Genomic DNA, 72,089 nt, shown 5'->3' on the forward strand with positions numbered 1-72,089 from the left:
GGTTAACATTTCATGGAGGGATGCTCACTTATTAGGTTTTTATTTCTCAGTAACAGATGTGGCACTTAAATCAGTACTGCAAGTTGTTATATCAACCTCCATGTCAGGCTCAGATTGAAGAGAGGCTGCTGGGGACACATTCTCTCCTGATTAATATGAAGATAGAGCTTTTTTTTTTTCCCCCTTAATGCAAAGAGGAGACTGAAGAGAAACATTTATCATTCTAACTCTGTTTCTACAGGAAAAACGTATGCTGCACAGCAGTCAGCACTTCTCAGCAGGAAAAACTGAGACCAAGAACATGGAGAGATGTGAAATCAGAGAAGAAATGGAAAACATTATCAGGGAAGATAAATTAGAAAAATATTTTAGAAAAACGGACTTTTCTAGTAAGTTCTGGTTAGTCTCACAGAATGCACTGAAATGAAATGCAAAACAGGGAGTCTGACTGCATCAAGATGCAAAGGTTGCACAGTATGGAAGCCAGTGAAATCATATGAATACATTTAACTCTGAAAAAATCTTCAGAAAAGTAAAATCTTCTGTTGTTTTTGCAAATGGCTGCAGTGGCTGAGATATGTACCAATAACAGGATAAAGTGCAGAGTTTGAAAAAAATCCAAACACAAGTATTTTAAAATTTACAGTTTAGGACAGAGAGTACTTCAAGAGGTAATCTGATCGGATGTCTATCTGACCCATAAGCTGATCCCTACCTGAGTGATCCAACAACATTGCTAGGTAGCTCCGCTACATGTTCCCCTGCAGCATGCAACATCAGGGAGAATACGGCTGGAAGAAGCTCCAGGAGATCTACTCTGGCTGCCTTCTTGGAGGCAGGACCTGGTACAAGATGAGGACCCAGTGGGGAGAACTGTCTAACTTGCTGTTACAAACGTGCACTCTGCCTGGAGCTTTCATGACATTGGCCCATGGAAGCAGAAAGTTTTCCAAACCCAGTTGTCTTTTGCTGCATATTAGGCTCATTTATACTTGTTCTCTCCCATGTGGATTTGGCAGATAACTGAAGAGGTTATCATACTCTTCAACACCATGCCTCCAAAATCTTTGTCCATGTCTACTCACTTTTCTTTTTTTTAGGACAGACAAACCAAATTCTTCAGCTTGACCTCCCAACCATGTTCTCCAGTCCTCTAGTCATTCTTGTTATGGTCCTCCAGACTACTTCCAATTTCTGGCACAGTATAAGCTGGATGGTGAGGATGCACAGAAAAAGAAGTTTCTGAAGGCCAAATGAATGCTCAGGCTGTTTAGTTTAAGCTGTAAATAATCATGAAAGCTACTGCCATTCACTTGGTGAAATCAGCCTTCTAGCACTCTTCCTACATGCAGATCACAGGCTTTGGTTCTGCAGAAGCATAAGGGCAGACGTGTACATTGCTCTTCCAACCTGAGAAAACCCAGGTCTCTTGTCCCCCTGATCATTGTCCAGACAAGCAGCTGTATTTACAGCTGTGACTGCAATTATAAAGGGTGTTGAAGCCACCAGATTTGTAAGAACAGACTCTCTGCACCCCTTCAGTCTGCCTCTGCCTCAGTTCCCCATAACAGCCCATATCAGGTCAGTGCAGAAATCTCTTCTGCACCTGGGAGATGCCGTGCAGGTGTCCTCCTCTGTGCCATTGCTCTGACCATAATCCCCACTGGTCTCCACATTTTACACTCCTGGTAACAGTGATGCTACCCTAGAGGAACGAGGCAATGGTATGCCAGTGCATAGCTACTGCATGACCACTTCTGACAAGAGGCAACAATGAAAAGTGCAGAGAAAATTTAGCGCAGGGAAAATTTATCTGTATAGAGTTGCTATTATCAAGGTTGGAATTTGGTCAAAATACTTCCATGTGTGCTGAGAACCTTATGGAAACTTTAACAGCCCAAAGAAATTAAGATATTGGAATTTCACCTCTTCTGGAAGACTGCAGCACAGTAGGACACTGGCCATGTACTGATCAGAGCCTTCAAAGATCAGGTTTGGACATCAAAGCACTAAAGCATGCCAATTGACTTTAAATACATGAATAATCAACAGAACAGCCAACATGGCTTCACTAAGGACAAATCATGCCTGACAAATTTAGTGGCCTACTTCAATAGGGTTACAGCATTGGTCGATAAGGGAAGAATGGCTGACATCATCTACCTGGACTTGTGCAAAGCATCTGATATTGTCCCGCACAACATCCTTGTCTCTAAAATGGAAAGACATGGATTTGACAGGTGGACCACTCAGTGGATAAGGGCTGGATTGTCGTACTCAGGGAGCTGTGGTCCAGGGAGCTTGATGTCCAGGTGGTGTTCACCGTGATAAGTGATATCCCTCAGGGGTCTGTATTGGGATCAGTATTATTTAACATCTTCATCGTCGACATGGACAGTGGGATTGAGTGCACCCTCAGCAAATTTGTGGATGACAACAAGCTGAGTGACATGGTTGATACTCTAGATGGAAGGGATGCCATCCAAAGGGGTCTGGACAGGCTTGAGAGGTGGGCCCATATGAACCTCATGAAGTTCAACAAGTCCAGGCGTAAGGTCCTACACCTGGGGTAGGCAATCCCAAGCACAAATACAGGCTGGGCAATGAGTGGACTGAGAGCAGCCCTGCGGGGAAGGACTTGGGGGAACTAGTGGATGGAAAACTGAGTATGAGCCAGTGATGTGTGCTCACAGCCCAGAAAGCCAACCGTATCCTGGGCTGCAATAAGAGAAGTGTAGCCAGCAGGTTGAAAGAAGTGATTCTCCCCCTCTATTCCATGAGACCTCACCTGCAGTACTGTGCTCAGCTCTGGGGCCCCCAGCATAAGAAAGACATGGACCTGCTTGAGTGGCTCCAGAGGAGGCCACGAAGATGATCAGAGTCTGGAGCACCTCCCCTATGAGGACAGGCTGAGAGAGTTGGTGTTGTTCAGCCTGGAGAAGAGAAGGGTCTGGGGAGACCTTAGAGCGGCCTTCCAGTACTTAAAGGAGGCCTACAGGGAAGATGGGGAGGGACTCTACTGGGGAGTGTGGTGATAGGATGAGGGGTAATGGTTTTAAACTGAAAGAGGATAGATTTAGATTAGATGTAAGGAAGAAATTCTTTACTGTGAGGGTGGTGAGACACTCAAAGAAGTTGCTTGGGAAAGTTGTGTATACCCTCTCCCTGGAAGTGTTCAAGGCCACATTGGATGAGGCTTTGAGTGACCTGATCTAGTGGAAGGTGTCCCTGCCCATGGCAGGGGGGTTGGAACTGGATGATGTTTAAGGTCCCTTCCAGCCCAAACCATTCTATGATTCTATGACTTGAAAGTAGTAGGTGACTGATGTGCTTATATTTGAAATCATAAAAGAGTAATTTATTCAGCTGTTGACACTATGTGATTGCTGCAGCTTCTTCAGCCTCCTGTTCATGCACTAGTTGTAACTGCACTGCTGCAGCAGAGATGGTGCAGTGCAGTCAGCATGGGGATCATAATAATGAAACAAGGGATGGTCTAAGGAAGAGCACGGGATTTTTGGTGCAGGCCAGAAGATGTGAAGAGGAGTCATGAGTGGGAAAAAGGAAAGTGAAAAGAAAAATTCTGATCCAGTTGCTTACCAGCTAAGCACATTCCCTCCTGTGCAATAAAAGCCATAGAGGGATTTTGGAAGTAAAGAGGCCATGAGAATATAATTATACATTAAATCATGAAGCAAGAAAACTGCACTGAAACAACACTGTTAGCATCATGCAGTTAAGCATTCAACAGCTGGAAATTCTGATAAATGTTCAGGCAACTGTAGTTCTTATATTTCTGCAACACTTGGGGGCCTGACTACAATGTTAACAACATACTCTTCATGTTGATTTTTGTGTGTGATACATCAACGTGCTCAGCCACGCTTTGGTTACTACCTTCCATTCTGAAGATCTAGGGCTGGGGACCTATTTCTCTTCTTTATTAATACTAGTGTAAATTCCAAGTAACTGCATTGAACTCAAACAGGCACCATCATAAAAAAAAAACCCAGGTGCAAGCATCAATGAAATGATATCCTATTCTTACATAATCAACAGAAACTTACAGTGGTGAGTAGCTAGTAAAAAAATACCACTGTGAAAGCCTAAAGTGAAGACTGCTATCTTCACTTTGCAGAAAATTATTTTTTACTCTAAATGAGCCTTGTAGATTCCAAAATATGCTTTGTAAAATCATTGCTAATTGTCAGATGATTGTCACTCCATCTGAAGCCAGTAAAAAATCGTGCCACTGCAGCTGTCAAGAGTTATGGATTTTAAGGCTATAGACTATTTTTAACAGCATGTAAAAGAATATAAAACATGTAATTATTCAAATGAGAAATGCGCAATCTGAAATGTGCAGTGTTTTGAAAATAAGCAAGCATCCTGACACCTGTAACATTGCTGCAATTTGGCTGGCTCTATGATTATGCCAACTATTAGTGCAGCTGTCACCCAAAATGTGGAATATAAGCAGGGGGTAAATGCTTCATTTAGGTGAGCATACATACCCGGGCTTCTAAATGAATGACAATAGAAAGATCTTCCTTGACTAATTGCTGTGGTGCCACACATACAGTTTGGCAGGAGTATGGTGCTGTGAAAGAGGAACACATTTCTCAGTTTGGGGTCATGTTGTGCCTCCGATGTCTGACATAAACATTTTAATTTCTCCTCCAGGTTGCAGAGTTAGGGCATGTATATATTCGTGTAAACTTCTGTACCAACACCCATGCTATTACCTATTTACTAACACTGGCCTATGAGCATCTGGGGCCAGATCATTAGCTGATGGTGGTTAGCACGAACTCACTGAAGACATGGTAACATCACAGTTCAGACTCCTGCCATTATATTTGTAGGCTGCTCTTTAAAGCTTTCAAACCCAGGCACACTGTCTGTATCCACATCTACATGACAAAAATTCCTCCTTTCAAAGCAAAACAAATAAAAACTAAGGTGAACAAAATGACATGACTCATTAGTTAAAATCCCCCAAGAAAACACATTCTTTACCTAAATCAGTTGTGGCAGCTATTAATAATCCTGCCAGCTGTTACAGGAGGCCTCTTCAGGTGTACTGAGATCTTAACTTGAAGGTCTCCTGACAATGCATCCACTGCAGCATTTTAAAAATCAGCCTTACACTCAGTTAAGACTTCTTAATCTTTATTTGTAATGACTAAAGTGATTTATCTTGGCTTCAACAGTTCATTAGTTTTAACAGTGAATACTGGGAATTGGAATATTACCATAGCCAGGTGTCAGCAGTGTCTGGGGGAAAGGAAATACTTTCCTGAATGCAGGTCACAGGACAGTGAGGAAACGGGTGAGGCTCACATCATATTTTGTAGGCAGTTGTTTAAATATTTTTGCGATGCTCTACCATCCCTTAAATAACTCCAAATATACAGCCTTGGAAGAACCAGCTAACCTTGGTTTTTGCAGAAGGTCTGAGAACAAGCAGTGGCTACCCAAAGTGAGAATGATTACAAGTTTAAAACGACATTCAGTTTTCACTCAACTCTGGCTATGGCAAAATTCAACATAAATGGGCAGCTGAGCAAGCAAGGTGCAGATTTCAACTATCAGTCCAGTGGCAGGGTCTCTGCTGGGTGCCATATGTACAGACATGTGGGAAAGCAGATAAAGCTGAAACTCACAATCATCTTTCACATGTATCTCTCCATCAAGTCAAAACATACACTGAATACCTCAATCCATAATAAACCCCAAACACTGCAAACTCACCAGAAGAGCTATCTTTTTTTTTTTAAATACCTCCAAAATTTGACACTAAAACATGTAGTGGATAAAGCTATTTTAAAGAACTTGTGATTTTTTCCCCAGTGTGTACTGTAAAGAATTTCCAAGTTGAATCTTTGCTGTATAAAGACATACATCTAAAATGAAGCATTTATATGGTAAAATGAAAAATGGAATTACTGTCTCAGAAAAAATCATACTTTTCAAGAACATCCCAACTACACTCTCCGTCTTGTGAAATGCTTTAAACAAGCTCTAAAAAGCTGGATGGGGGCCTTGTCCACCCAATTATCTTGTGCTCAACCAAAACAAACACCAGAAGCCCATCTCTAGTGCCTTCTGGTTATCATTTCCACATCACACTGACCTCCATGGTAGAAAGTTTTAACAACTGCTTGTGGTCAAATAACCCACCCAGCCAGAAGATCTGCTCTCCCCCAGCTATCACAATCAAAAAAAATTCAATCTCTTGGTTGACACAGATCAGAAAGTCTCTCAAAAAAATCTCCAAACAATACCTCAGAAACACCTCAGTGGTGTTTTCCCTGACACTGCTTTTGTGGAGGATCAGTGCACATACATCACACTGAGCAATCATCTACGGATAGTCCTATCCAGACATGCCTCTGAGCAAAAGATCAGGAACACCAGGATTTTGCACAATGTCACACAATGGAGAATTGCTCTTTATAAAGCATGTGACAATGTTTCAAAAAGGTGAAATGATCCAGCACTGTGCCACTTACTTGGGCATTGGTTTTTTTAACCTATTGTTTCTTTGTTATGCTGCATAGAGGAATGCTTGACTTGCCAGGATGGAGGAGGGTGTTGGCCTACTGTGCCTGCTGCCATGGTGGCAATAACTGCTTCAGGCAAGGTTTGATGGAGTTTAGTTCTAGCGTTTCCACTCCATAGGCTGGCATTTACACTAAAGAATAGCCACTTGTGTACTTTCCAAAACTCCTGTTTAGTATTTACCGTTCAGACTCATCAAGTGCTTACTGTTCTTGCAGCTTAACCTCTTCTGGGTCATGAATCCTGACCGCAAGGATAGCTGGTGGGTAGGCTGGACAACAGGTTGTTTCTTGCTGTTAAGTCTTAAACTGTACTCTCTTCTTGGGCTTTTTGTTGGTTTTTTTGCTATCGTTAGTTCAAGACTTCTTTCTGCCTGCCTAGATATGTTTGCGGCCTACACCCCTGTAGTATCCAACCACCAATCAGCCCTTCACCGCACCTTCTGTGGATTACACGGAATTAGAGTGGTTGAGGTTGGAAGGGACCTCTGGAGGTCATCCTGTCCAATCCCCTGCTGAAGCTGGGCTGTCTAGAGCTGGTTGGCCAGGACTGAGTCTAGACAGTCTTTGAGTATCTCTAAAGAGGGAGTGAAAACAAGTATTACAATTCCTATTGTACAGATAAAGAATCAAACAGAAGGGTTAGGGGGTTTGCCAAGGAAGTTAAGGAACTGCAACTATAATTTTGATTCACACTAAGCCTTACTCAACATTGCTGGGCACTTTAGAGACTGTTCCTGCCTGCTGGTGGTACAGGCTGAATAAAGAAGGTAAAAGGCTGAAAAAACAAATCCAGTGAGCATTGTGATGGTGGTAACTCAAGTAAGTATCACAGTTTTATTAAAACTGCACTTTATTTTTTTGATGGGTAGGAAGTAGCTAAATGAAAAAAACTGATGATCTAAAAGAAGAAAGTTAGCCAGGGAAAACAAAAAGGCAAAAGAAAGTGAAGGAATGAAAGGGGAAAAGATTGAACATGAACAGATGTTAGTGCAAGACTGAAGGTGCTACAAAATCTATCCTGACCACCTGTGTAGACTTTTTAGTCTCACAAAGCCCAGTTGAGGTTTGGCCAAGGCATACTGACTGCAGTAGCAACAAGGCTTGACCTAAGCCTATTAGGACAAAGCCAGTCCACCATCATCCTTGGTCAGAAAAGGGAGGGAAGAGGAAAGGAAGGCAGAGGGAGAGCAGAGGGAGGCTGAGGAGTAGGGTCTGTAGTGCATTTACAGCTGAAGGGCAGGGAACAGCAGATTAAGAGTCAGCTCTTTGTGGGATGAGGCACTCTGCTGGCCCTTGAACTGGCTGAGGCTACTGCTGTGCTGGCTCCCTTGGTGGGTTGTGCTGGCTCCTCCTGGCATTTCTTTCTCAGGATGACTTCTAAGTCTCCACTCAGTCATTCTTAGGATCATTTCTGATCCTAATGATCCTAAATGTTCAAAAAGTCATGTAGATTTATTTTAAAACTAGTGTCTGCGGTTGTCCTTCTCTTTAGTGGCTATTTCCTGTGACGGATTCTCTACTCCTTCTGCTCCTCCTGCGCTGCGGGCTCATCAGCTGTCAAGTCAGGGGGACGTCCCAATTCTCTGCCTTTCTCACAACTCCTGAGCCCGCGGCAAGGCTGGGCAGCCGCCGCGCGGCTCCGGCGGGAGGCAGGCGGCGAAGCGGGGGAGGAGGAGACAGAATTTTAAGCTCAAACGAGAAGCGCAGACCCCTGTTCGCTGCAGCGCCCAGCTCGGCGACCCGCGCCCCTCCCCCAGCCGTCTCCGTGCGGTGCCGCCGGCGGGAGAGCGCCGCGCCGCGGCCGCTGGCCGGACGGGTCGAGACGAGACGAGACGAGATGGCGGCGGGCATGGCGGCGAGGTAAAGGCAGCTCGCGGCGGGGCGGGCTGGTCCGGCGCCGGGGCCGCGCGTCTCCCCGGGCTTCGAAGCGGCGGCCGAGGCGGGCGGCTGGCTCGGGGAGGGGGAGAAAACGGCGGTAGCGGCCCGGCACAGAGCCGCGTGTGCACGCAGGAAGGGCCCCGCCGGCGGGACGGCCAGGCCGTACACCTCGTTTTTCCTCCTGCCTTAACCAGGGAGCTCGAGGAGCAGCCGAAGAGGCAGCGTGTGCCCTGTGTGCAGTCCTGAAATAACACCGAGACGCTTCAGCACAAACGGATGAGGGCGGATGGTGCCGGGCTACCCTGTAGGGCTGTACCAAGATCAGTGCTAGCTGGGCCACAGAAACGGGTACTAGGTCTGTTCATCAACAGAAAGTATTGCTGGATTAAGATAAGATGCAGATGAAAAACATTTGTAAGGCAGCAACTGGATGAGAAAAAAATCCCACATTCAGTGGTCATAAAGATATGCAACACTTAAAAAAAGTCTGTATAGAACAAAATCTGTTGGTATGCACATTTAAATACATCTCTTTTGTAACAGGGTGCTATTTTTGACATCTCTTTCTGCTGCTATGGATTTGTTACCTGCTGACTGAAAGCCTCTGTCAGGTACACTTCATACAACCAGTTGCAGCAGGAAAGGGCCTGTTCTTGCTAGAACAGAAACTTCATCTATGGTATGTTTTGTGAAAATATTTCATATGTATACGGTAGTTCGGAGACCCTGTTGGCATACGTGTTTAGTCCGGTGGCTCTCACACAATAATGAATGCGCTCCCTATTTTTATTTGCCAGCTGGGTCGTTCAGTATTGAAGATGTGAATGTGCCTACTCCTTAGTTTATTTGAATTTTCGAAAATTTTTTAAGTTGGTGCTTTGCAAAATTCACTATTAGGACTAAGAAAATAAGTTTGTTTATATAAACTGATGAATGTAATGTTATTTTTAACAGGCTTTAGATTATATATGGTCACTAGCAATATTTGTATATATACGCAGTAAACTGCTAAAATTTTGACTTTGGATATATAGAAAAGCAACTTTAAGTAATCAGTATTAAGTATCCTAAGTTGGAATAGACAACAGGATGGCTGGAGGACTGAGAAGGTAAGACAGTTACTTTATGCTGTATCTTACTGGTTATAGCCTCCAAAATTATAATAGTGCAATGGCAACTCATGTTCCCCTCCTGACATGAGGGAAGCAATGCTGCATTTGCACATAAGGCTTACAGACCATTTGTGGCTTTCATCTAACTCGTTTGTACTTAAAACTTTTTAAGAGGTCAGTAAGGTAAGGGATGAAGAGCCCTATTCAGCTCACTACAAGTCTTCTTACTCAGTAAAGGCACACAGCTGCTTGATGAGGATTAGTCAGACCTTATGTTCAGTTGTTTTGTTAACAGTGCTGTGTATATTAATGGCACCACTTTTTCCACTTTCCTAGGCAGCAGCAAGAGATAGTGGGATTTGTGACACCAACGCTAAAGTGAGACTAAGCTTCAACCCTTCATATAGAACTGTTTGTTGAAAGAGGAAGCTGAAGTTCTGAAAGCAGTGCTTGACTGTGTGAGACCATGCTTCTTATAGAAGGTGAATGATGTCTTCAAAAACTTTATGAAATGCAAACTCAGTTAAATCCTTTCAAGTTTCTTCTTTGAAAGGCAACAATAAACCAGTGATTGACTTTTCTTAGAGCTGTTACTTGAGTAATTGGGGAGAGGAACAGCTAGGGTTCCTACTGACATGTATAAAATGTCTTGATCTCCCTTCAGATCAAGATTTGTAGTTTGATTTACTATGAAGACCAGAGAGGTCAACTTTCTTTAAAAAAAAAAAAGGCAAAAACTTTCTTTTAGCATACAGGGGGTTTTTTTCCTCCTAGTAGCAGAAGTGCCATTTTAGATACATGGTGACTTAAAAGTTAACATGGAGCTGTTTCATATTTTTTTTCACAGCTAGAAATAGCCTCTGAAAATGTCTGAATTTGTCAATATAAAGGAATGCAAAGTAAGCCAGTAATTCATAACTAACACTAAAATAGTAAAAAATAACTACTTACAAACAGTGAACTGATTTTAATTAAATTAAGCAATACTGCTGCAGGCATTCAGAGTGCTCATAACTCTTATCTTCAATGCTGAGGTAAGGTGTGCTTGAGGTTGTTAAACTTGTGTGCTTTAATGGCTTAAATAACATAGATTGAGTATTTTACTTTATATTGTATGTGGCTGTATTGGGTTTGCATGGCAAGGTTTTGGTAGTGGGGGGACTGCAGGGGTGGCTTCTGTGAGAAGATGCCAGAAGCTTCCCCCATGTCCAATAAAGCCAATGCCAGCTGGCTCCAAGATGGACCCGCCGGTGGCCAAGGCTGATCCCATCAGCAGTGCTGGTAGCACCTCTGGGATAGCATATTTAGGAAGAGGGGAAAATGCACCTGCAGCCAGAGAAAGGAGTGAGAGTATGTGAGAAAAAAAACTCTGTAGACATCACGACCAGTGAGGAAGGAGGGGGAAGAGGTGTTCCAGATGCTGGAGCAGAGATTCCCCTGCAGCCCGTGGTGAAGACCACGGTGAGGCAGCTGTGCCCCTGCGGTCCATGGGGGTCCATGGGGAGCAGATCTTCACCTGCAGCCTGTGGAGGACCCCACGCCAGAGCAGGTGGATACCTGAAGGAGGCTGTGGCCCCATAGAGAGAGGAGCCTATGCTGGAGCAGGTTTGCTGACAGGACTTGTGACCCTGCAGGAGACCCAGGCTGGATCAGTCTGTTCCTGAAGGACTGCACCCCGTGGAAGGGACCCATGCTGGAGCAGTTCATGAACTGCAGCCTGTGGAAAGGACTCACAATGGAGAAATTTGTAGGGGACTGTGGAGTAGAGGAAGAGAGTGAGGAGTCCTCCCCTTGAGGAGGAAGAGATATGTGCGATGAACTGACCACAGCCCCCGTTCCCAGCCCCCTGCATCACTCAGGGGGAGAAGATAGAGAAATCAGGAGTAAAGTTGAGCCCAGGAAGAAAGGAAGGGTGGGGGAAGGTGTTTTAAGATTCAGTTTTATTTCTCATTACAGTACTCTGTTTTGACTGGCAATAAATAAAGTTAATTTCCCCAAGTCAAGCCTGTTTTGCCTATGATTATAACTGGTGAGTTATCTCCCTGTCCTTATCTTTGACTGCAAGCCTTTTGTTGTATTTTCTCTCCCCTGTCCAACTGAGGGAGTCAAGAGTGGCTTTGGTGGGCACCTGGCATCCAGCCAGGGTCAACCCACCACAGTGTCTAAAGATATATTAAGATAAATAGCTAGCACATTGTCATGGTTTTACTCAACAGTGTTTGACAGTTGCCTACATGATCCAATAGGTTGGTGAGACGAGCAAGTTGGATACTTGGACAAGTATCAGAACTGTCTAAAACAGGATTAAGTTTTTTTCATTTTAGAAGAGCATCCTATCCAGCATATGCAGAAGATAGTATCAAGAAGTACACTGCTTAAATTGACAATTTATTGTGTTTAAGAATACTCAATAAATACCAAGCTTTTAGCTTCAGTTTGGCAGTCCTTCCCCACCAAAAATCTGTTGGTTGGTGGGTTTTTTTCTGGCGTAAACTCCATCGCCAGCAATGGATGTATCAGAACAAGAAGTTGTTAAATAATACAGACAGCAGTTTTCTAAACAAACCTCCTCTTTTAAAGGCATGATACAGATCTACTAAACATATTCAAGCAAGTTCTTCACAGAAGAAAATTTTGCTGCAAGCTGTCTCTGAACATTGTTTTCTTCACCAATGATGGTAGTTTATTTCATGGAGTACAGTATTTATTTTTGAACAGTACTGATGAATACTTAACCAAGTTTTTTTGTCCCTTAAGCTGAGACATGTAACTAGTATCCAACTGCATGAATTTAAGAGTGGTGTACCTCTTGCTGAAAATTTCATGGCAATCATGAATAAACATACAAGAGAGGAAATGGCAATATGATACTCTCTTAGTAGGGGTCTGTGAGATTTTATTTTTGTTTGTTTGAGCTTGCTTTTAAACCACTGCTCAAATGTTAAAGGTATAATATTTAACAGATGTTTTGCTTGACTTTCCATGGAGAATTGTGTTAAAAACACATTTAAAGAAACTTCCTGTTGATGAGAATCAATTTCAAGTACTTAAATTTTAATATCCCCTCATGTCTTATTAAAAGTATTTTTATAAAAGCATGAAGACTACAGAAAACCAATTAACAGAATAGAGTTAATATTATATAATTTTTTCCACAACCTTATTTTACATATCACCAAACTTCTGCTTTAGCCAAAGAAAAAAGAATAAAAATAAATTCTCTCCCAACTATTTACACACAGGAATTACCCTGCTGTGGGACCAGATACTTTACTCTACAGTTCCTCTAACCCAAGGCGTAATCTTAGGTGTATCCCTTTGTGATTTAGGTTCTTGGAAGTTTCCAGCAAACCTTTCTCTTGCTTTGTCCCAGTTTTTTTTATTCTTGCTCTTGATTATCTGAACATCTTCAATTGAGGCTGGTCTACTGGTACCCAAACCTGCATGCGTCTTATGTAGTTGAAGGTGGACCTGTCAAATACATTAAATATTGCTGTAACTGCAAGTTAGGTACTCTTAAATACTTTAAATCATATTTTATAATACTAATTCCACTCCCTTTCCCCAAGCACTTCTCTTTAAGGCTCTAATATACCTAGATCATACATGGACAAGTAGTGTTAAAATGATGCATCAAATCATCACCTTTAGAACTATGACCTAGAGTGCTGAATGATGTCACCTGCCACTAAGATTACTGTGAAGTACTCCTCACTGAGTGAATAGCGTACAATCCCCGTGCTGAGTAGGTTGAAAACAAAAGGTATGGTGTGGCTCTGAGCAGCCCTACTGCCAACAGACAGCACATCTCTGGTGACAAAAATGGGGCTAACATGGCTGCGACAGAGGTCCAGAAGTTGGTGGCTACAGTGACTCCAGCCAGCTTTTCTTCTCTCATAGCCTGAGAAATCTAGCTTGATTTTTGTGCTACATCAGCCTCAGAGAAACTGAAGGAACCCACCATAAACTCATCTTGAATTCACATCACTTAAAATCATTTCAATCTTCCTCCAGACTTTGTATTCAAGTATGAAATTATTAATTCAATGGTTAGAAGCTGTATTCCCTTGTTTAGTTTCCTAACAAATGCAGACATTACTGGCGTTTTCTACTGAAGGGACAGAGTCATTGAAAAATTTCAAAATACTTCATTAATCAAGTGAAAAATTATTTGAGATTAGTCCTGTTGAGATTATTCAAAATCCTGGTTAGGAAGGAAGGGTTTCAATTGAATAATAGCTTACAATTGGAAATTTTTCACTGCAAATACAGAGCTATTTCTTTTTGCTCCAAGTAAAAACCAGAAAGACCTACCGGCTCCTTCATGCCACCACCATCCTTGCCCAGGCCTTCCCCCTTCTTCCATCCCATCTTCTCCAATATTTTATGTCCTTTGTTGCTGTTGCTGATTTCACTTTGAGGAAAGTTTAAGACAGCTGATAAGCAAGAGGTAATGCAAAGAGTATGTTTGCTATGCAAATACTGAAGGACAGAAATGTATATGCATATGCTGCTCTAGAAACCAGGACTCAACTACTATGTTGTTCCTACTTCCATCAAGAGCTATCAAGAAGACCCTAGTGCTACCTTTTGCAAGTTCTTCCATGAATATCTTCAGTTACCAAAGCTATTCCAAGCCTCTGGTCAATAGCAGCTTTCTTAAAACTCTTTCTGAATTACTTGCTTACTTTAGGAGTTAAAAGATACAGGTGGGTGGAAATTAACCACAGCAGGGAAAAGGCAGTATCGTTACCACCAAATTATCCTAATGCATATATTTCACTGTCTCACACTTTCACTAACTTACAAGCACCTATAAGTTCATGTTTCTTAAAAAAACCACCCTAACTGCAACCACAGAAGCAGAGGAATAATGAAAAAGGAAGATTAAAGTAAGTGTCATTTAAGAGGTATATAACTGTATGTCCTATGATAGGCTGGATATTGACAGTGCAAGAAACTTCGGGTGAAAAATTTTCATGTGTACTATTATGGGGACTGGATAGGAAAACTAGAAATTGAGACACTCGAAAAGTAGACACTACTGTAAGTGTCAACAGTGCAGCTAGGGAGTTCCTTGATTTTTTGAGTCAGTAAGGAAGTAACCTAAGTATCCTTACTACCTTCCATACAGTATTCAACTTCGCAAAGAGTTAATAAGAAGAGCGTGTGAACTGGGAAGTGAGAATAGCTATTTTCTAGCTCTGCTAACACATTATATGCAGGTAATTCATAATCTAACAAACTCTATCCTAGTAACTAATTGATACTTACTTTATCATCATTTTTTTAAGATTCACTAGAGGACACAGATGATTTCCTTCCCCATGCGCCCCCCCCTGCCCCTCCACAACTTACATATGAACAGAAGCTGGACTATCATCTCTCTGGAAGGTTCCTTCACTTCCAATGGTCTCTCTGCGTTTTCCTGCTCTATCTTTGTACTTTGGATTCTTCACTGCTTTGTTATCTTCATACTCTGTGTTCTTTATAAGCAGATTAAACTCCCATCAAGACAAAGTGGGCTTTAAATTCTTTATTTTCATAACTTCACTGCTTCCCTCCAAAAGTAAGGCAGCTTCAGCCTATTTAATTAATTCTAAATCTTGTAACAAAGAACTATAGTTCTCATTTAGTAGTTTCTTACCTTAAAACCATACCTTGTAAGGTATGTTATTGCCATCATCACATAATAATGTAATATTGCCAAATTCATTAATTTCACAGAGGCTGTAAATAAATTAACAGAGTCTCTTGAATCTTTCTCTTGTTACAAAGAATCAATCCATATTAAGCAGAAAACCATATGGACATGCCACTGGCGTTTTGTTTAAACCTTTAATCTGTTTCTCAGCAACTATTTCTTCAGAATAGATAGATGACAGAACTAAGATTCCATATATATATATATATATATTATTTTGGTAGCTGAAGAATTTGGGAGAAATGATGGCATTCTGTTTTCTACCCAAATACTACAGGTGCTAGATGTAACCCCAGTTAAAATAGTCTCTAAAATAGAAGTAACTTGAATACTTATATACTATACTGCCTGTACATTCATGTTAGCATTCTTCTATAGGAAAGCAGACTTAAAAATTTTCCCCTCTCCTTCCATTTTTTTCAGTTGCTCATTATTTTTCCTTTCCAAATAAAAGATAGCACTGCAATTTAGCGCAAACTTAATTTGCAGAAATAAAAATAGAAATGTCTTAAGAAATTTTAACCTCAAAAGGATGAGAAATCTTGTACACAATGGAACAGATCTTCTCTTCCTAAACTTCTAACAGAACTTATATGCCCTGTTACCATCATCTCTCTCTGTAGAAATTTGTAAATAATTATTATTTAGTGTACAAAAGACAAGCTTGGGTTAAACTACCAGGCTCAAGTTTGAGTGCATTTGAAAATTTTCCTTATTCACTGAATTCCATGGCTTAAAATAGGAATCACAAAGCAGATGTAGACTTCAAACACTTAATCAACTTCTACTGTAAACTCACCTGTAAACCGTATTTTACCCGTATTTGTTTTAATGCTTTTCTTCTGACTAACTCTCTCTCTTCTTTGCTAAGTGCTGGGCAAACTAAAAGGAAGAACACAGGATTGAATTTCTAATTAATAATATAACAGTATTTAAAACATAAAACAACTGAGAATTTTTATTCTAATATTATTACACATAGGCACAACACACCAAGAAGAAAATATATCATTATGTATTGTAGAACTATTCCCAGTTGACAAGCAAACTGTAAGAAAACTGAAGTAATTATTATGTTTATAAAGTAAAGATCCGTAATAAAAAAAACATTCCGTGATAACATGACTAACCAGAAGATTCCTTTTTCCTGTCCAGGCGAAGATGTGCTCTGACTTGTCCTGGTTCACATCCATCACAAGTATCACTGCCAGGATGTATATGAAAAGAAAGCACAGTTTCACCGATCTTCACTTCATCTCCATGCTCCAAGATGTAGGGATCACATTTTGTTTTAGGCTACAGCAAAAGAAAGTTTTGACAGCCATGTTAACTAGTTACTAATGAAGGGCACAAACTATTTCATGAATACTGCTCATAATTTATTAATTCAGTTTGGTCTCACAAATGCAGGCAAGTATTTAACTACAGTGGGTATTTCGCTCTAGCAACTGCAACCATAGTGGATTTTTCCCAATATAAAACCAAACATGAAGTATTGTGAGTGGCCCTAAAAACAAGGGAACCAAGGAAGATATATGAAAGAAGCCATACAATGGCACTGTTAGTGATTTGCCATAGCATTTAAAATGACCATGACTTCAGTTTTCTGCAACATATACAGCATTATGACAACGTGTACTCACCTGGAGAATCTGATTTCCATTAATAACTGTTCCATTCTGACTGCCTTGATCCACAAGAACATAACTTTGCAAATCGTGGTCAAAATATACTTCTGCATGGAACTGATAAATAGAAGCCTAAGTGAAATGTTCTTATTAAGCAAATACTTCACAATTTATGTGCTATTTTAAAGTAAGATTTCAGCATACATTTTGAGGCCTTTTAAATGAGTGGCTCTGGTACTCCTAAGTTAATAGAGTATTCCACACCTTATGACTTCATCCACGTGAAATGTGAATGAATGGGTGACAACGGCATGAACTAAAGTATACTATTAATAATATAACTGTTCTGACCATAAACTGGTTCAGTACTGAAGAAGTATGTGGCAAGTATGCTTTACTTAAATGACTGCAAGACTCTGTAATACAGCATTTTTAACTGTTCTTGCAAGGTATGTTACAGCATTCTCAATTTTTTCTCTTTCAATTATAAAAAAATCCGATCTCATTCTACAGCTTCAGGCTACTTGGTCTTTCATACCTGAAATAGCTCCATAAATACCATGGCTTCGTAAATTTCATGATTCACCTTCATCTGCATCTTAATGCGCAGAACACTAGCCATTATTTGATGTTCCTTTTATAACTTTTCTGATACTGAGACTAACAATCTAATTTTTTTGTTTGTTTTGTTGTGCAATTCTATATAGGTTTTGCTCCCAAGCCCACACAGAACAAAGAAAACACACAACTCCTGGCCAAACTCAAAAGATACACACTACCTCTAAAAATCGCCACTGAGCAAATCAAAATATCAACTTCAGTGACCTACTAAGACTCAGAAAAAAACCAGAAGTCTAAAAAGTGACAGTTTCAAATTTGACAAGCAAAGATCCCTTTTGCTATAGTGGAGAAAAAAACCCAGTCTGGGAAGAAAGTGCTCACTTAAAACTAAATCTCTTGTCATCTCTGAGCAACATCAGTTGCTACATTCAGTAATAAAAAATATCAAAATATTTTGTAGATTGGCTAGCATTTACAACGGGAATACTCCCATAATGGTGGAGACTGACTAGCTCATTCAATAGATAATTTAATTTCTACCTGTGTTTTATGGAATGAACCCAAACTACTTCTAAAGATGCTAAATATGCAGGATGTAGCACTGGTTTTTTACATCTCGCTTTACACTCATGAAAAGCAAATGCCAATGTGGTCCGCAGCTATTAACTATGAACAGTGAGGAAAACAAACCGGTAGTTAACTTTGTTATTTATCTTCCTGCCTTTGACTCTTTATCTGCAAAGTGAAATAACTTCTTATATAAACAGTCAGGTACCTGTGAAGTACTAAAATAATAACATTACAGAAAAATAAAATCCTTTTGGCTTCTTTATGCACCCAATTTCAAGTACATGCCAGAAAAAGTCATAAACAGCAGGGAAGGACTTGCTTTGGAAATTGTTCAGTATGAAATACAGTACATGGCTGATTAATCAGAACTATTATCTGGAACAGACATAGTAAAGTGTATTTCAGATATTTGCATTTACAGATGTTTTTATCATATTGATTTTGTTTGGATTACACGTCTTTGTCAATCTACATTTTCTTTTATTAAGAGTGCTGTATTTATGGTCTGTGTTAAAGTAGTTAGCAAAACAGAGCATATAATTTATCTTTAATCTTTCTTAACCAGAAGAAATAGTTTTCATTACACTGTCACTGAAAGAAATTCTGCTGAATCTTCAAACTCCTTGTACATCACTTACATATTTATACAGTTGCCTTGAAGAAAAATAACATAAAATCTATTGCTCTGAGCTCAACTACCAAGGATTGGATAGCATTATGACAAAGTTCTAACTAGCTGACATTGATATTTTATATACCATTAGTACTTAAGTAGTAAGTTTTCCTCAAATTCTGTAATGAAGAGATTCAAGATTCAAAGTATAATTTTTTTACTGTGCATTAGTAAAACTCCAATTTAAAAGAATATTTAGCTTTTCTTGACTTTGAAATCACACTGCTGTTTGCATTAAATTCCCATTCAGTAAAATACTGTATGTTTTCTTTTTCCTAACTTCAAATGTGGCTAAACCCACAACTCATTCTACAAGTTCTTTAAAAAAATTAACATAAGATTTTGCAAAATTTAAAGCCATAAAATCTAAAGCTTCATTCATACACTGATCTACCTTTCAACAGAGAGAAATGAGAGTTACCTTACTGACTCCAACTTCAGGAATCTGAAGTGTGTGTCCAACATCTTTTTCTCTGGAAAGGCAAGTTGATATATAAATCACAACAAAGAAGAAATAGGTCTAATAAGTGGCTTACAAAAAGGTGTATTTCAGTTGAACGTTAATATCATGTTTCTCTTCTAAGCTATTAGGGAGCTTTACAGGTATAAACACTGTAATGTAAAGACTTGCTTCAGGTCCCTTCTTCCATCTAAAAACTATACACAGTAAGCAGTGAATACATGATAAAGCTGTACTGCTAATTTTTTATCTATAAACCCGACATTTCTATCTGATCTTTTATACTGATACAAGATCCGTAAATAAGAGTCTGAACTCTGCATCTTTCAGGCTCTTTAGTGAATCTTGGCATCAGTCTCAAATACTGAAGTTGAATTCTTGGTAGCATTAGGCAGGTAAAACAAGCAATGAAAGAGTATGCAAACTGCAAGCAGAATTGTCATCTGTTAATCTTCATGTAAAGGTACCTAGAAAACTCCAGCTGTAAGAGGAAATCAAAACACAACTATCAGCATTAGATAAAAGCAGCTGAAAAGGGGTGAAGTTTTCAGGAAGCATGGAAGTAAGCATTCATTCATCATTAAATTCATAATCCACAATGAACAAATCAGATTTAATATTTTTTTTTTAGTATTAGAAGTGGAAAAATGCATACAGGCTAGCACAAAACCTAACATTATTATTATTTAAAAATGATGAACCAACTCTATTGGAATTTGAATGTGTGAGGAAGTCCACGATATGCTTCCTTGTGATCCTGAGTTTCTGAAGTGTGTTCATGCATTTCTGAGAGTTACCTTAGCAGCCCACAAATAAAAGTTTACTTACTTTCTAGAAAACAGTTTTCAAAGAATGACTTGCAGCTATGCTACCATTAGGACTCAGACACAAGATCAAGTTCTCACTAACAAATTTTCATGACTGCTGAGCTACATTAACTGCATATGCTGTTATCACATTAAGCATGACGTTACACAACATGACTTAAATTTCCTACTGTGGGCTAACCTAACTCAGAGTACCTCACAACTGCTGCATGCTAAGAGAACAAGCATGAAGAGTAGGGACAAGCGATCCTGAGTGGCTTCCACAGCTTTCAAAGCAAGGTACAGTTTTAGACATATATAAAAATTCCATTCAGTTTTACCTTCCAATTGTAGCAGGTTTCACAGCTGTGATAATATAAAGTGATCCAGTCTGTAGAACTGGTGATCTTATTACAATTACTCTGATACAAGGAGGCCAGATCTTTTCTTCTGCTGTAATATAAAAAACCCAAGTCATGTTACTACCAACACATTATAGTTTTACCCCTATAGTTCATAGCTTTCAAACAACTGAAATACATTCAGCCATTATCTAGCTGAATCCTAGGCAACTTTGAGAAAAAGAAATGTATAAGCACATCTGAGAGAAAACTTTGATGAGACCAGTGCTTCAAAGGCTTTCTGACTGCACACTGAACTATTAGAAATGTTTTCCTAATTCTGGTTATTTACATGCGCACAACTGTTTAGGTACAGCAATAAAATATAAATACATTCACAGAATTTACTAGCATATTATAAATTTATGGGCCATTAGTCACAACAGATTAGAATACAGTTTCAGTTTGAAAAAAGGCAGCACCTTTCTGTTCACACATCACAAACCTAATGCATATAGAACTTTATATTTGATAATTTTTGACAAATGCATTTTTAGCAGTTTTTACTTTTATTAGCACTATGCACCAATACAGATAAGAAAAAATAATAGGTGAGCCTACAGATGCATATGCTTTTCTGCCTTAGTATCTCTTAAGTAATTATATTCTAACAGCAGTATGAATTCTGTTCTTGGATGTACATTTGCAGAAACAGCCTCCAATGATCTCAGCTAGGAATAGGCAAGGTAAGATGGGAAGCCACTAGCTCAAAAGGTACTAAGAGGAGAGAAACTGTCTTCAGTTTTTATTACTCTAGCATTACTGCAGAATTGATTATTAGAAAATTGCAAGAGAAGGAAATTTAATCTGAAAGCCTGATGGTAGCAAGCACATTTTGAATGGGATTAATCACTCAGGGTCTGAGCAGCTGAGTGAGTAAACTAATGAAAACAGACGAAACAAACTGACTAACTATAAGCAGGGCACAGGCTGCAGTACAGACTTCTATAGGTTATATTTCATTCTGTGATTTGGAATATCCTTTGCATATACATAGTTCCAAGTGGTTGCATTAAGCTTTTCACAGGTTTTTTTTTTAGCAAGAGACCATTCAATTCTTGAGGAGAACACTTTCTTTGGTACAAAACAGCATAGAGCTTTCCCCTCTATACCCATTTCTTACCTGTTGCCACTGGAATACACACAAAATAGGATCTCAAATAGTACTGTGTACTTCATGTTCATCCTTTTCACCACAGTGGACTCATCTTACACTGAATTATACATGATTGTTTATGAAGAGCATCAAATACTAGACATTAATTGAAGAGAGTTAACACACAAAATTACTGTCAGTTCTGTATTAGAACCTCTCTTTTAGCAATAGACTTTCTTTTCTCCTGTTGCTATCCTAATCTAAACAAATCTTACTCTACCACTGAGATTTCTATACAAGCATAGGATGTTATACCCCTAAACAGCTTTTACAAAAACACCACTACTTACTTCTGGCTACTGTGCAAGTAAAGAGAAGGAAACAAATACTGGTAACATAGAGCAAGTTTTAGTTCAAAGTATCTCAAGTCACATGCCTTTTTTTTTTTTTTTTTTTTTTTTCCTTATCCAAACTGTTTTCTTGCAGTTTATTCTTAATGAGCTCCTGGAGAAATACAGTAATATCATACATAAAAGCCACAATAATTCACCTTCATTTTCTGAGTCATTTGAATCAGCAGTTTCTTCACTTGTCACTTCATCCTCACTACTGTAGGCTTCGCACTCAGAATCTGTAATTTCACCTTCTTCTGGCTCACTCTCTGTGTCTGCTGTTCTACTGTCATCTGTATATGCTGCAGTATCTGGTGTACTTTTGCGTGAATGTGAGTTTATACTGTCTGTAGAAACAGATTCTTTGGCTGTTAGACTGTTTTGTGGTTTTGTGTCCATTTTAGTCTTCTTTCTTATATTTGGAGACTCTTCTTCTTCAGTAGAACTTACTTGCTCAGTAGTGAAAAAGCAATTCAGACTGTTAGATGATTTCTGCTCTTCTGTGTCCAAATCCTGGAGGGGAGTTATAGAATGTTACACTCTTTACAGATTGAGTTATTCTAAAGTCTGCTATCAGCCTGGAAGCAAATCCTTCACTAGGAAGAATTATTTTTACAACTATTAAGAAATGGTTAAATTTCCAGAAAGTTTTGCACATGCAGTCAACAGAACATTTTGGTAGAAACATTTTCCTATTAGACATGACTGAGACCATCTTCTATTTGGGAAAGTGTGACTGCATTCCTCTTCTAAACTTCACTTATTCCCTCCTCTTTTCTCACAGCAAAACTTAAGATCCTTGTCCTCACTTTCAAACTTGTACAACAGCATCTTGAATATTTTCTAGTTTTGTTTTTACGACACTTCTGTCCCTCTCTTACTCAATTGTTGCAACTTGTTCAAAAGCGCTTTAATCGATCTTCATCGCATCTTGCTCCTGTTTTTGTCTTCTCATTTTTTTCCACAATGGTCCAGAATATCTGGTATGCCCACCCATGCTTGCCTAATGACCCATTCTTTCTCCTTTCAAAATTGCAATTTTAACAAAGCCTTTCATCAAGATACTGTACAGAACTTAAGTTTAATTTATCTTATGTGGAACAGTTCTACTGAGAATCTATTTTCTACTGCAACAAATTTCTCCACTGAATACCAGACAGATTAGATCATTGCAGGTTCTTCCATTGTCACTTGATTTCATCAGCAGAAAAAAGACCATCAATATTTTTTTAACTGAGAAATCTAAAGTTTCATATTAATTTTGCCAGAATACCTCGACAATGCAATTCTCAATCTAGTAGCCCTGATGACCATCTTAAAAAAAGAAAGGAAGAAAAAAAAGAATACATGTCAGACACATTAATTCCATCAGAAATCTTTTTGGCAAATCTGGTTTTTGCTTTTATGAATTATCTTTTCCAGTGTATTTGTTTATACTTATGTTTGGTATGGGTATTAGATTAATACCCAATATACCAAGGTGCTCTGCAATCCTAAATTTATTTCTTCCCATAATACTGGGAGCTACCAAAGGTTTACTAACTGAATATGAAAAACAGAGAAAAATGGTCTGCTCAAATCACAACTGAGGCAAAACAACAGATGACTGTGATGCACTGATGCCCAAGTATAATGGTCCAACCACTCAGCTCTTTCTCCACAGTGAATCCAGCAATACTTGGTTTTGGCATCACTTCAGATATTCTAAATTAGAAAATAAAAAGGTGCTGTTTCAAAGCCTGGCTACTAAAGAGTACTCTGTTGTGGGTTGAAAACAGGAATTTAAAAAACCACTTTTAGACAGACCAAGGATTCTGTACATACATTCTGCCAATATGACCATTAAGCCTATTCTCAGCAGTTTCTATATTTTTTTCCACTATTACTGCAATCAACTGTTAAGAAAGCAAACAAACTAAATAGTTGTTTAGTACTGATAAAAATGTAATCTTTGCATTTAGTAATCCTTGCACAGAACTGAGGATTTTAAAATAGCATTCCTAAAGACTATGGATTTTGAGCCCTTTATGATTTCACAGATCTGTATTAAAATAAACATCTTGACAGTGTCTAAACATTAAGCCTGAGGATGCTGAATGTATTCTTAAAGCATTTGAGGGGGTCTTTACTTGTGCTGCAGAAATGCTTTATATGACTAGTACTAACACAGAACATACGTAGCATGTATGAAAGTGTAACTACGCAAACAGCACCTAATACCTTGCCTCCACATAGCCACTACTTAAAAAAACCAGGAACTGGCAGTAAACAGAATATTCAGTAAATATCATCCTGAATGACCTAACAACACTAGCCACGCACTTCATTTCTCAATAGCAGAATATTTAACTCTTCACTCCAAGTTCATGATACAACACACAAAGTATGCAAGTACAGGTGCATTATAACCAGGATTGTTACACCATGGTATTAGACACATCCATTTCTTTGTGTGTTGCTTTGGCTAATGTATTTAGTCAGTAGACCTACCCCAACAGTCATATGCTGGATATGGACTGCCTCTATGTGATTCAGCTTTGAAAAACTCTGCTATCTACTGAGTACCACCACATGATCCCTGGCTGTTCTCTCACTAAGCATGAGTAAAATTGAGAGGTGGGATCGATCTGATCCATAACAAACTATTGCTTAACTACAGGGTTGTGTTGGTTCATATTTCTGCATCCCCGACAAAAACTGCCAAAGGTGCAAGTGAAATCAGGATTTATGTATTCCATGAGGAAGGATCTTATAAGAATTACAAATCATGTTCATGTGACTGGAATTGATGGTTTTGCTTTATAAAGAATGAGCCACAAACTACTGATTACAGTGATCTTCTGAAATGCAGATTGGCCTGCTTACAAAATATACATAAATGACCTTCATCACTGAAGTGCTTTTAACAAAAAACTTAAAATATTTTAAGCATTTAATTATACTTTTTTCTTTACTGTGACAGAACAAGACATTTTGTCTTTTAAAACTTTATTTTTCTGTATTATGCCTGGTTGACATACATGTTCATGCAATTCTTCAGCATGCCTATAAATTAGAACTTAAAAATTATTGTGAGCATAATTACCTTAAATCTAAGAAATGGACTGTTTAAACTGTATTGTTTTCTAAATCAATTTATTTTATAAAAAACATACAAATATGCACAAATACAACTTTTCAGAAATGTGTAGTCTGTTGCTTCTTGGTTTGCTAGAAGTTCAGTCGGTGACTTAATGGAATCATGGGTACTCAACACTCATCTAAAAGTCTGAATATTAGATCTTTAGCACTGACTCTCTCAATTTGAAATATTAATCCGAAATTCAGTATTTTACTAAAGAAACATTTTCAAACAGTTTAAAACAGCTCTTTCGCTCAGAGGACTAACCTTTCACTTGCTAGCACCACTTCACAAGTGCTTCAGATACTTCCACCCTACACAATACTCAAATTTCCAATGCAAAAAATCTAATTAAAAGCCAGAAAAAGAGTAAAACTCTTTCTATATCATAAATAAGTCATTTTATACACTGGTGGACAGCTCTGAAATACAGGAAACATAAATTTGCTTTACCTGAAGAACACATAGTTTGTTTAGTCAGGACACTCTATGTTAATACACTGATGCTAAGTATGTCTCTTCCCAATATTCTTAGAATGCCATCAAAGTTTTCTTCAGATGTTTTACTTATACAGTGTTTCAAGTGTATTTCAAAGTTACTTTGTAGATGAACTGCTTTTGATCAAATAGCTTAAAAAAATTTGTTAATTCCTTTAGGAAAATGGGTATTTAAGCATCAACGGCTAAATATTATTTTTCCTTTAATAAAAATATCAAGGTTAAAGGTAAACATCCACAGACTAATGTGTTTGGTGTCTCAACTCTACCTTCACCAGAAGCTGCCAATCCAAAAGAAGAATCTTCAGATTAGCCATGGTTTCTGTCAACTGACGTACCTAAAGATGGGATGAATATCAGCAAAAAGTAAACTACAGGTGATAAAAAATAAAAACCACTGCTTCAAGAGTTCTATGGGAAATACTACTACAAAAATCTTGTCTGTCCTACAGAAGTAGCTAGTATGCATCTATAGTGGAAAAGAATATGGCAGAAGTTAATTTTGAGGACCACACTGAACTAAAATTTACTAGACAGTAGTTTAAGAATAAACTGTAAAATAATTTCTGGGAAAAACGGCATGTGTCAGACCCTGCATCTAAATTTTGCTACGTATTTCTAACGGCCCCAATCCAGCAAGTAGAACTACATGACCACTATTGCAGAGTCTGTTCCCCAACCTGTATGTAAGCGCTGGATCTGGTTATTAGGCCAGGGATCACATTACCATTTATGCCACCTTGTGATTTTTTTTTTTTTTTTAAACTTTTCCAAATTTACTTACAGGTTTTTCTTGTACAGGAGATAATATGCTATTTCTTGCCCATTTTTTTTTCTGGTCTACCACTACAAAAAGATATCAGAACTGAACTATATGCCTGAAAGCTCCAAAGTATTCCACTGATCCTTTTATGCAACCTGCACAGAGGTTATCTAATAATTCGTCCTTGCAAATAAAATTCCTGATCATTTAATAAAAGCAAACATGTGGGCTGCATGTTTAGTGTCACAAGTCAAAAGAAAACTACCTGTAATAGTTTTGTGACTAAAAGAATCTCTTTAAAAAAGTTCTTGTATAAATCAGGAACATTCCTCAGGAGATACTGAGCAGGTGAGCTCCCCTCCACTGTTTTTCTCCAATTAGAAGTATATACATTTTAGCAGATGGTCACTAGTGTTTTCCTGTTTGGTAATTCAGCTTGTTAAAAATACAGTAATATTTTAACAGATTAATTTTATTCTTTAGATTTTCGCATTTGTATTGCTTTGTCAACGCTGTAGTATTTGTGGAGAATACACTTGCCATTTCTGTAGTGTTACGCATCCCAACTTGCTACTTATAAATAGATACTATATGTAAGATAGCTGAGCACATCAAATTCTTTACAATAGCTACAAACTAAACCGCAACTAAAAAACCCTCCTGTGCCTAGCAAGTTAACAGACCGGACCAGTTACTATCTTTTTTAGATTAAAAAGATACTAACTTTGGTTTGAATAGAATTCAAAAAAATTACACGCAGTTTTTGTAAAAAATATATATCGCTACCAGTACTGTCTATGTAGAAATATTTGCTGTGATAATCTATACAGCAGCTATTAAATTTCCTTATTTCTTACATTTGACAACTTGTAATATCTATCAATACTTGTTCACATTTAATCCTTTAACTGAAAAAGAGTGAAAACAAGTTTTTGTATACTTGAGGTTCTATAACTACAGCTCACTGTCTTCCCTTCCTCCACATGAATATTCTTTAGAAGACCTCATCTTCATCCAGGAATAATAACAATGTTCAGGGGGTGTATGACATAATCAGACCCTGGTATTTCTTTATTTATCACTATTAGTGGTCCACAAACCATTGTCCTACTTGTACTGGCTGTAGAAAGTTGAGTAAAACCTACTTTGGTCAAGAAATTACATAATGTTTGGAGGCATTTTTTAGGCTAGTAGCACAATTTAATAACCAACTGGGAAAAGCAATAACAAAGTAATAATCTTCAAAATAATTTTGCAACTTTAATAAATTAATTGGTATTCAGGCACAGGTTTTAATTTTAAATTTGTATTTCTTTTGCCAAGAGTGGAAGAGGGAACGGAAGGAAAAGGGAGAAGACTGGGCATAAGCATGCAGGAAGGCATTTCAATAGACACACAAAGTTGTTCTTAAAACCAGACATTTTTGGGTTTGTTTTAGGATGTAGATACAGTAACTAGCATGAAATAGTTAGTGTTTTTACCAGTACCAGACTAAACTGGATGACAAAAATATTGCCAAGAAATACCAGGCATTTGTGGTATACCAGGCACTGGACTGTGCAGCTTAAACTATTTTTTCAGTTTCATAACAGAAAAATGTATAATCTTTTATTCTAATGTACCTTTTTTCAAAAATCATAGAACAAATTTGTTCAGTAGTAAGAACACACAAGAATAAAAGTATTTTAGCTCAGCTACATAAAATATGACAGTATGGTGCTTTGTTTTTTTTCTAAATCTAACAGTACATTTACATAAAAGTGCACTGTCAAAGAGGCGTTCTTTTCTTTTTGAAGTTTGAAGTGGAGAGTAATCATTTTAAGTTTCACTTTATATTCTCCCTTTTTCTGTTTAAAAAAAAAAATAGAAAAGGCCTTGATTCTTACTGTGACATTAACCTTCACTTACTGTTCACAGATGATCTGTGTGCTACAGAATGTTTTAAATGTTTTTCTGTTACCTTGTTGGTCAAACGAATTAATTGACAAATAAAGCAAAGTACTCAGTTCACTATCAGTAAGACACATCAGAGAAAGTGGATGTTTACCTCCTACCTTGTGACTGTGCAAGCTTCACACAAAAGATCTGTTAACAAGACCATCTATATCAAAATATTTTATCAATATAAAATAAGCTAAAGACAAGTAGCTCTTTCTAGTACAATTGGATCACAGAAAGCAGATTGTAACGGGATCTCAAAAAGTAGTCAACATTATTTGTTAGGTCAGAGCTATATATGCCACAGAACCTTTATAAATACACTTGTTGATTTAGGTCAATATGTAAATTTAGTTCTGTGATGAACTGTTAAGACATTTAATTGCATTATATGATAAAGGCTTACTCCTACAAGCTTCCCATGATGCTTTCCTGACATGATGAATACAGTTCTGTATTAACAATGCCTTTTGAGAGTGGCAGAATGCTAATTCAGCAGTTGCACACAGCATGCCCAGAACTTTCTTGAGCCTAAAGGTTTGTTATACTTAGTGTTGCCAAGTATCCTCCTCAAGCTTTCAGAAGGGAATGGTTCACATGAAGCTCTCTCAAAGAGTAGAGATTCCTACATTAGCCACAATCTATTTATAAAATCTCTAATCGATCAACTACCACTATCCGTTTAACCTACCTTCACTGATTCTTAACATAGACAGTTTCCATTTTCAAATCTTTTGGAAGACTTCACTCCTAATACAAAATTTTTAAACTCTGTACTGATGCTATATAACTATTATGTAAGACTACCCGTACAGTAACATAATTATTTCAGATTTCAACCAATCAACTTGACTGAGGACTACACAATCAAATTATGCAATGGTTAAAGCAAAAGCTTTAAAAAATGCAAACTAAGAAGCACTGCAAACTAAAGAAATCAATACATTCAATTAAATCTTAAGTAGTAAAACAAATTTGCAGCATAAGACTATACAAGTTTGATTCAACATCAATAATAGTGTTTGATAAGAAAATGCTTCTTTAATAGCTGTGTTACATTAGGAGTAATGTTTTTCAAGGCAGTCACTATGTACTATATGGTATGCTTTTTTAGTGCTTAGAAAAACAGCAGAAAGGAAGTTATGGGTTTTATAACTTAAAATACAAGCTAATTACAATGGGCATTTAAGATGTATAGCTTATCCACACACTATGGACAAGAAAAATGTATTGATCAAATAAAATATCAATAGGAGAGCATAATATGCAAAGAATTAGAACTTCATAGACATTTCATCAATCCCAAATGATGGTAGAGATACATTAAAGTTTCAATGGAATGAGCTTTGGAATACAGAGTCACAGAGAAGGGGGTGGGGAGTGTGTGTGTTTTCAAAACCTTCAGTCATTTTTTGATTCATCGCACAAATTTAATAAAAAAACCAGAAAACACCAAAACCAACACACTGAGGTAACACTGAATTTCTGATGTAAATCCAGCCCACACAGCACCCTGAATTCATTCTAGTGTGCTTGCTAATCAGAGAGCTTCACTGACACTCAATTTTAGAGATATATACAGTTGTATCATAACAAAGTAACATTTAAAGAGTGAAGGGATCCAAGGTTAAAATTTCATCCTTAATCACTCAATGGGAAAATTATTTGAACACTAAGTACGTTAGCAACCTGCCATATATAGTTTAAAGATGTTTGAATCCTTCAGAAAATAAGCACATATCCTCTACATAAAACCGAACTTCACAAACCATAAATTGCATTATGAAAAAAACCCAGGTTTTCCATTTTCTATCTGTTAGTTCTGAAGTTACCTTATACTCATTTGCAGTAATCCACTCTGGTTCTTTTCTCTTCTTTTTCCCTTTTTTATCCTTGGTGTGCTGAGTACCAGAGGCCTGATAAGACTGCAGATCCACTCGTGAATGAAACTGGTATCGGCCACTTTCCACATCACAGTAGTAATAAATTCCAGTTGTTGGATCATAATACAGTTGATTTTCCTTTATAAGAAACATAAAGAACAATGTTATCATCACTTCAATAAATACACTGTTCAAAAAACCATCTAGTTAATAAGGAACCACATACAAAGTTTAAAAAAAATACTCAAATGTACTGAAGAACTGTAGTGGCTTGACCCTGGCTGGCTACCCATTGCCCATCCAGCCGCTCTCTCAATCCGCCTCCTCAACAGGACTGGGGAAGAAAATAAGATGAAAGGCTCAAGGTCAAGATAAAGACAGGGAGATCACCATCATGGGCAAGCCAGATTCGACTTGGTGAAAATAAATTTAATTTATTGCCAGTTAAAAGAGCATTGGAAGATGAGGAACAAAGATGAAACACCTCTCCCTGCCCCTTTTTTCCTAAGCCCTACTTCACTCCTTCATTCCCAACTCCTCTACCCCTGTTCCCCCAGCCTGAACAACACAGGGAGATGAGGAACAGAAGGTTGCAGTCAGCTGATAACAGTTCCTCTCTGATGCTCCTTCCCCCTCACACTTTTCCCCTACCCAGCATGGGTCCTTCCCATGGGTTGCAGTCCTTCAAGAACTGCTCCAGCGCAAGTCCTCCACAGGCCACAGCTACTGCCAGCAGAGCTGCTCCGGTGTGGGGTCCTCCACCAACTGCAGTGTGAGTATCTGCTCCAGCAGATGGACTGCAGGGAATCAACTGCTCCGGTGCTTGAAGAACCTCTCTTCCTGCTCCTTCTTGGACCTTGGCATTTGCAGGGTTGTTTTTCACAACCACCTTAGCGTTTGCAGGGTTGTTTTATCCCATCCCCTCTCCATACACACTCCTCTGTGCAGTGTTTTGCCCTTTCTCAAACATGCTTTCACAGAAGCACCACCAGCTTCTCTGATGGTCTCAGCTGTGTCCTACAGTGGAACAGCTGTGTCCAGGCAGCCCCTGACTTCTCTTCACAGAGGCCACCTCTGCAGCCCCTAGCCCCACTAACAAAACCTTGCCAGTAAATCAAGAACATTTCCTGTAATTCAGAACAGTTACTGAACAAGAAAATGTATTTTGTGTAATGGTACCATAAACTAATCTATAGTCCCAAATATTTATGTATCTAACTGTATTCACAAACAATGTGAAAATCAATGGTATCATTTAAGACTTTAAAAATTAAGCCCAGAAGCATCCCTGAAAACAAAACAAGTAGTTGGTTGGTTTTTTTTAATTGAGTTGAATGTAATGCTGCAAACAAACCCTCTGTTTCCAGCACAGTAATTCCACCAGGATTTGTGACACTGTATGTATCTATATATGCATGTACATATACACATACCTCATAGGACAAAAGAAAACCTCCCCAAAAGCTCCCTTATGAAAAACATATAGCAGAAATTAACCATTATGACATTTTGATCCACCGTTTCACATTTTTCTTTAAGGTAGTTATTTTCTTTACTATCACATCAAACTAGCTGGTAACAGTACTCAAGTGAAAGTACAAGTATTTCGTGTATTTTCTCTCAATATGCTTTTCACTGTAGAGAAGCCATTGACTTAATTCAGCAATCTGTCTTTTTCTAAACAAGTCATCTTTTAGATCAAGCTTTTAATTTTTTAAAGAGCAGCTTTATAGTGTAAAATTTCTACAATGCAAAGCAAATTAAAGATCTAGGAGACATCAAAAATATCTTAGCCTGCTATCTTTAATTTGACTGAAATAACTTAACAACTAATTAACAACCTTCCGTTACTATTTGTCTTCAGTGACATGTTTTTCAAATCAAAGTCAGTTTGGATCTTAGGTCTTTGTTCACATCAACTTTTACTACTCAAACGTTTTCAATAGCGAAAAAATGACAAGAGTTTTGACAATTATCCTTACCGAATTATAGTAAAATCCAGTGCTATGGTCATAATACAATCCTGTATTTTCATCATAAATAAATCCAGTTTGTGAAACAGCAGCTTCTGCAGCAGCTCTCAAGCTCTCTGCCAAAGAACCCTCTGGTACTGAAGTATCTTCTGCTTCCTGATACCAGAAAGTAAGAAATTAAATTTTCTTCTAAAAAGAACCTCCTTGGTTCTTTAGCGTTCTACAATGCCCTGTTTTAAATAAAACAAATTAGCACTCTATGGACTTGGATTGTTTCAAGAACTATTAAACAAGGCAGCAAAAATCTAGCTTTAGTTTACTGATAAAATCCTACTGATTTCAACAGGACCAAGCCTTTATCCCGTGCCTTTCATTTTCCCCAACTTTATTCAAAAACGGTTCACATAAAAAAATATACACAATTAATATCTTTCGGTACATTCCTAAAAGAGATTTCTGTTGTCCATTCCATTTCAGTTGCTAGATGCTAAGGCTCAAAATCAATTAAGCAAGTGAGATTAAGTGACTGATGTAAGAGAAGGCTGGATAGCAGGGAAAAAAACCCCAGAACTTTCTTCTCCTTGTATCAATGGAGGAAAAAAAAAAGTACACTTTAAGAAAGTCAGCATGGCCATATGGAACATACACTGCTGATAAAAAAATGCCATGCTTCCAGGCTACATAGGACATATGTTATAGAAAGTGCTTTTTTTTTTAAAAAAAAAAAAAAAACCTAGAGTATGTTATACTTGGAACATACTACAAAAAGAACTAGTTTCAAACACAAGAATGTTTGTCTGCTATCATCAGCACCAGATCATCACAAAAAAAATCATTTTATACAATGACATTGAGACCAATGCACATCTTTCAAATGAAAATAGAGTGCTGACTTCAAAATTGGTAAAACCCCGAACAGTTCTATAACCTGTGAATTCCGGATGAAATTTTCCTCTTCTCCACCTTCAGCAACTTTGATGCTATCCATCCTTAAAGGAGTATTAACACCTGTCTGTGATTCCTCTATGGAATTATGCTCAGTGCTTTCAGTCCCATGATTGTGCTGTACTGGCAGTTCAGATGCACAACCTTGAGTATCAGTGTGATTGTAATAATTTTCATAGTAGTAATAATCTACAGGGGGGAAAAAAAAGTTGAAGTTTCTTAAATTAGCAAAGCAAGATTTTACACAATGTAGTTTAAGGATGCTAAATCTTAAAGTGGAAATTTATGCATGTAAGTAGTCTAATGAAAATCAATTATTAGGTAGTGCCTCTGCTTTAAGTTTATTTTACTCTTACTGAACACATTGTGTCTTGTTTTAATGTACTTTAAGAATTGGTAAAACCTGTGTGTAATGTATGAAATTATTATGTAACAGATTACTATAGCATGAAATCTGCTACAGTCCATGTTAAAAAGGAATGGCTTGAATAAATAGGAAATGGTGCAAAAGATAATGTCAGGTTACTGAGTTTAATGCAGCTAAGGACATAGACTTGAAACATATTTCATATTTTAAAAATTTCAAAGTAAGATACTGTTCTAGATGCCTGTTTAAGCAATCACCACTGTCTCTACCTGCTTGTGACCACGCAGTATAGTCTTCTGTCTGTACTTCTACGCTAGACGTATCTTTCTTCTTACTATTATGAATTTCCTTAGTAAGCTCTTCAACCTGAAAGAAAAACAGCATGTTATAGAACACAACACTGCATTTTATGGGTCTATGTCAGAAAAGAGCCTATTTTACATTCTATAATTCAAACAAAACGTAATTGCTTTGTAGGTGTTTCAACTGATCTTTGTTTGGCAGGAGATAATTTTCTACTTGAATGGTAGAATGGTTTATGAAAACCATAATTTCTGCTTGTTGCTTGAACCCAGCCAGCAGTCAAACACCATGCAGCTGCTCGCTCATGCTCCCCCACCCCTGGGGTATGGGGAAAAGAACTGGAGGGGTAAGGGTAGGCAGACTAGTAGGCTGAGATAAAAACAATAACTGAAATAAAATAAAATTAAAATAATAATAGTAGTAATAGAAAATACAGAAGTGTGATGCACAATGTGATTTCTCACCACCTGCTTACTGATGCTCAGCCTGTTCCTGGCTAGTGATCCCAGAGAAGAGAGAGTCCTGAAACCACAATCCTGGAAGCCAGAGTAAGCTTCCCAATCAACCCTTATCTATATACTGAGCATGACATTAGTTGAAATGCAGTATTTCATCACCTAATTTGGGTCCGGTGTTTTGGCTCTGATCCCTTCTCAGCTTCTTGTGTACCTGCGCACTAGCAGGACAGCAGGAAAGTTGAAAAGTTTTTGATTTCTTAGCAACAACTAAAAACATCAGTGTGTTATCAAGATTATTCTCATACCAAATCCCACACTGAATCCAAGTCACAGCACTATTGTAGCTACTAAGGAAAAAAAAATTAGCTCTATCCCAGCTGAAACCAGGACACAGCTCACAAAAGATATAAAAGGCAAGCACTTGGGAGATGAAAGAAAAACTTAACCAAGGTTATTCTTAAGATGCTGTCATGGTTTAACCCCAGCCAGCACTTAAGCACCACGAGGCTGCTCAGTCACTCACTCCTTCCCCCTTCCCAGTGGGATAGGGAAGGGAATTGAAACAAAAAGCAAAACTCATGGGTTAAGAACAGTTTAATAACTAAAATAGAATAAAATATAATAGTAATGAAAAGGAATATAACAAAAAGAGAGAGGAATAAAACCCAAGAAAAGACAAGTGATGCACAATGCAATTGCTCGCCACCTGCTGTTCCCAGCCAACTCCCCCCAAGTTGACATCCTATGGTACAGAATATCCCTTTGGCTAGTTCAGGTCACCTGTCCTGGCCACGCTCCCTCCCAGCTTCTTGTGCACCTGCTTACTGGCAGAGCCTGGGAAACTGAAAAATCCTTAACTTGGGGTAATCCTACTCAGCAACAGCTAAAACATCAGTGTGTTACCAACATGATTCTCACACTGAATCTGAAACACAGCACTGTACCAGCTACTAGGAAGAAAATTAACTCTATCCCAGCCAAAATCAGGACAGATGCCCACCCCGAAAAGTTGGATTTCAGGCAATAACCACTATCTGTGATGAACTCTGGCATTTACGAAACTTTTCTGTTTTGCCATAGGCATCCGTAAGACAGTTGGTCTGCTCTTCCTTTATCTCACCTTGTATATTAAGCTTCTTTCCCTCCGCTAAATGCAATTTTTCTTTCAGATTGTGAAACCAACTTTGTGGCTGAGGCGACGTTACCGTTCTCGCCACCACCACCAGCACCACCTGTCGAGCCGAACGTTTTCTCGAGACAGCAAACTCAAGCTAGCAGCAGCACTTTCTCCGGTCGTTGAAGCCCCGGAGGCAGGCCAGGAGAGCCTGGCGGGCTCCGGGAGGCACGGGACCCGCCTGCCCCATGGACTAAGCCCGGGCAGAGGGAGCACGCCGAGGGAGGTCGGCAAACGGGGCGGGAAGGCGAAGGGTACCCGGTCGGGAGGTGTGACGGCAGCGGGGATGCCCGACAGGGCTGGGGCCGGGTGCCGCCCGGCCCGCGGAGAGAGGGAAGAGGGGTCGGGGGAGCCGGCTCCCGGGGCGCGGGCCTACCTGTCTCCTCAGTGCCTCGTTGCCCTCCCGCGCCTCGCGGTAGAGGCGCTCGGTGCGGCGCAGACGGCGCTGCGCCTGCTCCAGCTGCCCGCGGCAGGCGCCCAGATCCGCCTCCAACGCCGCCACCCGCTCCCGCAGAGCCCGCCGCTCGCCGCCGGGCGGGGAGGCCATGCCCGTCCGCTCCTCAGCGCCCGCCCACCGGCCGCCACCCGGCGCCTGCGACAAAGCGGCGGCCGCGGCCCCGCCCGCCGGCCCCGCCCATGGCGCCCGCCCAGGCGTGAGGGCAGCAATGGGGGGGCCTAGGGGCGCGAAAAGTTTCCCCGCGGCGTGCGAGGACCTGCCCGCCGGGCGGGAAAGCGGCGGAACCCGGAAGGGACCGGGAGACGACGGAAGTGACCTACCGCAGTGCGCACGCCCATGGCACCGGCTGGTGGTTGCCAGGCGACGGGCTGGGGTGGGCAGGGCCCGCCCAGGCCCCATAAAGCCAGCCGCGGGAGGGAAACTCGAGGGGGAGTTGTGAGTTGTTGGTTGGGGGTTAGAGCGGTTCGTGACAAGAAGGCAGCGTCGGAGAGAAACTGAGGGATGACCAGAAGCCCCAAAGAGAAGCGGGGTGTTAAGCTCAGGGCCTGCTTGGGGTGGTCTTGGGGCTGGAAGTACTCAAAATCTGTTAATGGCCTCCACCAGCATCTGGGCTTGGTCATGCCAAGGATGTACTAAAAGGTTTTGCCTGTAACACATGATAGAGTGAAAAGTAATTCTAGCATGTACACTATTGTACAAAAGTACAGCATGGTTTTGCTTGGGATTTTTTTTTTTTTTCCCTTGAGATTTCTCAGTCTATACTGTGACAAACCACTTAATATCCTGGGTAGAAATTGCAGTGTCTGGAAAGTATTGCAAATCTAGCTGTCTGAGCAGCATTCAAGGCTGCTATGTTAAATCTGTGCTGAGAATTGCAGAATTGCAGTCCTGTATAAATATCTGTTGCTGGGATTTCTAGAGGCAGCTGCAAAGGGTTTCCCTCCAGAGCCCAATCTCAGTATGATAATTTTCAAGCCTTGACCTCACAGGCTTCTGTTTCTTAAGTGTGCTTTGTCTCTGATGAGCATGATGCTTCTTAGTTTTTACGAACTATAAATGTGATTTTCTTTGTCACTTTTTTGCTTTGCTCCAGAAACAAGTACATCATAGTGGTGTTACTGTAAATTTGGTCTCAAAAGAACCCTCAAAGACTTAGTTTGATGTTTTTAGAAGGCAGGCATTCTTTATTGCAGCGCTGGATGCACGGGGGGTCATTCCACCTAGCGTGCATACACTAAACCAAAAGTTTATCCTTTATATACCTTAAAGACAGGAATATTCATACATTTTCCAAGAAGTCTCCACCTTTCTCCCTATCTATTACATTTACATAATTCTGGCATTGCAAAATTACACTACTTATGAGCGGGGGTCTTGGGTGGTTGTTGGTGGTCGTTTGGGGAGTTAGTCCCCTACTCCTTTTTCCCTTTTATGGTCATGAGTCTTTTGAGGACAATTTCTTCTCCTTGGATGTTTCCCAACTCTGTTGGCCAGCCAAGATGTTCTTTCTTATCCGCCTTGTTGGAACATTTCTGCCAGGATTGAGTATTCTCAAGGTTAGGGTATTTTCTCTGTACATTTTAATCACTCAGGCCTTGTTAAATACAAAGTTAAACATCGTTTGGTAAAAGAGTTTCTTAATATTTAGGATATAATGGATCACTAATTGTTACAGGCCTCAACTTGCAGGCACAAACTGCTTGCAGGCATCAGCTAGCAGGCATCAGTAGTTCATAGCCTAACAGTTTTTAAACCTGACAATAGTGAATGTCTTGCATACATGGACATCTGCTAGCAGATATGTCCTGAAAAATGCACCACTGTTAGAGGAAGTGTTCACCTGACTACTTGAAGTAATGTATACATTTCATATATATATATGAAATGTATATATTCATATATATTAAAAATCCCATCATATATATGGGATTAAATATATATTTAATATATATGATATATATTAAAAATAATATGTGTGTATATATATTTCATAAATATATGATATATAACTTTTTAATTATTATTTGGGTCTTTCCTACGCTGAAAGAGTCTCCAAAGGGATGAGGGCTTTAAAGTCTGCAGTGTGTCATGATGCAGGCCGCAAAGTTGTAGTTGTGCTCTGTGGCCTGCTTTTTGGCTGCTGAATATAAGGAATTAGCTTACTGCTTGTCAAACTTTTGTCTCAGCGTCAAAATAGTGATTATTTTTGCCACTGCAATCTATCTAGGCACTTCAGAAATGTTTTTAGTTTGGCCTCATGCCATTACTTACTAAAGCTTGGTAGCAACATGAGACTGCCATAGGTTTCAGATAGACCTTACTCAACACAAGCAAGCTTGAACCTTGTGTAGCTCTTGTGGAAAGCGGATAATACAACACTTCCAGTTCATGAGTTAGAAGGGGAGGTAGTGCCACCTTTATTCACTTGCTTCTTGCAGCCACTGAAATAATGACCCATATCCAATAAATAATAACTCCAAAGACATGTGAGCTCAAAAATCACAGTGTTATTTTAGAATGAACAGTGCTTTTTACTGCAAGGCAGTTGGGTCATGCAGTCATGCATAGCTTGTCAGGTAGCATTTTGATCAGAAACTGCCAGAACCAAATGCTTGAATCTCAGAGGGTGGCCTACATGAGCAGGCAAGGGGCAAATCTACATCTATTCATATCCTAACTGAAAGGAAATGGGCAAAAAATATATGTAGCTTGTCTTCCTTAAAGCATTTAGTAGAAGTAGGTGAAGCTCTAGTGTGGACTGTAGGTCCTAAGAGATGTTAAAACAAAGCCCACAATTTCAGACCTCAGTTTTGCTCCTCCATAGTTTCTCATCGGAAAGGTATGTCTTATCATCTGAGAATTTAGTGTATTGTCTATATCAAAAAGTGTTTCATTTCAGGTAATATTTTGGTTTGTATCAAGATGGTTTCACTTAATATGTGTAAGTAAACAAGGACATGAGCTGGAGAAAGATACTTTGAAAGAGCAGAGATTTCACCCACTGTCATATTAAATTGTATTAAATTCAGGGAATCACACTATCTTCTTATCTCAGGCCTTTGATCTGCAAGTCATATATTCCATTGTAAAAATAATTGATTATAAAGTTAAGCATTGAAAAAAGGATGAAAAATTGTGCGAGCACTTCAAGCAGTGTGTGTTCCTAAAGGTTTGCAGCAGATGAAAATGGAGAGGGTGGAGAAGATGTGCAACCCTGCCAGCTGGAGAAAATGTGTTGGCGTGCCTTCGCTGTCACCTCAGGCTGCTGTTCCACTGTGTCTTGCTGTCAGGAAGCAGCAGGAGCAGCCACAGACCAGGTACGGGAACAGGGTATGCAGGGTGTGATTTGCATCCATGTGCAGTGGCATTAAGTTTGAAGAAGAAGGAGGTGGAGCTGTCACCACAACCAGCCAACTTCCAGTCAGACCTCTTAGTTGGTGAATGTTTCAGCCACACGTCTAAGGTCTCAGTTTCGTCCTTCTTTGATCTCGTGATAAAGCCAATCTGTCGGTGCCTCTGAATGTGCCCCTTTGCTGCCCATGTTCTTGGTGGGCCCTTGACATGGACAGATGAGCTGCTGTTGCAGCTGCCCCTGTCCATACTCCTTGCTCCTCTGAGATGGGGTAGTTACACTTGCAAGTATAGGTGGCATCCCAGTCCAGCTAAACAGAAAACAGACACCTGGTTCCTGCACCTTCTGTATTAAAGGGAGGGAAGGACTTCAGTTGCAGGGGGATTTGCCACCAAAAGACAGGAGATAGTGGAAAAAAGATTAAATGGCTTGTAGGAGGCGTGAACAGCGAGGCTTCTGAAACACGGACTGTCTGGCTAAGGGCAAGATCTGTAGGAGAGGTCTCCTCCCCACACAGCTATCACAAGCCCAAACCTGCATGAAAGAAAGTGCCACACTGTCCATGATGCACAAGTGAAATATAGGAGCCCAAAGACTTCAGGGAGGGCCTGGAGAGGTAGGAAGGGTGAGGACACAGAGCCCTATCACTGCCTGTTCTTTCACTAGGCTGACGCCATGCAGTAACAACCAAGAGTTGAAGGGAGATGTGCCAGCCCAACATGCATGGCTCCAGGGTTGCTCTCCCTGCTTCCTCATTCCCCTACCGCGATGGAGGATGTGGTCCTCATCTGTGGCTGTTTCCAGGTTCCTCCTTCTCCTGAGGGGCAGCACAAAGAGATGAAGGAGGTGGAGGAGTGCTTGGAAGCCATCTTTGCCATCACAGTCTTCATGGCCTGGTCAAACTACAGTCCTTTTACAGCAGCAAATCATTAAGGTCTTTCCATCTTCCTCTACAGTGAGTTGTAAAAATGTACCTGCTTGGCCCTTCTCTTGCTGTCTGCCACTGCACATCTTACACAGTCTGCCTTTGCTAGTGAACTGTGGACCTCCCTCTGTTCCCTCACAGCTTGGCTGCTTTGCACAGCTTTCTGTCCCTCCACACGTTCTGTTCACTCATTGATACAGCTGGTTTGTCTGCAGTAGCTGCCACTTTGTGTGTAACATCAAATCAGCTGCCCTGACTGTGCCCTGTGCTGCTTTGGATGAAGAAAAGGAGGGAATCTCTGAAGAGAAATGAGTCTTCATGATTGCTTGGCATTTCAGTAGAGGGTCATATGCCTGATCAAAAGTGCTTCTTTTGACTGAGGCAATTGCTTTGTCCCACCTCTGAGATGTTAAAGGCTTCTGTGAGTGTGATTTCATGTGTGTGGCAATGCAAATGTTCTCTGTCGTAAAAGTGAGCTTAAACATAGTGATTCCCATTTTCATGCGATTCATAGACTCGATGCTCATCATTCTGTATCCTGTGCATCAACTCCATGTGGGTTGCTGGAGCCAGCCCCACTGCACTGCAGGTTTGAGGGTAGGTCTCTGGCTGCTTTTCTCTGGGTTTCTTAGGAAGTGGTGATAATGGGCCTGACTGATACTTGTTTCTACCTTGCAACAGCATGGAGATTCTCCAAGAAGTTGTTCAGGTGGTGATAATATGCCTTGAGCTGCTCATTTTCACAGGGAAATCCTCAAAATTCTTCCTGGAATTTAATGATTCTTTCATCAGTATATCACGTTTGATCAGATAATGACATATAACAAGTTTAGTGCCCTGACAACCTATTTTAGTAACTACCACACACACCACCACTTATGTGCATATTTTAAAGAGGACTCAGATACAGGGAAAAGAAAGAGAAAATCAGTTGCAGCAGATCAAACTGCAGCTCTTTTCAGCAGAGAATCCAGACACTGGCTTGTTCTTCCCTCCCACCACCCTCCTTTTCATATGGACATGCATTGCTTGAAAAACAGATCCTCCAAACCTGATCTAGGCTCTCTGGTGTTGTCCTAAACTTTCTTAAGGGTGTGACCATTGGCTAGAATTGCACTGGTCTGAGAACAAGTTCTTGACCTTAGGGCATCCACTGGGATCACATTGTCTGCCTCTTGCCATGTCACTGCTTTGCGGGATTAAAGGATTAACTGGATTAAAGGCTCCTCCGCTGTATTGTGGAGTTGAAAGTACTGGAAAGCAGTATGTCTGTGTCATGCCAGAGGACTCCAACCAGTTTCTCAAAGTTTGGACAGATCACTGTCCCAGCCTTGATCTGGTCTTGGGCTGGCCAGGGGTCCCAGCAGCATCCTCTCAAAGACACAAGGAGTGTCTGCAGAAATGGAGCCCCAAATCACTGTGTATCCAAGCAGGAGCCAGCTGGTTGGTGATGTCTCTTCTGATAGGTACTGAGGACATTGGGGCACAGGTTTTTTGTCAAGCAGGACCAGGAAGTGTTTTTGAAAGGCTGCAAAGTACCACCAAGAGGTCATCAATTTTAGTTGGAATTCATGCTATGTAGACTGTTTCAGCCAATGTTGACAGCTTGTTTTGAGCCAGCACAGGGATTTTAAATAGAATCAGTGAACTATATCTTTGTGCTTTGCTTGGTACTGCTTGCTACAGTCTTGCTGCAGCATCTGTGAACCAGTTTTAAGATACCATAAAGCATATCTTGGCTTTAAAGTTTCTGCATGTGAGGTTTCTTTTGTCCTTGCATAATGTGTAGCCATCTCTCCTCCCAGCATCCTGAGGCTTCTGGGTTCACACACAGACCTACTGCATGTAGAAGACCTATCTGTTGTCCTACTGCAAGGACAGGCTCCTCATTCACAACTAGGGATCCTGCTCCTGTGTTGAGGCACTTGACAGTGAGACACCACAGTACACAGCACTGCTGAGCTTAAGTCCTGTGAACATGTTTCCAATATTCCTAGTGCTTCTGACCTTATGACATTCAAGGGTAAGGATGTGAAGAAAACTCAAAAAAATCCAAACAAAAAAAATCTAACCATGACTTCACACAGTGCTCCTTTTCCAGTTGCATTTCTCTGTAAAGCAGAAATGTAAAAAGAAAATAGATTTTTACCACTAGATGGCATTTAAGGATTGGTTTGGGGTTTTTTTAAATGCCCTGAAACAGTCCTGAAAACTGCCTAACTAGGCAAAATGATGGTTTTCTAACATGATTTTCTTCCTCTCTCCATATAATTTGGACTTGGGCACACAAGCAAGTTATCGATATAGAAACACACAAACAGGGCTATAAGGTTGAGTTGAATGAGCTGTGGGAGCCTGCTTTACGCTCCTCGATCTCACCAAAGTTTTCTTAAAGAGCTGGGCAAAAGCAGTGCATGCAAAAAAATAGTAAAGCTTAGCTTTGTTGAATCAACTGGTGCTGAAAACTGTTCGTTGCTGTCCCTTGAGATGATCTGATCTAGGGGCCACCAGAACAGTAACAGAGCAAGGCTTGCCTGTTTCCTCTGTGGTAAGTGGTATCCTAGAGAGAGTGAGTCACCTTCATCTAAGAGACAGTCAAATTCTTTGTACCCTTCTCCTTAGCATCACTGCTGCTGGGAGATATCTGTATCTCTAGTGCTGTAGAGTGAACAGACACCTTAACACAGGTGCCCAAGTTGCTCCAAAGTTGGAATGATCTTCTCTGAACTTGTTTTTGATGTTAACTGCAGAGGAATAAATATGGATACCCCTTTCTTGCTGTACAAGCAATAGCATTGCCTGCATTTTTTCATTACCCCCTGAGCAGCTCATCTCAAACAGCACATGCACATACAGAACTGTTGCTATGAGTCACCATCCACCTGCCAGCAGAGGCAGGTCATAGAGGGAGCACCAACCTAAACTCCTTGGCTTAGATGCTAACTCTGCTTCCATGTTTTATAAAGGCTATTCAAATTTTTTCAGTGGCATAAAGTTGCCTCACATCTGGCATCTTCATTTAGTGATTACAGATAAACTCTGACAACTTTGCTCAGCTGCAAAGGCAAAAATAGATTAATTCAGGCAAGAGTCAGAGTAGTAAATGTAAGCTGTTCTCTGAAGAGAGCAGAGTTCAATGCCAGGGGTTCAAGCTGGAGATCCCAGGAGGAAGAGCATCTGCCACTAATGATGGCAAAATTATTGCAACTAATCCTCTCTGGGATGCTACAGCCTCCCCTAATGAGGATGCCACTGGCATGACCATCACGGAGGATGTGTTAGCTTGTGTCATGCATGCCCCCTTGTCAGTGCAGCAGCAGGAGAGATCGTCCTCTCCTTTTTTGGGGTATGCTGTTATGGTGTCCAACACCTGTGGTGTGCTTGCACCCAAGGAACATGCCTTCCCACTCTGCTCTTTCCAGGTACCCATGTGCAGTCCCACATTCATCCACTCCCTCTGCACTTCTGCACCAACCCTGCTGACACTCTGGCTCCTCACCGTGGCCTCTGGCAAACCTTAAATTAACAAGGACCCGGCAATGACATAGACATGTGTGGTTTGCCTGCACACTGTGTACAGGGCCTTTCTCTGCCTTTAGGATGCCCCAGAAATCAAGATGACTGTGGTTGTTAAAGGAAGAGAAACAGTCACACAGGCCAATATAGAAGCAGATGGCTCAAAAGCAAGAAAACTGCCTGTGACATGTGAAAGCAGGGCAGAAAAGTGTGCCCACCTCTCCATGACCAATCACACTGTGAGAACATGCAAGTGTTACACCTATTTGATCTGCAATACTTAAATATTAGCTGTGCAAGTCGCAGTCTTCCCACTTCCCCCATCATGGTCGTGCCACAGGTTGCATAATTTTTAATTTCTGGTTTTAACAAAGAATCAAAAGGAACACAGAAATTCTGGATGGTGTGCAGGTGTGAATTTGTAACACAAATTTGTAAACAAATTGATGACAATTAGAAGGCTCTCTTTAAAGGAATTTTTCTTGCTCTGGGTCATTGTGGCATAAAAAATAAAGATGGCTTTGTGAGGGAAGGTAGGAAGCAACCTCATCACGGAGTTAATTAAACTGGCAGCTTTGTTTAGCTGACTCATATTTCATGAGAAATTCTATAGGTGTGTTATCAGTTAGTTAAAAAATAACTGGACTAGTGATCACAAAACTGCTGTAGTCATTTATAACCATGGAGAGATACATGTAACTACTCACGCTGCGATGCATTACTTTGAGACTCTTAATTCAGAGCAAATCAGGTGTGACCTGTTTTAATGAGTATACCATATGAATTACCAGATCTTCCACTGGAAGCCTGATAAATTAAAATTATCTCAGTAGCTTTATTATCTGAATAAATGCCAAGTTGGATTTAATCTAGTTAAAACAAAAAACAATTATTTTTCAATTTTTACTATTATTAATTAAATGAGATCCAAATGAAACTCAATGTCCAGTCTATCAGCAGTTTTTGATATGAAGCCAAATTTTAAACTTTTATATTTCTTTGGGCTGAGACATAGGCAATACATCTGATTTTTATCTAGTATGTACTTCTTTTCTGCACAAATTACTATCTTTTCTATTCTGGGGTAAAGTAACATTTAGGATTGTGGGTTTTTAGCTCTTTTTCATTCTCAGCAGCCTCTTGAGTCTGATTCATTCCTTACATCCAGAACAGCTTCCATCTCTTTGGAATGGAACAAAAGTTGTGTCAAGTAAGCAGTGTTCAACATGATATCCTGTTCCCAATTATACCCCTATGATTCTCCTGTGGTTTCTCCTCTGGGGCTGATGTGGCCTGGAAAAGAACATTCAAGCTGTAGGGTTTTTTGAGTTTTTTCCTCTGAAACAGGGTCTTTCAATATAAACTTTACAAAGGTATTTGTGGATGTACTGTAGGAACTTGTCTCTGCATTTAACTGTTAAGTCATATTTGCATGTCACACACATTTGAATCTAAGAGGGTTTAGTGCTTTTATCGTGCAAAATGCAATTTCTTTGAGTCATTCTACTTAGAGGGACATACCTTATTTGCCTCCTGTAATCCTCATTAGAAATATTTATATCATCTTCCCAAAACACTCCATCAAGTTCTAAAACAGGTCAGGAAGAATATTTTTAGCAAGGAAGACGCAAAGCACACTAGGAAGGCAGTGCTCTTAAAGGGACACACTGTACTTTGGGTCAATAGTTGAGGTTCAGCTTACCTCTAAAAATGCTGCTGAAAAGACAGAGAGGGGAGGTGTAGCAGGTGTTTCAATGGGATCACTCTGCATTGTGGTGAAACTTGTGGTTTTTCTTTTCTCGCCACCCTGCTTAGCTGGCTTCCCAAACATCCATAAACCATGAAAATCAGCATTTCTTTAATATGAGCAGAGCCCTGCAAAAGTTCTCTTCTTGCTGTCTGTTAGAAAAGCGCAGCAAGTAAGCAGGAATGCATCTGTGTTTTGAAAGCAGGAAGGTTAGCAGTGAAAATTTCCCCAATACCATGGTTTCAAAGCAGTTCTCAACTTAAACATTTTTTCTCTTCCTCAGAGGCTATTACAATGGTTTCTTTCCACATGGAGATTCTTCTTGCAAACCAGTTGCTTCCAAACCTGTGGTTTAAGAAGGTCCTTCTCTTTAGATGGTATTTTTTGGCTGTCTTTCTCAGGAACTTTACTTGGATTTTTCATAGAATCATAGAGCAGCCCAGATTGGATGGGATACCAAAGATCATCTGATCCAACCTTTTGTGGGAAAGAGAGCCTAGACGAGATTATCTGCAGCCTGTCCAATAACATCTTGAAAACCTCCAGTGATGAGGGATCTACCACGTCCCTGTGGAGGTTGTTCCAGTGATTGATTGTTCTCAATCCATACTTACTAATATAGATGGTTCTTACCTTGGGTATAGTGGGGTCCCTCACACCAGAGCTTTGTCATCCTTGTTAAATCTTCCTTTGTCATTCTGTCCTTCTGGTGACATACAGCAGAGGCCTAGCACAATGGAGATTTACTTCCAATGTAAAAATGGAGATGAATGCAAACTTTGTACAAATTTATTACGACAGGTAATGAGTTTACCATATATATGTATTTTTTTTATTAAGACTTAAAAAGTTAAGACTTAAATAAGTCACAGTTCTTGTGTACATGTGTACTATGCAGTAGCTCTTAGTGGAGATTTCACTGGCCTCCATGCTCCTGGAGAAGGGGACATGGCAACTCAGGGTGGGTGTGAAAAGGAACATGTAAGAGAAAGTTGTTCCCCAGGTGGTAATGGCCACTTTTCTCTCTTCTCCAACAGAGACACACTAAATTCATTTGTTAGAATTATCTTGATAATGAATAACCTATACCGCTTGTTTTCTACTATATCATTCTCTTAAATCTTCACTGTGATTTACATATGCATACACAAGTCACCACAAAATTTCTGTTAAGATCACCATCAGCTGAAAAGAATTATAGTTGCCTCATGTTATTAACCACACCAAAACTTACTTTTTGGACTTCTTGTTCAAATTCCAGAATGCCGACTTGCTTGCCTGGGTTTTGAAGGAGTATGAGACTGACTACAAGTGAGACCAACAGAAAACCAAACTTCTCACTATTACTGATGTGTTTGATACCCGATCCAGCTACTGAATTAGTGATGACGAAACAACTTTGAAGTAGTACCAAAACTGAAGGCCTAAATTATATATGATGCTTCTAGCTTTTTTATCCCTCTCTTTCTTTAGTCTCCTGTTCCCTGCTGCTAGTGTTGACTGTGTGAAGTCTTTCAGCAGCCCTCTTTTTCACTGCAGGTGGAGCACAAACACTTCTAAATGTTACTATTCATGCCTGTAATGACGGTCATAACCCAGATACTCATGTCAGGAATGCTGTGGTATGAAAGTGTAGTGCTCCTTGCTGTCATGTCTCTGTTCAAATGACTTCCTGGTCATTAACTAGTCCCAACATCATAATTCTGGGGCAAACATCTGTATTTTCCTCTGCCTAATGAAAGAGCTTAGGGGAGAATTCTGTTACTACACTGCCAATACAAACCAATCACCTCTTCCTTAAGGAACATATTAATAGCTTTTCAGGAAAAAAGAACCTGCCCTGTGCTAGCTTGATTTTTCAAGATATTTTAATAACAATTTATCTTTTACCAGAGTAGCCATCAGGGACAGAGATATAAAAATGTTGTTTTACTCTGAGTAATTTTGAATATGAAACTGGGTAAGAATTAGAAACTTATTTCAACAGCTATAATGTACTGAGATATGAATATATTTTCAAGCCATTAAAACTCTGAGGGGCCAGATGGCTGCCAGTGGCAAAGGTCTGTGATTTTGATACATTCACCCTTGTTCAATGACTCTTCAGAAAAATCTGGAAAATTTCACAACACAAAAATTCTTCCTTATAATCAAGCCTTTCAGACCACTTTGTGCCACAGGATGGTGAAGTTTTCTCCTGACCACATTGATCCTTTATCTCTCTTCAGTCTTTCTGATAACCCACAGGGTTGTGTGAAGGAGTTGGAGATAAACTGCTGGGCCTGACAACTAATGGAAAAGACCTTCTCTGGATAGCTCAGGGCTTATACCTGGGGCCAGGGTCCAGCTGTTTCAAAAGTCATTGTCATCAACTAGGAATCCAGGCCCTCAAGCCCAGATTTGGTGAACGAAAACTGGGTCTGAGATTGGGAGGGTCTGAGATGATAAAAGAGGGGGTCAGATGGGGTATGGCACCTTCTGCGGTCAGGTCTTTCATGAAACCGGTGCTACACAGAGTCAAGAAATAGTCTTAAGGGGAGGGGAAGGCTGATCTGTTATGCTCTCAAGTGTCCCAGGGCTACTGTGGCAAGTAAAGCAGAAGTAGCAGGAATACATATTAGCGTAGCAGCTGACTGGAGCATGGGGCAAGTTGCCACCTTCCTCATTGCTTTGTGGTTGGTCATATCAAATGCAACAAAGTTCATAAGTCAGCTCACCAAGACAGAGATCCTCCTCAACTGCTTCAGCAGTAGTACCCAGGAAGGTGCCTGCAGGGAAAGACAGTCCTTACAGCAGTAACAAGGCAGCTGACAGAGAAGGTGAAGGCCACAGCTGCAGCAGTGGCCACATCCTGCATGGCCCGAGCCTTCAACCTCAGTGCAATCCTGTGACTACCTTTTGCACTTGCAGAAATCACATGAGGAAGGGAAGAGCAGCTCCTTGGTGGTTCTGTGCCCTTCATATTCCCACCTCTGCCATGGCCAGATCTGAGAGGCACTAGCTCCTCTGACAGCTGCCCACCAGTCCAGGACAAGGTTGGCCAGCAGAGTCCTGGTCTCCTGTGCAGAAGCAGTGGAGCCACAGGCACAGTTGGTGCAATGTGCAAGAGCGCTATCCTGGCAAATTGTGCTTAGGACCATCCCTAGGTGCGCTTGAATTTATTAGGGTTGGTGCAGATGTGCTTTATCACTTGTCAGCCTCCCACAGCTTCTCCTCAGCTTCTGGAGCTATATAAGCAAGCCTCATCCTTTCCTCCTGATGCACAGCTGTATGCAAATACTGAAGGTATGTGAGGGGATTCTTCAAGGCTCTTGTGACTCTCCCTCCTTGAGACCTGCTGTCTTGAGACATTGTGGCAAAATTAAGATTAATGAGAGATTTACAACAAATACAATTTGTCAGGAAGTAGTATTTGAGGACTCACATGGGATGCTGAGATGCTCTGCCTCTCAGAGGAAAGTATGTTGCTCCTTAAAACTGCATGATCTTACCAGAGGGTGATGTGCAGGATCTAGTAGCTGTGAAGGACGAGAGCTAAAGCCTGAGCACAGCATGGTTGTGTGTCTGGACTCAGGAAGTATCTGGTCTCCCTGCTTCATCTGTAACTAACTCCAGCTTTTAAATGAAGAGCTGTAGTTCTCCCTGACTTTTTAACCTCGAAACATTATAGACATAACCAGCAACTAACTGGCTTTAAATAATTAGCATGGTCTTATACACATATATTCCAGAGCTTCATCCAGGGAAAAAAAATAAATTACCTTTGTTTGAAGTCCACATCCTTTAGTGACAGATTTAAGGTAGAGCTAGCTCTTGCTGCTGCCCGTAATGTGCCTGGACCTGGACCATGCACAAAAATGTAATTTAACCTGGGCAGGTATCACAGTAACACAACTGAGCCACTCCTAAGACTGGTAACAGACCTACTTGATAGCAACTGCTGTATAAATCGGTAATGCAAGACACACTGCACAGCATAGATAAAACTTCAGAGGCAGATCTTACAGAGCATCCAACACACGCGAGCAACAGCTACAATATGTAAGAGAATGCTATGACAGCTCAGAAATCAAGTATAGGGGTTGAGAGTGTTTGGATTAGGTTAAGAACCAATAAAGCAGATCTTGCTGTGGGAGTCTTATAGACCTCCCAACCAAAGCAGTGAGGTGGATGAAGCTTTCTACAAACAGTTGGGAGAAATCTCACGGTCACTTGCCATTGTTCTTGTAGGGGACTTTAACCTCCCAGGTATCTGCTGGGATCACTTCACAGCTGAGAAGGAACAATCCAGGAGGTTCCTGGAATGTGTGGAGGATAACTTCCTCATACAGCTGGTGAGTGAGCTGACCAGGGAAGGTGCCCTCCTGGACCTGCTTCTTGTGAACAGGGAAGAGCTTGTGGGGGAAGTAAAGGTTGGAGGCTGTCTAGGGTGCAGTGATCATGAGATGATCGAATTTTTGACCCTTCAAGAAACAAAGAGAGGGGTTAGTAAAACTGACACCTTAGACTTCCGGAAGGCTAACTTCGACCTCTTCAAGAGACTGGTTAACAAAATCCCTTGGGAGGCTGCCTTGAAGGAAATGGGAGTCCAGGAAGGCTGGACATACTTCAAGAGAGAAGTCTTAAAGGCACAGGAGCAGGCTGTTCCCGCGTGCCCAAACACAAGCAGGCAGGGAATGAGACCGGCCTGGCTAAACAGGGACCTTTGGCTGGATCTCAAGAACAAAAGGAGAATCTATTGCCTTTGAGAAGAGGGGCCAGGTCTCTCATGAAGACTATAAAGTCGTAGTGAAGTTATGCAGGGAGAACATTAGGAGAGCCAAAGTGCAGCTAGAGCTCAACTTGGCTGCAGCTGTTAAGGATAACAAAAAACCTTTCTATAAATTCGTTAACAGCAAGAGGAGGATTAGAGAAAATCTCCCTCCCCTACTGGATGCAGAGGGAAACATGGTAGCAAAGGATGAGGAAAAGGCTGAGGTGCTCAACGCCTACTTTGCCTCAGTCTTTAGCAGTGGAACAGGCTGTTCCTTGAACACCCAGCCTCATGAGCTGGGACATGGGGAGGGGAAACAGACTGAGGCCAGCACAGTTGAAGAGGAGGTGGTCAGAGACCTGCTACACCACTTGGATGCACACAAGTCTGTGGGACCGGATGGGTTACACCCAAGGGTGCTGAGGGAGTTGGCAGATGTGCTCACCAAGCCGCTGTCCATGATTTACCTGAAGTCATGGCTAAGGGGGGAGGTCCCATTGGACTGGAGGGTGGCAAATGTGACAGCCATCTACAAGAGAGGCAGAAAGGAGGATCTAGGAAACTATAGACCTGTCAGTCTGACCTCGGTGCCAGGGATGGTCATGGAGCAGGTCATCTTGTGTGCCGTCACAAGTCATGTAATGGACAACCAGATGATCAGGCCCAGTCAGCATGGGTTTATGAAAGGCAGGTCCTGCCTGACAAACCTGATCTCCTTCTACGACAGGGTGGCCTGCTTATTGGATGAGGGAAAGGCTGTGGATGTTGTCTACCTTGACTTTAGTAAGGCCTTTGACACCGTTTCCCACAGCGTTCTCCTGGTGAAACTGGCTGCTCGCAGCTTGGATGGGCACACAATTCGCTGGGTAAAAAACTGGCTGGATAGCCAGTGTTGTGGTGAATGGAGTTAAATCCAGTTGGCAGCCAGTCACAAGTGGTGTCCCCCAGGGCTCGGTTTTGGGGCCACTCCTGTTTAACATCTTTATTGATGATCTAGATGAGGGGATCGAGTGCACCCTCAGTAAGTTTGCAGATGACACCAAGTTAGGTAGGAGTGTTGATCTGCTCGAGGGTAGGGAGGCTCTGCAGAGAGACCTGGACAGGCTGGAGCAATGGGCTGAGGCCAAATGCCGGGTGCTGCACTTGGGCCACAACAACCCCAGCAGCTCTACAGGCTTGGGGAGGAGTGGCTGGAGAGCTGCCAGTCAGAGAGGGACCTGGGGGTGTTGATTGACAGCCGGCTGAACATGAGCCAGCAGTGTGCCCAGGTGGCCAAGAAGGCCAATGGCATCCTGGCTTGTGTCAGAAATAGCGTGGCCAGCAGGGGCAGGGAAATGATCTTACTTACCCCTGTACTCAGCACTGGTGAGGCAGCACCTCGATGACTGTGTTCAGTTTTGGGCCCCTCACTACAAAAATGACATTGAATTACTCGAGCATGTCCAGAGAAGGGCAACGAAGCTGATGAAGGGCCTGGAGCACTTGTCATACGAGGAACGGCTGAGGGAACCGGGGTTGTTTAGTCTGGAGAAGAGGAGGCTGAGGGGAGACCTCATCGCCCTCTACAACTACCTGAAAGGAGGTTGCAGAGAGCTGGGAATGAGTCTCTTTAACCAAGTAACAAGCGATAGGACAAGAGGTAATGGCCTCAAGTTGTGCCAGGGAAGGTTTAGACTGGATATTAGGAAGCATTTCTTTACAGAACGGGTTGTTAGGCGTTGGAATGGGCTGCCCAGGGAGGTGGTGGAGTCCCCATCCCTGGAGGTGTTTAAGAGTAGGGTCGACATAGCGCTGAGGGATATGGTGTAGTTGGGAACTGTCAGTGTTGGGTCAATGGTTGGACTGGATGATATTCAAGGTCTTTTCCAACCTAGACGATTCTGTGATTCTGTGGTTCTGTAATACCCTTTCAGTTGCTCCCCTAATCAGATTAGAAAGCCCATGCTAAAGTATTGAGGACGTGACAGACTGTGTGTCTGTCTTCTGCCTTTGCCTACTAGTTTAAGCACATAGTGAAAAGTTTTGCATATTTCTCTTCAAAACAGCAGCTTAAGTATAAAGTTACGTATATGGATCTTAATTCTTTAAGTTATCCTTACACAGAATTGATATGCAAAGGTGGTAATATTCACAAAGGACTGACATTCAGAGTTATCCTGTAAAAAAAATAGAAACTTCTTTAGTGTTTAAATACATGGTATTTCTTAACATACCTCTGAGATACTTCACTACATTGGTTGAAAATATGTTCATTCCAGCCTGTTCAGAAAGACCCTTTGATCCTTTTAGGTGCTGGTAGACTGCAGTCCAAACACGTGCTGCTGACATCATGATTTTCCAAGGTGATGTGAGCTTGCTTCATCCCTGTGGGTGAACCTCAGCCCCTGGCCTCTAAGCACAAGTGGGACTGCAGCAGTTCTAATGGGGTCGCTACAGGGAGAGTCAGTCAGGATTGTATTTTCTATCATAGCCAAAAAATCTGACAGTCACTGTTTGAAAGAGGAAAAAAAGAAGGCTGGGGCAGGGGTTGAAGGGAAAAGGAGGTTGCTATTCATGTGATCAGTGGTCTTTGATGTGCAAAGATCTCCCAGGTCACAAGAAATCAGAAGGATCAGTTCTCCTGAAATGCCGCACAGATCCAGGAGACTGGCAAAACCCCAGCATGACAATATGTGGAAGAACACATCAGTGCTGAGTGAAGGTGTCAGTAGCTGAAAGAAGGCATGCTCTATGTGCGTAGGGCATGGCCAGTCATTGCACACCTTGTACAAAGCCACGTGAGCCAATGCAAACAATTCTGTATGTTCTAAATTTCACTGAAAACGTTTGTCTCCATTATGTAAGATTCCATCTTGGATTTTTTTTCCCCAATAAATATGCAGGACAGCTTGAAATCCATCTTTGCTGTAAGAAGCTGCAAATCATTAATGTTCAGTGCTCTGTGCAGATGTTCTCAGTGCCTATAACTCATCTTTTCAGCCATCATAGTAATAGGACATGGTAGTATCCCACAAGTTATGTATTCTTTCCTATGGCTGAGAAGGTGACTTCAGTAACTTTGCTAATAAAATGCTGCATAGCCATCCTGGAAAATCCTGATCAAGCAGATATCTACAAAGCCCTTTCCCCCAGTGATTTCTCTTTGAAATAAAAATTTTTAAAGTTGAGAGCCTTGGAGGGTTCTTTAGATGATGTTTCCCCTTGGAATCCAGTAAGGCAGCATCTGCATTTTTCTGAGGTTTTCAGGTGAAGTGAACCATAAGATTGGTCCCAAGTAAACATTCATCTTTACCTAGAAATGGCCTCATTACTCAGCAGGTCATACATTCATTACTGGTTCTTGTCTCGAGAGCTTGCAGAGTCACCTGGAGTCTCGTCTAAGTGTTTTAGTACTGGCAAAAATGGGTATTAATGATTTGCCCTAATAGGGCCACATTGTAAGATTTGATTTGAATGCCACAGAGTAACTGGGCCATCTAGAGCTGACCTGCCCGAAAATGTCAGCGCAGCATGCGACTATTGAGAGAGTTAGGCGCTGCTGTTTCGATTAGTCATTTTACGACTCTGTCCCTAAATCCATCCATTCAGCCTTTTTTTGGCTTAAAGCCAACACCAGCTGCTCAGGCTGGGAACTGCCTTCTCTTAGGAAGACCAAAGGAAATGTTGATTTGTGCTGTGTCTATCTGAACCAAAGATCAGCAGGGGAGACTTTCTTCCAACCACAAATGAATTCAAGGCTGTGGGTGACAGGTAGGCCACTGCTGTAGCTTATAATGACTAGTTAAATTCCCAGCTGCATACTTTACTTGCAAGTTAAATTAAGATATTGTACAAAGAGGGTTCCAAATGTAGGTGTCTTCCTTTCTTAAAATAATCCTTAAAAAGCAGTCACATGCCTAAAACCCTGTGATGTGGTAAAAATTTTCTGTCAAGCCATGACAGGTACTGATGGGCTATGCAGTATTTGAATGCAAATCTGACTTCAGCTCTGACATTAGCAAGATGCTGTCTGTTGAGATAGCTGTCACTGGAGTCATCACTGTTACTCAAAAGTGTAGATGTACACTAGATTAAATACAGGCATCACAATTATAAATAAAGTGAAGTGGTTACCAATTGTGGTGACTGATTTCAGAAAAATGTGGTGGTGTCCACTTTTCAGCAATGATATTCATATAGTCTGTGTCTGATTATAGGATCTTAGGACAATTCAAGTTGGAAGGGACCTTCAGAGTGCAACCTCCTGCTCAGAGCAGGGTCAGCTACAAGGTCAAAGCAGGTTATGCAGGATTTGTCAAGTTACTTCCATATGCATCAGTCTCTGCAAGAGTTTTGTGCAGCTCATCCTCAGTTTTGATCCTTGCCCTCACCTCCTTTCCTCCTGCCCAGTCTGGGGATCACATACAGATGTTACACTCAGCAAGACAGTCTCCAAAGTTTGCACAAAATTGTTTAATATACATGTTAACAAAATACTGGAAAACACAACTCAAAACGCCTCTGTGCTTATCCATATCTAATTAAGTTTAATTCATCCTTAGTTTTGATCCTTGCCTCACCACCTTTCTTCAGGCTTAGGATCTCACACAGTAGCTTTCAATTTCTGCATTAAAAAGTGTTTAGAAAAATGTACTGTATTTCTTGGCATGTAGCTGTCACTTTAGTATGAATGTCTCAAAAGAAATATTTTATTTTATACAGCATAATTATATTGCTGGGCTGCACACTAACAGCAGATCTGAAGCAACTGGCTTGACAGCTCTTTCACATATGTCATTTTTATGTCCTCAAATACAGACTTCCAGTTTATTTTCTGTGATTAGAGGTGTCTGTTGTTGATACTACAGTCCAGCTTGGCAGTTGAATACAGGGTTGTGTGAATTTGCTGCCCTATTTCCACCAGAGCCTGCCACATCATTATTTTTCCTTGGAAAGATCTTAAACAGATGTTTTTATACTTTTAAGCACTTCAGATAGATACCTCCATTTGTTAAACTACGGATGGTAAATCTTTAACATAATACCAGCAGAAACATTTCCAAATCAACACCAGTCCTTCCTGTCTGTGCGGGAATTGATCTTTGAACAAACTGGGGAAGGAACTCCACAATGAAGTATCCTGGACACACTCCTCTCTCGCCTCAAAGAACTTGGTTCCCAGCTGCCTGCAAATGGTAGTGCTAATGCTGGAAGTTACCAATACTGAAAGTTAGGAGAAGGCACTCAGACAACTTCTTTTGCCCCTTCTTTAGCTTCTGTATACCAAGCACACTCTCCTCTTGGGCTGAAAGTATGACTCAGACCTATGTGAGGAAATATCAAGATCCTCATGAGTCTTAATCATTATCCTCCACCAGATGTCAGGGAGCTTTCAAAGTTTTTCAGAGGCAAAACTCAAGTTCTTATCCGTCTGCTCAGTACTAATTAACATACAGTCTGGACAAGACCAAAATATACCTAGAATGACAGCACAGGAAGAAAAATCGTTAGCAAGACAACTTCTGTGAAACATTTATTGCATTGTATGACCACAAACATTCAGAGCTGATGTTGCCACCATTCTGCACAGTAACTTTAATAAGCCATTGTTTTGTCTCTGTGCTTATGAAGAATGTCTTTAAATGATGAAATTACCTTGAATATCTATCTATGACCCCCACAAGGCCATTTTGGACAACCAAGGCTGAGCTGCTCTGGTGGCTTTCATGTAACTTTGCTGCATCCTGCTGCAGAGTGGTATGGAGAGGTGTGGTAGATTTGCCACTGAGCAAGTGAAGACTGCCTTTGTTACCATTCCCTAAAGTCAGGAAACGTAGGAAAGTTGCCCAGGAAAAGAGAACAGTTGCTGAAACAATTCATGTACAGGAGCTGCATTCAACAACAGGGTGTCTGAGGAATAAAGTTTTTCTCTAATCAGAGTTAAGAACAGGTTTTTTGTCTTTGTTTGTTGGTGAAAAATCAAAAATTATACATTTTTATGGATACCTGAGAGACTTACTAGTCATAATAGAAAACCTTACATAAAATCCAGTTTCTATTAGTGTTTAAATAACTATTCAAAGTGAAAACAATCTGCGTTATTCTGCACAGTGGGTGAAAAAGAAATATAAATCACACAGGATTCAAGCTGAAATCTCATTCTGGTGACTAAGGTAATTATTTTCAGAAGAAGCCCATACATAAGACATATGATAACAGAAACGTAACTAATAATTTTTAAAACCTGTAAATTGTAGCGGCTCCTTTTCCCCCCCTTATCTGCTTCACCAATGCCATCACAAAGTTATCACCCAGCCAGCAGAGGAGGTAGCAGTACAGCAAATATGTGCAAGGAATTGGGAAGCAGATACTGTGATAAAATGTAATTATGCTATATAAAAAATCTATTTCTTTGGAGACATTCACATTAAAGTGACAGCTACATCCTAAGAAATACAGTACATTTTTCTAAACACTTTCTAATGTGAAAATTGGAAGTTACTGTGCAAGATCCTATCTAAACCTGAAGAAAACAGGCTTGGTTTCAAGACTAGCTGATGAGTATGTAGCAGTTTTCCAATTTATTCTGCAGAATTGTAAGATTCTGGCATAAAAGAGCAAAAATGAAAGATGTATTCAGTAGTTCTTGGGAGAAGCAGGTGTGAGGGCCAAAATAGGGAAGTAAGGGAAAAGTCTTGCATACCTGATGTGAGCTCTGAGCTTTTTTCTTTGGATTCTGACTAATCAAATTTCATACTTTCTACCTGATCCTTTGTCTTAAGGTACAAGTTGCTAAACCCAAAGGCTTCACAAGGCAATAGATGAGTAAATTATGCTTTCAGCTATAGAATTTATGTGATGTGTTCAATTAAGTGAAGTTATAGCCTTAGGTAATTAGTTGACAAAAATACTATTTTTTAAAGCTTTTCCTCTTGATTTTTTCATGGTACCAAGGACATTTGTTTCTTTTTTCTTCAGTTGCCTAATAATAAAAGGCTTCAGAAAATGTTCACGAAGAGAATAATGACTATCTGGAATTTGCATTTTCCTTTTGAATGATCTTTTCAAGGGAGACTCACAAACATCTTACCAAAACACTTCCCATGATTCCTCCTGGGGGAAGGTTCACTGCTGCATGTGCTACCTGTGCACATTTGTTTGTGTTTGGCTCTTTAGGGAATTAAAACTGAATAGACTGATTTCAAGGAAACCTTGATGACATAATGAAACCATAATGCGTGAATATCAATAAATACAGGTCTGATTTAGTTTTTTGGTCTTAACACCTAAGGAAAGAAACAAATATAAAACCCCACAAACACTATGAACTCAGCAGCAGTCTGTCGTGAACATTTGGGTGCATTCAAGAAAGGACATTAGAGAAATGGGCTCATATTATATTTACAGGATGTAATTTTGTATCAGTCCTCATCAGTTCTTGCTGCTTCAGAGAATGCAAAGACACCACCTGGAATCTGAGGGCTTTGTCCTACCTACAGCTAAGTGAATGATTTTAATTTTGAAAGGTCTTTCTGGTTCAGTCATAACTTCCAATGGCACCACTGCTGCAATGCCAGGATAAAGCATTTCCACCTTCCGCAGGCAGCCACACATTACTATCTCATTGTTCATGCCCTTGTTTGAGCCTGTCCAATCTTCTCTGACAATAGCTAGGAAAAAAAGTTTGCTTTTATCCTGCCCCATGAAAACCTGTTCTGCAGTACAGTACTGTCCCATGAAAACCTGTGTTAGCGCAGCTGGGTGGTGGGAAGTAACTGGATGAGACCTTCAGTATTGCCATAAATTTGTGTCAGGTCTTATCAACTCAGTCAAGCCTTCCCTCAGCAGAAAAAAGGAATTTCAGAATGGTATTGCCCTAAAAGCTGCTACTGCTGTGATGCAGCTGGGCAGGAGCTCACATATTTGACTGGACCAATTATTCGAGCCAACGATTGCAGGAAGCCCCAGAATTTGCTTATGTTCCCCAGGAGAGGATTTGGATTTATATCCACAGCCATGCTGGGGAAAAGCAGGGGCAGGTGCAGTGGCTCTCAGCTTGGGGGGCTGTGCCAGTCATGTAGGGACCGAGAGCTGGGACCCTGTCTTGCTTGATGAGGCAGGAATCTCCCAAGGACCCGGCAAGGCTGGGAAGAAGCTAGGAAGTGCAGTGATTCTCAACTTTCAGGAGGTGCCTCCAAATATAATCCCTAATTTCTTAAGCGTTGCCTGTCTGTTCAATAAAGTCATTTTATTCAACCTTAAAGTGTATCAAATATTAAGATCTGTTTCAGGTACAGAAGGTAGCAGGTCCCTGAAGTTGCCTTACTTGGGGAGACATGATTCTGAAACAGAAAAGCTGGCTCTTCTCCATCACCAAGTGCTTCTTGCTAAGTGCAAAGGTTGATTTGCAACCCAGGAAGATGAGGTGTTGGTCAGAAAGAGGATAAAATGGCTGATTTCCCATCAGAAATGGCAAGGCCATGACTAACATTTTCCATTCCAGGGGTGTGGCTTATCTGTGTGCTGTTTCTTTTCTATGTCTGTTCTAGAACTATTGTAATGGTGTTTTCTGGTACTTGATTTGTGACTCAGTGGCTTTAAAATGGGGCTTTTAACTACTGTGATGCTATACTGTAATATAATTGAAAATGTTTTAATTCAGACCTAAATTGTGTTGGCTTTTTAACTCCACCTCTGACTAAAATAATTAATACAATAAATGGGTGCTGAAATATCATGCACAGCCAATTTAGAAGTATTTTAAACTGAAAAATGTTAGAGCTAGCTGAACATGAAATATCTTTCAGCCATTTCAAGTAACAGTTCAGATGTGCTGAATACCAACTTACTTCCTTCTCCAAAGCACAAAAAGTATTTGTTTCTTTTAAAGATCAAAATGTCATGCATGTGCCTTTCAACCACATTTGTTAAGAAACTCACTGAGGGCTGGTTAGAAAGAAACACAAGTTCTAGATGTTCTCCATTGTTTACACTGCTCATTGTGTGGGCTTGGAGTAATTCAGTAAAAGAAACAACAGTTATTTAGATGACTCGCAAGCAAACACTTATGGAGTGTTTAGGTAGTAAGCTGATGTTTTCTTGCTCCTTAAAATAAAGACATATTCACAGCTGATTAAAAACCCACTTTGATCATAGCTCTAATCATAACAGAGTAGTGGTAATTGCATTCAGGAACACAGAATATTGGCACAGCAGCCAGCTGTCTCTGCTCTTGTATTCCAGGCTTTGTCTTCACCAGGTACTGGACAAGACACAATCAAGTCTTGCAATAAAGTAAATTTGCCTGACATGATCATCTCCTTTGAAAGTTAAGTAAGATTTAGGGGTTGAGTAGACACCTCTACCAGCTTTGTAATTTCAAAACAATTGCTATTAATGAACAGCTTTCTTATGAAAGACACAGAACACTTTTCATTCCCATTGCCTACTCTGCCAATGCAGTAAAAGGCATCTGAAATGTCAAGGACTAGTTTAATTTAATCAGCATTTGTATTTATTCATCAGTTGAGAGATTTAGTAAGGAACAGTCTCTTGTTGGCCACTCCCCAGAGTGTCAGTATGGGTGATACTGGCTGGAGCAGGCCACCTGGGTCTCCGGATCCTGGGGCCCAGTGATTTCTCCAGAGCATACCCCATCATCACATTTTACAGACATTTTACAGCTTCAGCACGTGACATCAGCCACTGCAGCATTCTCAACAAGGCTGGTATAAAGGGGACAGCATGGAGGTAGCACCTCTCACTGACATCAGCTGGATGGGGTCTTTCAGACACGTTTGCTTTCTGTTTTACTACTGGGCATGTTAATTTGGTCTGCAATCATAACATGGTTTTACAGCTCCCAAAGGTGATGTCTGAGGGATGTCTGAGGGTACAAATCCTGCTGGAGACTGATTTTTGGCAGAGTGAGCTAGTCCCATGCATGCTGGTCCATGCTGCCTGGGGGAATTGATCCCTGGAATAAACTGTCCTCTGAAACATGCCCAGGTTTTGCACTGAAGAGATCTGGTCCAGAACAGAGTCCAGCAGAAGGTCAACAGTTGCCCAGTGTGCATGGCAGGTGGTTCATCAGCCCCATTTTGTCGCTGGCACCCTCTTACTAAGTGGTATAAATATTTCCAGTGAATCCTAAGAGTCAACATCCAGGATAACAAATCTGTGCCATTCTATTCACATATCCTCCTGCTTTGTGTGCTTAACTGAATTTCCTAAAAAGGGAAAAATGGCTTCTCTGTGTTTTGCTCACAAAGGCATAGCTGTTTTTCAGCATGCAATATTGGCCCATAGATCTTCCCTTCTTGCGATTACCTTATTTGATGTATGTGAACTCAGGCTTTGGCTTGAATTAGTTCCATGTTATCTATCTGAAACATCTTTGCTATTAAAAATAAAGTCCTGTACCATTGGGCTCCAGTTCCTACATACATCTTAAAGTACTAGCTCTTTCTACTTTATCCAAGTATCAGCAAAAATAAATGGACTGAAAAACCTAATACTGTTACAGCTAAAAGATGATCGCACTTTGTGTCCCTGAGCTCATTCTCTTTAAGTCAGCATGGAGGAAAGAAGGGTGGGAGATCTTGGACCCTTGCCAGGGTCCCTATTAAAGACCAATTTATTTTTCATTATTTAATGGACAATGTTGAAAATACAAATACCAGTGGGATAAAAAATGGTTTATGTAAGTAGCAGTGGGAAAACTCTGTGGTAAACCAGAGGTAGGACTAATCCCTTAACAGAGAGGAGTGAGTAATAGCAGCTGAGTCAGACAGAGCAAGGTCTCACTGGGTGCTGAGTACGTCCGTGAGGAGCTGAGCATTTCTGTTCCCGTGGCAGTGGTCACTACAGGCAGGCAGGACCTACGTGAGCAGTGAATCCTTCATGTGTTGAAACCCATGAAGACGATAAGGACTAATAAGGGCAAACTGGAGAAGTGAAGGGACTACTTGAATTTCTAATGAAAACTGACCAATTAGCTTTTAAGCTATATGTGTAATGAGAGTTATCACTGGGCAATGTATTACTGGCATTAAAAACACTCCAGGGCAGTCCTGCAAAAAGGAAAAAGAATCATTACTATGCATTTATTTTAAAAGGCCAGATAACCTGTTCAAGAGTGCTGTTAATCCAGAAACAGTATTAGCTAGAACAAGAGACCTATTTCCAATGCTCAGTTAAGATCCTGCCACTTGATATTACTTGTTAAAGGTGTGCAACATCAGGACAGAGTTAGTATGCCATTTTTCAGTGGAGCCATTTGCCTTATGGTATCCACAGCTTGCAGCTTCAAGTTGCTCCTTCTTTCTCTAGCTTTCCTGAGAAGGCCACATAAATAGAGGATGAGAGGGATGTTGATTCTGAGTCTTTTTCCTAGATATTAATACTGAAGAAAACGAAAAAGATGGATGGCTAATGCCAAGACTGTGCTCTGAGGCTTGCAAAGAGAAGTCAACTCCTTTAACATTTGCAACCTTCTGTCTCATGGGTTGTCCCTGGAAAGCAAAGGTTATCCACTGTGTGATCCCAAAGCACGAGCAGAATATCTAGCTGTTGTTCCCTGTTCTTCCCAACAAACTGGGAAGGGCTCAGGCTGCTCCAGTGACTTGCAACTGCCGGAAAGGGGAAATCATGTTTCCACCCTCTCCCAGCCTCAGCTGCCTGTGCCAGCCCTCGACTTGCAGTGGCTCACTGGGTCCTTTGCTGAGCTGAATCATCTCCCTGACTCAGCAGAGGACTGTTGTGACAGGTTAGCCATGTGAGTGGCACAGAGGAAGGGCAGACATGCTGGAAAAGGCAGAAGGAGGAAGATGAGGCAGAGGAGGAGAGGAACGGTGTGACTCCATCCTCAGTCACTAGCACCCTCTGACAGCTTAACAGAGCAGTCAAAACCTACCTGTTTTGTAGCTTCTTTTATTTTTCAAAGAGAAGCTTTAGACCCCTCCTCCCACCTGTCTCCACCGTCATGAGGGGATGATGATGATAATGAGATGAACAAAACTTATCCGCCAGCCTCAGTTACTGGTGTTTGTGTAGGCTCCTAGCACCTCACCTTTAGTGGTTTGGGTTCTCTGTGTTCCCCAGCAGAGTCTGGGTGCTTGCCAGCCTTCATACTGCTCTTGAGGTTTACCCGATCTCAGGGGGAAAAAGCAAAAGGGTGAAAATAAACCATGCTACAGATTCCAGTCAGATGTCCCTTTTTAAACACAGACTTGACAAATAATGCTTTATCAGTATCAATGCACATCAGTGACCACATTGTTCAGTCTTGCATTTGGGAGTGCTTTCCAATTAAAAGCAAATCGCTGAAAGAGACTTTCAAATTGGTTTCATTGAAGAAGAAGAAATGAAGGGAAGCTACTTGAGATCTGACAATAGCTGAAGTGATTTGTAAGCATGAAGCATGCAAGATAACATTTAATTAACAGCAGCAAAAATAGAACATCGCTTTGAATTTACGCAAGTTCTCCTGTTCTATGTATGCGCAATGCCCTTTCTTTAAGTTTCTCTTCTCGGAAAACTGTATTAACCCTCCATTCCTATAGATGATATACCATGATATACCAATGGGCAGCATTACCCATCCCTTTTTCAGAGATTTCAATATTGACTTGTAGGGTTTGACACAGGCAGTATTTTCAAAAATTTCAGTCTGGAATAATTTTCCTTAAAGCAGTGAAAGTGACTGTTTTTGTAGCAGAGAAGACTAGTAAATCCTTATATTTATTATGGCTGTGCAGAAGCTTACTTATCGACTGCTGCCGGAATTTGAAACATCTCTGTGGCTTAATCAAGTAGTATCTCCAGAGCACATGGAGAAACTAGGATGCCTGTAACTCACATGACGATCCTGGGTACCCTGGTCAGCAGAGCCAAGCAGACAGGTTGTTGGTGCCACTCACCTGATCCGTTTTGGATGCCTGCTTCAGGGAGACCTCACCACAGTTCCCAGACTCTGCTTCTTCCTGCCAGCTAGGGAGAGAGCCCTGACACTGCAATTGTCTCCAATTATACAGATCATTCAGTGAGACTGATCTTGAGAAAGTCTTGGCTCAGAGCACATCTCATGGCCCTGGCATCACTCCAGTGGTCGCTAACAGATGAGAAATCCCTTCCCACAGCCTCTGCTCACTACATGGTATGACGGTGTTGCTGTCTGCATCCAGTTACCATACTGCATCAGGATGCCAAGGTTGAAATGCAACTGAAATGGTCATTATATTTGGACCAGAACCTTCTCCAACCCCTCTGCCAGACTGCCTCTACCTTCATGTTGAAGCTGGGCAAGTTGCCTTTCCCCAGGGACACCATTTCTGTCCATCTGCTTTGAGACTCTGTGATGCTAGGCTGATGCCAGGATGGCAGCTGTCTGGTGGGATCCATGGTGTTGGCCAGAGTGCCTACCTCATTCACTGGTCCTCCAGTCCTCTTATGATGGAGAGGGTGTTTTAGATACAGGAATCAACTAGAGACACCAGATAATGATGAGCAGACAGATTGTGCCTCTCTGTCCATGGGGTACTCCATCCTTCATTGGCCAAGCCCCTGAGCAACTTGGTGCAACTACGAAGCAAGCACCCAGACGATCTGCTGAGGTCCTCTCCAACCAAAACAATTATGTGAGGCTGGGAACCACAGTGAGCACACAGATGTTGTCCACAGGGCCACCCCCCTGTGCAAGGCTCCCAGCAAGGGGCTGGCATTTGCACCTGAACCCATCTCACTGCAAGTAATGTCTCCCCTTTCTCTTAAATGAGGAACCAGGATTTCTCCATGGATGTGATTCCCTCTTTCCCTGCTTCACCATGAACCTTCCCACTAATCTCCCCTGCTGATGTTCTGCTGGAGTTTGAAAACCAGTATGCAATCTGCACACAGCATGCGCTGTGCCCACTGGGTCAGGCTGCTCCTCTCTTGCTTTTATGGCAAATACACGCTAGTTTAGCTGTGGTGTCCACTTCTGGGGTTTTTTGGTGAAGTTATCCTGCTTTTAATTTTACTCCAGTTTTGAGTTTTGCAAGCTTACTGCATACTATACTACATCTCTGTGAATTAGAAAACATCAAAGAAACTATATCCCAATTTGAAAAATAGCAGTAATTAATAGTAATAGTTAGTTGTGTAGGAATTAGTGGTTAATCCACTAGTAATCAATAACTAATTAAGCATAAAAATTAATCAACTGTACAAGAAACATGAGCATATATATGATCTATTTGTGCGATCCAGTTTTTGTGACAGTTGTTTTAAGGTCACTGGGAGAACTGCTGGCTTTTCAGTGATGGGGTCTCCTGCATCTGTGTAGTAATATAATCGTACCCCTGGGCTATGATGAACCAGGCTGGCCTTTTCCAGTTGATTTTCCTTTTGCATTTGATGCATACAGGCTCCAAAGTCTACTTGACTTTGACGTGTCCTCTGTAAAGTGTGCAAACACACACTTGCCGGAACTTTCCCCTCCTGCTCCACTTTTGCCTGCTAAGACAGTAAGAACAACTGTCCAAAAAAGCCAAGAGGTGCAAACAAACTCTGATAGATCACATTCCTGAATTAAGCTGGTTTGGAATAAGAACAAGCCAAAACTGCTGGGGCAAAGCACCCAGGATTCAGTCTAGCCCATTCTTCATTTTAGATTGGATCATCTAAACAGCATTTCCACTGCATCCTCAGCTTCCCAGAAAATTGTACCATCCACTGACTGTAGAGATTGACAGCTCAGATGGGCTTATTTTTGTAATCCCCATTATCTGTGTTCAGACCAACCAAATTATCATAGTAAACACACAGCAATTTCCATGTTTTGTGAAGAATCTATTTCTAACATAAAAAATACTATATTTGGACAGGTAGGGCTGATACTACTGTAGTGAGAAATGGATCAGCCAAAACCAATCTCCTTCCAAAGATAGCTACATGTTTTGATGTAATGAGATGAGAAATGTGTGCATCAGCTGCATTAAGAATGGACTTTATTATGTGAGGATGGCTCTGTAGAGCTTCCCAGATTTACTTCTCTGCCTCTTATTTTGAGGATCCAACTCTTCCTGCCTCTAAGCTGTTTTTTTCTAGTTTTCACCATCTCCCCTACTTAAAGGTACCCAGTGTTCTTTAACAGGAGTCTTTTTTCACCAGTAATGCCAGTAATGTTTCTTCTTCTCACAGCTTCCGCTCAACCCAGGCACTTGCATCAGCATGAAGACACAGGATCTTTTGTATGATAAGAAACTGCCTACACATTCTCAAAGGTAGGCTGGAGCTTGACTGATTAAACAGTTGGAGACCCCATTTGGTTATCTCTTCATTTGGGACACTTCATATTGTCTTCCAATTAGTTGTTGTATCTAGCGGGACTGAAGGAGAATTTACTGTAACTCTGATTAAATTATGGCAGAGTTAAAAGCACATGTTATCAATCTCCTTAGCTTCACAAAAGAATCAGACTTCCAAACCAGAATATTTTTAAGAGAAACCAGAAACTTGGGTCTGTGTTCAGACGTCCTCTAAGAGGTGCCCAGTTTAAAGCACAGTTTACTACAGCACCTAAATTTGAGGGGGATTGAAATGGAGAGCTACTTAGAGATGTTGCTCATTTTGTCATGTCTTGCATTGTCACAGAAGTGACAACAAAGTGCTTTGAACCTGCATGCTGTGTTGTCTGATGGTTGTAGTCCTTGGTCCCACAAAATTCATCAGAAGAGTATCTTTTCCTTGTAAATATAGACTTCCTAATTCAAAAACTTGTGAAACCTTCCCAGAGAGGTTAGGTTTTAATTGTTTCCCCGCACACCCAGCTCCATACTGAAGGGCTTTTTGGGATCTGCAAAATCCATGTCCAGCTAATTCTGATGTCAGGAGGTGCCTGGTTTGGCTTGCAGTTAGTAGCAGCTGCAGATTTTGGAGCTGCATGTCTCCAGCTCCTGTTGGGTCAGGCACCTTGTGTGACTTCTCACCACCAGAAGTGGTTTGGGACTGCAGGCAGCAAGGTGGGATCAGCTGAGACTCTCAGCAAGTTCCCCTGTCAGCCTAATTGAATCTCTGACATCTGAACAAGATGTCAGAAGCAGTCATCATGACCCAGCTTTTGTGTCTGAGTTCAGCCAGCTCTACTGTGCTGGAAGTATTTGCTAATACCTGTCAGTTAATTAAAGCTGAGTTTTCCAAAGACAGAATAATTGTGCTTCAGGCAAATTATTATGATCTTATATCACCTGCCATTGTGATGATTCTGTAATTTTTATTTTTGTTGTGTGATAGTCATACCCTTTACTATTGTCTCAGATTGTTTGAATAACTGACATTTACATAATGTTTTATTTAAATATATGCCAGTGCCTGCCTGTAGCTGCCTGTGTCCAAGGTATGTGCAGTGGCCAGTGGGCCCTGATGGCCAGACTGGATGATAGAGCAGCCTCTGCGGCTCTCACGCATAAAGGACAGCCCTCCCTAAGAAATTCCTCACTGCCAGCAGTGGGAAGTGTCCCAGGGCAGGAGGACGCTCTGCCTGGACATCTCCTATGGGAGAGGAGCCGAGATTACCCTCGCTTGACAACAGTTTGCTCAGACTCACCAGGAGCACTGGGGAGCAGGAGGCCATAACACTGTAGTCTCCTGCTGTGGGGCTTGAGGAGCCTGGGCAAGGCAAAGCCGGGGATGGGACAGTAGGAAAGGAGGAGAGCTGGGGTGCTATGCCTTTGAGTTTGGAGGCCAGATGTTTCTCCTCCAGCTCTGAGGGTCTCAGCTCTCGGCAGGAGGTGATGCTGCTGAGCAGCATGCTGCTTTGGGAAACCTCTAAACCTCCAGCTCCAGGGTGGGACTGTGAGTGGTGGGACATCTGCGAACACTGTGTCCTGCATGAAACAGTCATTATGTGCTTGACCTGAAGGACTTGCTTGGGTCCTTCAAAATGCTGTGTGAGTCCCAAAGAGGGGCACTGAGTACCAGTGTATAGACAAAAAGTAAACTTTGATTATAAAACTGCTTGCTTTCCTGTTGAGGGGCAAAGTTATAAAAAAAACTATTAGTCAACACTGTAATTGATGGTTTGATGGTAATTTGCAGCAGCACGGTACCATGAATATAAATTTTATTCAAAAGAACAGATAATGAAAACTTTTCATTTTGTAGTGACTCACGTGTAATGCACTGCATTTCCTTTAATAGGAAATGATGTGCGTACAAAATCCATAGTTGCTATGATTAGTTGTTGCTGATCTTTAAAGATAAGAAGCAAAGTGGGGAAAAAAGTGAAAACTGTGTCAATTTATCAACAAGAAAGTTACTCAGATACCAGAAGTAATGAGGCTCTGAATAAAAATGACTATAATGAATCACTTCCTTGAAGTATAATTTAGCTGGTGTTTAGAACTGAGTAAGTACAGCTCTGAGCTCCTAAGAAGAGTGCATTTTATGAAGGCAAATGAAATTTCTTTAAGCTCTTAAAAATTAGTCTGGTCCCTGTTACATAATGGGTGATGCATGTATTCCAGTGTGGGATAATGGCATTCAGAGCTTTTTGTACCCTATGTGCACAAAATAATGTGGTCCCTGTGGGTAGCATAAAATCCACTTGGCGTGTGAAGCCACTGCAGTGTGATGGCCTTGGAGATGTATTTTAAATTTGCAGGAGTAGATATTCAGTGAGAAGCAGGTTATATGATCAAGCACCTAGTGTGTTCTGCAAATCTACTTTCCTTACCATTCAGCCTCTGGGTGACTCCTTCCTAACTATTGGTCACAACTCCACCACAGAGAAAGCAAGGCAGGATTTTGTAGAATCAATGTTAGCAGAATAGATATTTATAAGATATTTTAAAAGTAGTTTAGACTGCTATTCAGAAACACCACACTTCTCTTGATCTGAGCACTTATTTTCATTGTCATTCATGAAATATGAAAACCAACAGTTTAACAGAACAACTCTAACTTAAAAAATTATTGCATATTATTATGGGGAGGTGCACATAATTGCCAAGAAGTCTGTGATTTTTTTTGTCACTGCTTTATGAACAAAGAATCTAATTTTGGGAACAGATGGTCACCTCACAAAGCAAGAAATCATTGTAACATCTCACTATTGTCAGGCTTTCTAAGATACAATTTTTCTGCTGAGTTTTTACCTCTAAAGACAGCAATTCTAACTTTAATAAAATATTTTTACTGCACCTTTACTTGTTGAAGATAATCCTTAATTCCTGAACAGGTTTTTTTTTGCTCTTAAACATCCCAAAGACCTTGAACAAGTCTGTATCTATTCCTATATCAAGACCTATTTTACATGGCCCTTGGCACATGCGCTTTGTTGGTAGGTCCCATAACAGTGTTCACAGAATCAGAATCATTCAGGTTGGAAAAGACCCTTGGGATCATCGAGTCCAACAATCCAACCATGTTCCCCTTTCCATTGCCAGAAAACTCTTGATAAATGTTCTTTCAGCTAAATGATTGTCTCAAATGCCATGGGTCACTTCTATAGGGACAGGTGCTATAGCTTTTTTCCCACTACCTCCAGAGTATTTCCATCTTCTGTTCTGGCTAATTTCAACAACAAAGACCTACTAGTCTCCACTAAATCTCCGCAATTGTTATTAATTTATTTCATTTATACCTGGTAAAGCTGGAAATAAGATCTAAGCTGAAGATTTATTACATGGTCTTTAAGTAGAATAATTTTAATTGTTAAATCTTAATTAAGGTGGGAAATTCAGCCTCCTGCATTGCTTTTTCTGAAGAGCCACCTTGGATTTCATGTTAGTATAGAAATGCAGGAGTTGATTCATGTCCTGTATCCCTCTGTCTTCCAAGGTTGAAATTCCAGTAAGAGTTGCAGAATTTTCCCTTTCCCTGCAAATAATATTTTTCAACCTTAGGTTCCTTTGCAGTTTTTGTGGTGCTGAAGAGTTTTTCAGTTGTTGCTTGAGTGTTGGCTGACCCATCATTTCAAGTGCAGTGGTTTTCTTTCTAAATCTAGCATGGTGCTTCTAAGCTGTGTAGTGCTGTTGTGGTATCATGCCACCTTTTACATCACTTCTTTAGGGGAAAGTCAGTGGTGATGCCAAATAAAAAAGATAAAGTGGTTCATTCTCAGCCATCAGAGTCTGCAGTAAGCCTGTCACTCACATCTTCTAACAATTTTGTGGGTTTCAACGTTAATTGTTAGTTTTGGTGATTTTGTCTACAATGACAGATGTCAGGGTTTCTAAATCCTGTACATACAATTTCTTCTCAAAACACACATTTCCATACAGTTCATCTTCAAATACTTTTGTTCCATTTTTATTGTTAGGAGCTGGATTTTTTTTAATTCTTAGGAGGCTTTTTTCTTTCCAGCTCTTGTAAGCCTCCAGGCCACAACCTTGTTAATTGATAAGTTCTTTTCCTGCTTCTTTCAATGGATATTCATTTTATTCATATATTTCTTATCTTGCTTTCTTTTTGTTTCTTTTACAAACTTTCAGTTGCTTTCCCCCCCCCCTCCTTGCAGTGCTTTTATTGCCTTGGTTTTCCTGTCTTTTCATTCACAAGGATACTTATTTCCTTACTTCTCCAGAACTAAACCCTAGAGGAGTTGTGACATTGTGGGCTGACTTATTGTGGCTGAAGTTCTGCAACTCCTGAAATGATGAGAGCTTCCATAAATACAGGTACACAGGTTGAAGTAACTATTGATTTTCCGTATGAGGTAGAGCTTAAAGCACAGACCAAAGAATGCCTAGCTGGCTGGCATCTGGGTGTTTCCAAGACAGTCAACAGAGTGGAGTGGTGTCATTGATGTTGCTGCCTAAACTTATGTTGATTAAAAGGAGTAGGTGAAGTGACAGCCAGTTCTGGAAAAACCAACATGTACTCATTACGCATGGAACAATAACAATAGATGGTGCTGTCCTACAGAGTGTCATTTTTCATTCTTTCTCCTTCATCTTTAACAGTAAGTTTTCTCAGTAATATTTCAGTAATAAAATATCAAATCTCTGAACATTAAGTATCTTTTCTAAAAGGTCTTGGTGTTTTGGAGGTATTTAAGTCATGTTAGGATTGAAAAAAAGTACCACATAAAGCTGAAAGGTGGGAAATACAACTATGAAACTGCATTAAGCAAGAGACTGTGAGTTTATCTTCATCAGTGATCTAGTCCTGAGCTGTTGGACTTGAAATCTGTTATTGAAGTTCCAACTCCTCCCATGATTCTTAGTGGCCAAGGAGTAGCATTTTAAAGACCTCTACATCTCTCCAGTTTGAAGGTAGCCATGTGGATAGGTATGGTCTGATATGGGAGCCTCCAAACTTGTTCCCAAACTGCCCAGTCCAGACTGCCCTCGTTCACTAAAGTGTGCCCAGGAGAGGCTGGTGGAGCTGGACATGGTTAGAGACACCCTGAGAGTGACAGGTACCCAGAAAGAATGACCTGAGTGGGATGTTGGGGGACAGAGATTGTTGTCTGTCAATGCAAGTTTCCTCAGGAAAAAAGCTATTTCATTGAGCCCTGATTTTTTCTCCTGATTTGATGTCTCTGGTGCTAGGTGGCCATGTCAGCACCGCCAGCACAGCACTGGGGGCCAGGAAGTCCATGGTGGGTCTCATGGGGCTGGTGCAGTAATGTGGTGGGTAAGGACCCCCCACTCAGACCCCTGAGCCAGGGCTGCTCCATACCTCAGGGTAGCCAGCAGCAGTTTTTTCTGATTTTTTTTTTGAACGGAACAAAACATTCCCGCCTTTTCCATAAACACGTCCCTGCAGGGTGGACATGCTCTCCCAAGTCTGACCAGGCTGCCAAACACATCCCTCTGTTCATGAGTCAGTCACCAAAACTGGGCTCCTAAAACCCTATACAAGGAGAGTCTGAGGCATCCTGCAGTTTTTACTCACTTCAGTTGGAGGGGATTAACTTCAGAGCTGCTGAATACTCAAGACACTTGATTTTTGGTGACTGACTATGAGATTAAGAGCCAGAAATCAGCACTGAAGATCTCAGGCATGCAGCTGGATTAATCAGTATGGACTGCTAATTGAAGAGCAGAGGAGGAAAAGTTTGCTCTCGTTATTGCCAGGTAGTACTCCCAGAAAACATATGAATCAGTCCATGTGCCTCCCTCGGAGCTAGGATACAACTTTGGTCCTCTGCTGCACTGTGCTTCCTAGAGCTCACCAGACTTACACTCCTGAGTCACCAAACATCTGGAAAAAATTAATCTATATTTGTATATACCTGCCTCCATGGGTAAGCAGGACACCTGACCAAAAACCTTAAACAGAGAGGGTGCCAGTAAGTGTACAGCTGGAACGTACTCCACGTGAAGGTGTATGCAACATTGGCAAACCAAAGTTCTGCCCATAATGTTACTTTAATAGTCCACAGTTTTACAGCAACATATGTTCAAAATGATCATTTCCAGAAAACTGCACAAGACTTAGGAAGTTTAACCAGAATGTTAAAAGAGCTCTTCAGAAAAATGCAACGTAATAACATTTTGCCAACTCTTTGGATGTATTTATTTATGCTTGGATTTGTGTAAGGAAGTTTCTATGCTATAAATTTTTATTAAAAACATGTCATTAGAAATAAATAGTACATTTATAATCATAAACAAACTAGTAGTTTTTCCACACACTAATGTTGAGTTTACTCTACAAAACGGGAAGCGTATTCCACCATCTATTTTTTTTGTTTATACCTGATATAAAAGGATAAAGTTGCTGCATGAAGTTTATACTTATTGTAGGTTTCCTATGTCTCACACTAGATAAACAGAGGGTTTGTGTCTGTTTTCCTAATAATATTTGTATGGGAAACACAGCCTTCTGTTCTTACTATTGATTTTGGATGTGGTAAATGAGCTTAAATACTTCAGAAAAACTATAATGATAATAACGAAGATTAATATATTGGTTGCTTTTTCCTGCTTGCTCATGGGAATGACTGATTTTTATGGAAAAAGAAATATGCTTGTACCATAGAAAGGCTCAATAATATCAGCTGGTTAAAGGAAAAATACAATCTTTTTAATTCACCAGAACCTTATTTTCATTATCTATGTGAAAATGTGTGGCCTGGTTTCTCAGATACTAGGAAAGCAGA

At 40.7% G+C, this 72,089-nt stretch overlaps 2 protein-coding genes, 1 long non-coding RNA gene and 1 other non-coding gene across 11 annotated transcripts in view; 2 read left to right on the plus strand and 2 right to left on the minus strand.

The window, feature by feature from the left end:
* Positions 1-8,174: 8,174 nt before the first annotated feature.
* Positions 8,175-17,393, plus strand: LOC141918869 (uncharacterized). Of its 6 annotated transcripts, none has more exons than XR_012621813.1 (4): positions 8,175-8,426; positions 8,639-9,123; positions 9,893-10,038; positions 16,416-17,393. It is a non-coding gene; the product is annotated as an uncharacterized LOC141918869 (long non-coding RNA). The 6 variants fall into 6 exon arrangements; XR_012621811.1 differs by lacking the exon at positions 16,416-17,393 and adding an exon at positions 11,191-11,557; XR_012621810.1 differs by lacking the exon at positions 16,416-17,393 and having other exon boundaries at positions 8,639-8,799; positions 8,988-9,123; positions 9,893-11,557.
* Positions 9,539-9,674, plus strand: LOC141918920 (small nucleolar RNA SNORA47). Its single transcript, XR_012621837.1, has one exon. It is a non-coding gene; the product is annotated as a small nucleolar RNA SNORA47 (small nucleolar RNA).
* Positions 11,480-36,098, minus strand: AGGF1 (angiogenic factor with G-patch and FHA domains 1). Of its 2 annotated transcripts, XM_074813750.1 has the most exons (15): positions 35,647-36,098; positions 33,605-33,701; positions 32,952-33,157; positions 32,033-32,179; positions 30,000-30,188; positions 25,736-25,804; positions 22,006-22,360; positions 20,300-20,411; positions 19,114-19,165; positions 16,904-17,005; positions 16,391-16,556; positions 16,060-16,142; positions 14,915-15,042; positions 13,871-13,970; positions 11,480-13,027 (listed from the first exon to the last, which is right to left on the minus strand). In XM_074813750.1, the coding sequence occupies exons 1-15, from the start codon at positions 35,815-35,817 to the stop codon at positions 12,827-12,829; spliced, it is 2,178 nt and encodes a 725-aa protein (XP_074669851.1). In that variant the 5' UTR covers positions 35,818-36,098; the 3' UTR covers positions 11,480-12,826. The 2 variants fall into 2 exon arrangements, with proteins under 2 accessions (XP_074669851.1, XP_074669852.1); XM_074813751.1 differs by lacking the exon at positions 25,736-25,804 and having other exon boundaries at positions 35,647-36,007.
* A 35,238-nt stretch (positions 36,099-71,336) lies between these two features.
* CRHBP (corticotropin releasing hormone binding protein) overlaps positions 71,337-72,089 on the minus strand; it is a 9,002-nt gene continuing 8,249 nt past the window's right edge. For both annotated transcript variants that reach the window (XM_074812643.1, XM_074812642.1), the window contains one exon: positions 71,337-72,089. This exon is cut by the window's right edge and continues 138 nt beyond it. In XM_074812643.1, coding sequence (XP_074668744.1) covers positions 72,070-72,089 — 20 coding nt within the window. In that variant the 3' untranslated portion in view covers positions 71,337-72,069.

Source organism: Strix aluco, chromosome Z (assembly GCF_031877795.1).
Source record: "Strix aluco isolate bStrAlu1 chromosome Z, bStrAlu1.hap1, whole genome shotgun sequence".
Lineage (NCBI taxonomy): Eukaryota > Metazoa > Chordata > Aves > Strigiformes > Strigidae > Strix > Strix aluco.

Bases quoted from the DNA above. Each gene is read 5' to 3' on its own strand.
- AGGF1 (XM_074813750.1), bottom strand. From the start codon at position 35,817: ATGGCCTCCCCGCCCGGCGGCGAGCGGCGGGCTCTGCGGGAGCGGGTG. The intron at 19,166-20,299 runs GTAAAACTGAAT...TTGCCTTTCCAG, and splicing joins AAACCTGCTACAATTGGAAG to AGAAAAAGATGTTGGACACA. The intron at 13,028-13,870 runs GTAGGTCTTTCT...TGTATTTGACAG, and splicing joins GTGGTGGCATGAAGGAGCCG to GTCCACCTTCAACTACATAA.